The 70,707-nt window shown below is 54.8% G+C and overlaps 1 protein-coding gene across 2 annotated transcripts; it reads right to left on the bottom strand.

The window, feature by feature from the left end:
- Positions 1-27,571: 27,571 nt before the first annotated feature.
- LOC132232626 (post-GPI attachment to proteins factor 6-like) lies at positions 27,572-36,654 on the bottom strand. Of its 2 annotated transcripts, none has more exons than XM_059691994.1 (13): positions 36,469-36,654; positions 33,347-33,524; positions 33,071-33,263; positions 32,738-32,865; positions 32,272-32,540; positions 31,862-32,181; positions 31,478-31,568; positions 31,277-31,400; positions 30,745-30,977; positions 29,921-30,099; positions 29,668-29,814; positions 29,014-29,130; positions 27,572-28,730 (listed from the first exon to the last, which is right to left on the bottom strand). In XM_059691994.1, exons 1-13 carry the CDS (start codon positions 36,584-36,586, stop codon positions 28,434-28,436), a joined length of 2,394 nt encoding a protein of 797 aa, XP_059547977.1. In that variant the 5' UTR covers positions 36,587-36,654; the 3' UTR covers positions 27,572-28,433. The 2 variants fall into 2 exon arrangements, with proteins under 2 accessions (XP_059547977.1, XP_059547978.1); XM_059691995.1 differs by having other exon boundaries at positions 30,745-30,881; positions 36,469-36,652.
- Between the last annotated feature and the right edge of the window lie 34,053 nt (positions 36,655-70,707).

Below are 70,707 nucleotides of genomic sequence, written 5' to 3'. Positions count from 1 at the left end.
CGTTATGTAGAGACTCTCAGCTGCTGCCTGCTCTCTCTGTACAAGAGAGTGTAGCAAGCGAGGTGCTAAAGCATGAAGGACGGCCCCAGCCGGTGTGGCTCAGTGGATGGGGTGTCAGCCTGCCGACCTGAGGGTCCGGGTGCCATTCCAGTCAAGGGCATGTGCCTGGGTGGCAGGCTCCTCCCTGGCCCGGGCCCTCATCAGGGTGCGTGCAGGAGGCAACCCATCGATGTGTTTTCTCTCACATCGACGTTTCTCTCTGTCTCTCCCTCTCCCTTCTACTCTCCCTAAAAATCAATGGGAAAATACCCTTGGGCGAGGATTAAACAAACAAACAAAAAACACATAAGAGACTGAAAGGAGACTGTCGGCCGCTGGGGAGGGGACTGAGCGTTAGTCAGCACCTGGGCACGGGGCTCCCACAGCAGCCCGGGCAGCACAGGTGGCCCTGCCAGCTGGTGAGCACCCCCTCCCCTCCCCTCCCCGAGTGCGCCCCGGGTGCCCGGGAGGCAGGGCAGGGCTGCGGCTACACCGAGACGCTGTGGGATGTGCTCTCTTCAACCCGAGTCTCTCCTAATCCCTCCAGCGGAGACCAGTCCTCAGACCGGAGCTCAGCTGACTGGTAAGCAGGCGAGCAGCCGGAACAGGTGAGGGGAGCAGGGAGCTGCTGCGTGGGGCCCGGAGGAAAACGAAGGAAAGGGGGACGGAGCAGCCCAGGAGGCCGCGGAGAAAGGCAGCGTCGCTGAGCTCAGTCTCCCCTGGGAGAGCAGCGCTGTCTCCCCAGGAAACCCAGGGGAACCCAGGGCAACCCAGGGGACCAGAGGCCCGAATTAAAGGGGCAAGTGGGCCCAGACCGAGGGGAGGGGTGCCAGCACCCACGAAACCACCATCTCGTACCTGCTCCTTCTGGGACCACTGGTCCAGCACATCCCCAGCAAAGTTAAAGCTCTCGGGCAATGGCCTCTCGCCGCGGTTTATGGCTTCAAAGTCAGCAAGGGTCAGGGGCGCCAGGAGCCGGGGATCTGTGTGCAGGCGCCGGACCGGCGGGGCGAGCCAGAGGCGTCCGAGCACCCAGCAGCCAGCAGTGATCCGCATGGTGCCCGGAGGGACTGTGGATGCACAGGGGGCAGTACCACCACCTGCGGGGAGGCGGGGGGGCAGGGCGGGGGGTGGGGGAGTGTCAGCCTCTCCCCATGATCCTGGTGAAACTGCGAAGTGGACTGTGGGCCCCTGGGAGGGTGCACACCCAGAACCCCTCCTCTTCAGAGCAGCAGGAGCCAGCCACTGCCAGCCCCCCACCTGCTGCCAGCCTCCCCCACCACCAGCCCCCCACCTGCTGCCAGCCTCCCCCACCACCAGCCCCCCACCTGCTGCCAGCCCCCTCACCTGCTGCCAGCCCCCCACCTGCTGCCAGCCCCCCACCTGCTGCCAGCCCCCTACCTGCTGCCAGCCTCCCACCTGCTGCCAGCCCCACCACCGCCAGCCCCCCACCTGCTGCCAGCCTCCCCCACCACCAGCCCCCCACCTGCTGCCAGCCCCCTCACCTGCTGCCAGCCCCCCACCTGCTGCCAGCCCCCCACCTGCTGCCAGCCCCCTACCTGCTGCCAGCCTCCCACCTGCTGCCAGCCCCCCCCACAAGCCCCCCCCACCGCCAGCCTCCCCCACCGCCAGCCCCCCACCTGCTGCCAACCTCCCCCCCTGCCCTGCCTCTCGCCACTGGGCTCTCCCTCTTCATTTTGTCCGTGACCAGATTAGCCTTAAAAAAAAAAATCCGTCCCCTTCTCTCTCAAGTCAATAAAAACATAGCACCAGGTGAGGATGAAATATCCCTCAGCTGTAGGATTGTCGAGCTCCTGTCTTCAGTCTCTGCCTTCTCCCCAACCAAACACTAGACAGACATTTGCTGCCTGGATCGACATTCAAGGCCTCCATCTGTCTGCCTTGTACTCTTCTCAAACTCCTCTACTTGAACTTCCTCTTCTAGTAAAAGCAGCCCATTAGCTCTTCTTAAAGCCTGTGTCCACCCTGAGACTCAGCCTGCCATTCTCCTTGCCTTTGGCGGCCCTACTTCCTCCCCCATTCAGTCCTCCTTCATAGCTGGTTAGGACCCTCCACTTAGTCCTGGCTCAGCCCCTCTCTGGCTGGGGCTTTGGAAGAATTACTTATGCCTCCTGCACCTCAATTTTCGCATCTGTGAAGTGAGGGAATATACCTCTCTCCCAGGGTTATTTGAGGATGTAGTAAGACAATGCGTGTAAAATGCGTAGCATGGAGAAAACACCTTCCAGTGTTACTCGTGCTGTTGTCAGGGGCATTTTCCTTAGTGCCGGTCACGGAGCCGCCTGGCAGCGAGTCAGGAGGCCTGGACTTTACTCCCAACGCTTCAAAGCCTGCCTTGGGACATGGGCCAGGTCACTGCCTCACTGGGCTGCAAACTGTCATCTAGCTTCTTTTGTTCTAATTCTGTGATTACTTCTTCCTTTGCGTTTCCATACCTGCTCCGATGCTCCTACGTGACAGTTGCCTGTCTTGAACTATTGATTGTTGTTGTTACCACACGCGTCACCTCTCACCTCTGAGGTGGTGTGGGTGGAGGCGAGGCACTGCTCTCAGCCACAGCCTGGCAGTCCCCTCCAGGGGCACAGCCCATGTTTATTAAGTGCTGGTGTGGACCAGCGCTTGGCATTCACATTAGGACAAGCTTGTGAGGCCAGGGCTATCATCATCCCCATTTTACAGATGGGGAGACCGAGGCCCAGGCAGACTTAAGTAGCCTGCCCCAGGTCATCTGCCTCATGATGCAGAGCCGCTGGTTGACCCCACGTGGTCTTGCCCTCTCACCCTCTCTGCTGTCAGCCTCCTCTGTGCTGCCTCCTTCAATAGAGGTCGCCTGTTGGTGCAGCTCCCTCAGCCTCCCCCGCAGGCCTCTCTGCTGCCTCGCGGAGTGGAAGACCTGCCTGCGGGTGCGAGGATGCCCGAGCCTCAGACAGGAGAACCTGCGCACAGCAGGACGGGCAAGTCCCCATTGTTGCCCAGCCCCCTTTGCTGCTCAGAATGACGTCTGGGAAGGGAGAGGCCCATTGGGTGCAAATGCAAATTTACTGTGGCCTGGGAAGACTCTGTTACATAAGACACACAGGAAAGGGACATGCCTCACCTGGCGATTTCCTGGAGTGGGGCGGGGCATGGGAGTAAAGGGGAGAGTAAAGGAGAGGGGCATAGAGGGCCTTGCCTGGGAGTTAGCGCCCTCCTGACAGTGGGGCCCCAGCTCCCTCCTAAACACGGACGTTCACATGCACACGCACACTGCATACATACTTGCAACCACGCGTGCCCCTCTGGGTGACCTTGGCCAAGTTGCTTAACATTCCCGAGTGTCATTTCATCTGTGCAAGGAGAGCAGTGCTACCGCTTTACTTACTGGCTGCTTGTGGTGTGAGGGGCACCTCAGCACGGTGCCTGGTACGCAGCCAGGATTCAGTAAACTCAGCACGTTCCAAAGCAGCCCTCAAGCTCTCCAGGCTGAGGCTCTACTGGGGACATGCACGAAACCTCGTGGTGGCTTCTCTCATCTTCACCTCTTTCGATGCCCTGTCGCTATGCTCCAGGCCCGCAGCACTGAACTGAACCCGAGTCTGAGGCATTCTAGCCCTGGCCTCCAGCGTCTTGACCTTTCCTGGTCCAAGTTTAATGTGAATGGAAAGACTCTCAAGACTTGGGGCGGTGGACGTCCTTGTTTCCCGAGGAGAACAGTGAGGGGTGCAGCGGCCGCTCCAGTGCCACTCTCATCTCCATCTCCTCCACATGGAAACGTGACTTTTCATGAATTGCTCTTATTTCCCATGCCTCCATGGACAAATTTTTTATTTCTAAATAAATCATCAAATTAATATGCCAAATATCTGAAACTATTTCTAAACTAGAGGCCTGGTGCACAAAATTCATGCACGAGTAGGGTCCCTTGGCCTGGCTGGTGATCAGGGTCAATCAAAGCCTCTGGCTGCCAGCTGGGGCATTCCTTCATTTCACGCCACCCCCTGGTGGTCAGCACATGTCATAGCAAGTAATCAAACTCCTGGTCTCCTGGTCAAACTCCCGAGGGGACACTTTGCATATTAGCCATATATATATATATATATATAAACTAGAGGCCCGGTGCATGAAATTCATGCACTCGGCGGGGGGTGGGGGGTCCCTCAGCCCGGCCTTTGCCTTCTCGCAGTCCCGGGATCCCTTAGTGATGTCCAAATGATGGCTTAGGCCCACTCTGCAGGCCCAAGCCATCAGTCGGACATCCTTAGTGCTGCAGTGGAGGTGGGAGAGGCTCCTACCACCACCACTGTGCTCACCAGCCGTGAGCCTGGCTTCTGGCTGAGTAGTGCTCCCCCTGTGGGAGCACACAGACCACCAGATGGCAGCTCCTGTGTTGAGCATCTGCCCCCTGGTGGTCAGTAAGCATCATAGTGACCGGTCATTCTGCTGTTTGGTCAATTTGCATTTTAGCCTTTTATTATATAGGACTAGAGGCCCAGTGCATGAAATTCATGCATGGGGGAGGTCCCCTCAGCCCAGCCTGCACCCTCTCCAATCCGAGACCCCTCAGGGGATGTCTGACTGCTGATTTAGGCCCAATCCCAGGGATCAGGCCTAAACCGGCAGTCAGACATCCCTTTCACAATCTGGGACTGCTGACTCCTAACTGCTCACCTGCTTGCCTGCCTGATTACCCCTAACTGCCTCCCTGCCAGCCTGATCACCCCTAACCACCTTTTCCTGCCAGCCTGGTTGCCCTCAACTCCCCCCCCCCCCCCAGCCAGCCTGGTCACCCCCAACTGCCCCGCTGCCAACCTGGTCACTCCACGCAGCCTGCTGTTCAGTCATTTGGTCATCCCTCACTAACCCCCCTGCCGGCCTTGTTGCCCCAAGCAACCTGCTGCTTGGCCGTTACTGTTACTGTGATGGCATTCTGGAAAATTTGCATATTCATCTATTATTAGTATAGATGAGCATGTAGCCCCTTAGTTTGGCAAAGTCTCTGCTTATATAGGGTGTCCCAAAATTCACGTAAGAATTAATTTTGATAGAAAACACAGGTTTATAATTAAAAATTGTAAATTTCTTATTGATTCATAAAGTATACAGTGTAGGGTTATGTATGGAATAGCACATCAGGTAAATGGCCTCCACGGCTTTGCTGGCACATACGCAAAGCCTTGGTCTTCATTGGTCTTCATTGTTCCTGCTCCTGGGCCATAATTGGTAGTTGGTAATGCTTATCAAATTGAAGGGATTGAAATCAAAGGGCAACAGATATTAGAATCCGATTCAATAAACCAAGTAAAATTAGGCTTTTATTTTTTTTGTTGTTGTTGTTAATGCTCATGCAAAATTCAAATCTTGTGTGAATGTTGGGACACCCTATAGTTCTGTATGTTACATGACCATGCTTTACAAATACAGTTGTTTACAAAACACTCTAGCCATGCAAGCTTGTTGTTTTGTAAAAATGTGCAAGTAGTCCCATATCTATCCATCCCAATAGACATTTTTAAAGCCTGCATAAGAATTAACTTTAGTTGGGAAAACTGCTCTCTGTGCTGTCACATGCAGCATTTTGTGTCTATTTATATATTTACAAAAGCATATCAGTTTCCAGAACCACACAGAAGTGTACATTTAAAAATCCATAATGTACCAGGGTGTGTTGCCAGGTTTCAGAAAAAAGGTAGGGATTAGATACTGCAAAGAAAACAACTAGAGAATCCCAATGTGTTAAAAAGAGAGGAAGTAAGAGAGTAAGAAAGACATGAAGTGCAAAGGAAACTTGCTTGCTTGGGCTGGCAAATGCTCCCCTGCCCATCACGGCCTGCTGCTGGCTAGCAGTGGCCTCTGCGTGCGCCTCTCGAGCCTTGGAGCATGGTGGCTGCCTGCCCAGCGGGTACTACCCCAGCACAATGCTATCCTATCAAAGTGGTTTCCCAAAAAAGATCTTGAAAGGAACCATGCACTTCTTGTAAAAAATAAATTTGTAATCCTATCTAATAATAGACAAACATGGTAATTAACCATAACTTTGCTACCCTTCCCATTGGCTAATCAGGGTGATATGCAAATTAACTGCCAACCAAGATGGCGGCCGGCAGCCAGGCAGCTGAAGCGAACAGGAGGCTTGCTTGCTCCAGTGATGGAGGAAGCCAAGGTTCCCTGCCTGCCGCTGCCAGCCTCTGAGCTGCAGTCTAAGAAACAATGTTTCAATTATTGAATCTAAACAAACCCCATACCTGCTTTCAGCCAGCCGCAGCCTCAGAGCTGGAGCCGGCTCTCAGCTCCAGTGACAGCTATAGAAGGTAAATAAATCCCAGAATAAAAAAACAAACAAAAAAAACCCAGAAAAAATGGAGAGGCTGGGAGCTTCAGTTGCCCGCCAGCCTGAAAACGGCCCTCAGCCCCTCACCCAGACTGACCAGGCACCCCAGTGGGGACCCCCACCCTGAAGGGGGTGTGACCAACTGCAAACAGCCATCATCCCCTCATCCAGGCTGGCCAGGCACCCAAGCGGGACCCCCACCCTGATCCAGGACACCCTTCAGGGCAAACCAGCCAGCCCCCACCCATGCACCAGGCCTCTATCCTATATAGGAACAGGGTAATGTGCAAACTGACCCTAACAGCAGAATGACTGGGAATGACTGGTCACTATGACACACGCTGACCACCAGAGGGCAGATGCTCAATGCAGGAGCTGCCCTCTGGTGGTCAGTGTGCTCCCACATTGGGGAGCTCTGCTCTGCCACAAGCCAGGCTGATGGCTGCCAGTACAGCGGTGGTGGTGGGAGCCTCGCCTGCCTCCTCAGCAGCACTAAGGATGTCCGACTGCAGCTTAGGCCTGCTCCCCGCTGGCAAGTGGACATTCCCCGAGGGCTCCCGGGCTTCCAGAGGGATGTCTGACTGCCAGCTTAGGCCCAATCCCCCAGGGAGTGGGCCTAAGCCGGCAGGTGGTCATCCCAGACGGTGAGAGGGCACAGGCCGGGCTGAGGGACCCCCCCCCCCACCACCAGTGCACAAATTTTTGTGCACCGGGCCTCTAGTAAAGCTAAATAACACTAAAATAAAAGGAAATATTATAGCATCTGTTTCACAATTTGTATGATCACACTTGTATATTTCTCTGTTCACTTCTGGTCTCTGTAATGAAGAATATTTTTATACAAAATGTACTAAAATTTTATGCAGACTTGATTTGAATATATATTCAGTATCTCCTGTGTTATGTGAAATAGGTATCGCATATGCAAACACAATCTTTCTACTAACAAAATACAAATCAAAATATCACAGATGCGGATTTTTCAATTCGACTTAAACTTACTTTGCCAGTGACATTCCTTCTCTCTGTCTCTCTGGTGCACTTTTTTCTGAGTAGGTGCCTGTGGACAGGCCCTTAAAGCAGACCACAGGGCTCTGATGGCCACCATTTCCCATTACACAGCCATTCCTGACTTGGAATTTTGTGGGAAGTCATATGATTCCAGTGTTGAACCTGATCACCTGAGCTCACAACGTGATCTTTGCAGAAAATTCTGTATAAATGTGTTTAACAGAATATCTCCCAAAAGTATCTGTGGAAGTGAGAGTTGGACGAGTGGTTTCTGAAGTCTGAGTGATTGCCAGGGTTAATGGTAAGGGAGCCTACAGGGGAAACATCGGGGCGATTGGTGTGTGCTCGGTGCTGTGTTATCTCCGGAGATAGTCTTGTTTAACTCTCTCCACAGCCCAGGACCAGGCATTTCTTTTACACACCAGACGGCTGAGGCACTGAGAGGTGAGCAATTTACCAAAAGCCCTTCATCTGGCGAGCAGCACTAATTCCCGCCGAGTTTGTCTCCAAAGCCACTGCCAGGAAGTGTGGTCACAGATTTGCTACATCCCTACCAACCTTACACAGTGGGAGGATTGCCCGTTTCCTGTCAGAGGGCCACTTACCCAGGGTTGGGTCTACAGTTCCCGAGTGTGGCAACACTGCGTGACTCTCCTCTTCCTGCTGCTCCAAGGTCAGCGCACGCTCGCTCCTCACTCGCTAGAACACCCCCACGCGTCCCCGCGCCTGCTCCTTACCCGGCAGCGGTCAGTGAGGCAGGGCCCCGGCTCCTTACGGACTCAGCTGCGCTTCTGCCAGAAGACTCGTTCCCCCCGCCCATCCCTCTGCCAGCACCTGTGCATGGGAGCCGCCTCTGGGGCACAGTGGGGAGGGTCATAATCCCCGGGGGAGGGCTTGTCGTTTCTCTGGACAATCTCTGGTTAAAGGGACAGCAACTTATAAGGCACAGCTGTGGGGGGCAGGGGTGGGGAAGCACAGGGGCAACTCCTCTCATGACTCAGTGTCCAGCAAAAGCTGAGCCCAGCACGTTAGTAAACTATTCTCCTCCGCACAGCTGATGGTGCAAGGCCCACCCTGCTCCCTGGCCCGGCGGCCGCGCTGAGCCGGACACCGCATGCTCCGTGGCTGTGGGAACCGGTCTGGCCTGCCCTGCCTGCAGGTCTGTCCCAGGACTCACATCTGAACTCTCAACTCATTGCTCAGCGGACGTCACAAGACACCCCTGGGCCCCTGGCTTCCATGGAGCACCGACCCTGTGCCAGCCAGGTGGGGGTCTGTCCTGAACTTTATCTCACATGGGAGTTATTTTGTGACAACGTTGCTGGCTGGCGTGAACATGCACTTTGCCTGTCTGTGCCCTTCTGAATGCCAGGTCTTGGCAACAGGAATCGGGGTTCTTGAGATCTATGCCCAGTGGTGACAGCGATGTGATGGTGGTCAGACGTGGCACTTTCCACTTTAAGAGTTCACACCTCACAGGATACCCAGACTAGAGCGTCTCTTACGAGCTCAAAAGGAAATGAAGGGGCTGAAGCCAATGAGGTCCTGCTCAGCCCGGGGTGGTAGACTAGATAAAGGCCCTCAGAGACGCCACGTCCTAACCCAGGACCTGTGAACACGTTAGATTGTATAGCAAAAGGGACTTCAGAGATGTAACGAAGTTAAGGGTGAGGTGGGAGGCTACCCTAGCCTAGACTATTGGGTGGCCTGATGCCATCACAAGGGTCCTTATAGGAGGAAGGCAGCGCCTGGCCCAGCACCTGGTAAGCACTGGCAGCGGTGCCCCTCCTCCTGCACGTCCCCCACTGCAGCTCACTGCGGGGCCAGCTGGCCGGCAGGGGCTTCTTGGACCCGGCAAGGCTTCAAGGTGGCAAGATTGTGAGTAGAGGAAAGGAGAGCTACTGGGTGTCTCAGGAAGGCCACAGGTGGAGAAGGACATGGAGGTCGTAAGGGGCATGCCTGGCCAGGGATGGGAAATGAACTGTGTTGGGCGATGGTGGGTGACAAAGCTGAGAAGACAGGTTACGGAAGACCTCAGATGCCAAGCAAAGACGTTTTGACTTTATTCTGTGGTTAATAGGGAGGCTGGTGGTTTTGAGCTTTTGACCAATAGGGGTAATAGCCACACTTTATTAATTTATTTCTAATCTGTCTTTACAAAACCTGATGAAACTGAGTGAAATTAAAATAGTTAGGAAAAAACTGTATACAGAATTTTTAAAAAATATATATTTTATTGATTTTTTACAGAGAGGAAGGGAGAGGGATAGAGAGTTAGAAACATTGATGAGAGAGAAACATCGACCAGCTGCCTCCTGCACACCCCCCACTGAGGATGTGCCTGCAACCAAGGTACATGCCCTTGACTGGAATCAAACCTGGGATCCTTCAGTCCGCAGGCTGATGCTCTATCCACTGAACCAAACCGGTCAAGGCAAGTATACAGAATTTTTGTTGTTAATCTTCAACTGAGGGTATCCCCCCCCCCCCATTGATTTTAAAGAAAATGGAAGGGGGGAGAGAGAGAGAGAGAGAGAGAGAGAGAGAGAGAGAGAGAGAGAAACATCGATGTGAGAGAGACACATTGATTGGTTGCCTCCCGCCCACACCTCAACCAGGGCTGGGGATCAAACCCACAACCCAGGTATGTGCCCTTGACCTGGAGTGGAACCCATGACCCTTCATGTGTGTGCCGATGCTATAACCACTTAGCCACACCACCCAGGGCTAACAGAATTTTGTAAGTTGTCTGGACTTGAGCTAGAGTGGACCTGATGCAGGGTTGAGAATGTATTACAGTGACAACTAAGAAAAGGCGAAAGTTACTCTCAGTTTGCTTTACTACAGAACCAAGAAACAGCCAATGCAGAGTATCAAGGTCAAGGATGTGCAGGGTGCATCACACAAGAGCAAGAGATAATGGTGTAATGGAGGACTGTCAGCACTCAAGACAGTGAAGTGCTGGCAAATGTTTGACAACTGGCTTTCCGAGAAAAAAAAAAGCCTTGATTTGTAGTATTTGCCACTTTCTGTGGTGTAAATACTCCCATTGTGGCTGATTTCATGCTGAGCTTTCACCCATTTGGGCCATGTCACTGAACACAGCTGGAAGAGACGTGTACATGTGACTCCGGTGAGCTGGTCAGAGCCCACTCGCACACACCACTGCCAGGAGTCTCCCTTATCACGAAAGGACGCTCTGGACATGCCGTGGTGCACATACCTATGTTTTACGCCTCGGTGTGCTACCGGCCTCCTTGCGTTTGAATGTAGCAGGCTTGGCAATAGCCTGACATAATATGATCCCAATTATGTAAAATAACGTGCAGATGAATAAAAAAACAGGGTCCATAAGACAAATACAGGCCAGTTGCCTAGAAAATTCCCACTTTTTTCTGATGTCTAGACCAGAGGGAAAATTTTGTCCTGCATCTTACCATCACCTTTATCTGCAGTAACTTCAGCCAGCTTTTCCTGAGTTCATTTCTGTACCCATGCCAGCAGCCTGCCAGCAGGCATAATGTGATGGAAGCGCGTGCGGTGGAGGTCTGGGGGCAGAGGAGAAGCGAGCACAGCGCTAAGTGCAGAGCTCTGTGGAGCTGGGAGTGGGCCTGACACCTTCACCAGACAGGGACCACATCCCCTCCACATAGAAACAGGTCAGGGAAGCACAACACTGCTGGACACCACCATCTCCCGGACCCTGCACGAGGACCTGGTGCTGCAGAGGAGAGGGCCTGGCGCCTGCCCAGGAGGCTGTGCGTCTGGCGGGGGACGGAGAGTGAAGAAGTTCGCGCACTAAAGTGTTGCGTGGGACATGTGAACGGCTCAGGAGGGAGCGGTTGCTTATGCTGTGGTACTGGGGAGGGAAGCCAGGAAATGGCTTATAGATTAGAGGCCTTTATGATGGCTACTCCGGGGATGTGGTAGGGGTGCAGGAAGTGAAGATTCCAGGGAAACATGAGAGTTGGGAGGTGTGCAGAGTTGAACTAGAAGGATTGGTTGGATACTCACATCTGTTTCTGGCCCACGTGAGCCTGGAGGAACCAATGCTGTATTGTTCAAGACTCTTTTGGTGTCAACGACAGAGTTCTCATCAATACAGCTTGGGGAGGAGAGGGGAAAGGGACTTCCTGGTTTGCTGAATCAATAATGTGTTGCTCAGCCAAACCATAAGGGGATCAGGGAGCAGCTGGTCCTTAGGAAAACCAGGGACCGAAACATCATCGCTGTGGCTGTTTCTCTGTGTGGGTTGATCGCGTTTTCTTTCCCTGGAAATTGGCTTTCTCCATGTTGTAGAAAACACGGGCCGTTGTTAATTCCTAGGTTAAAACCCCTGCCACTCAGGAGCTTGACTGTTTTATTTATACTCCGGAAAATTCTTGAGATGAGCTTTGGCTTGGTTTAAGGACCAATCAACAGAAGTCAGAGTAGGGGTGGGGGTTGGGGAGGAACATGGAAGGGACCATGAAGCCATTTGGTTGAGAAGATAGGCTATTCAGAGACATGGCCTGCTGGGCAGACAGTTCAGGAAGCAGCCTCACTTATTAAATGCTTGTTCTGAACCTGTCTCAGTCCAGGAAGTGGGGATGTGAGACGGTCCTCAATCTTCCCTTTCGGGGATGCTGGGAAAAAGGAAAACCACGAATTCTTGGACAACCTGCCCCTGAATGACACTTCTCAGGGGCTCTCTCCTTAGTGCCTTCATCCAACGTTTAGGGCAGAGGCTTCCAGCCATGGTCACTGGGGATCCAGTTGGCTCTTTGAGCATCTCTGAGGTTTTGGATGTGAGAGCTGAGCTGTGCCTCCGACCAGGAGCAGTATGTGTTGTTTTCTGACTTGGTTCCACAGGTGCCCCACGGGAGCTCTCGCTTACACTAGGAGGGCGAGGAAACACATCGCTGCCATGAGATCGTCACCAGGCCTTTCGGGAGGGCCGAGATTTCTTCTGGGATGACAAGCACCAGGGACCTCATTATGCAGGAGACACAGGGGGCACAGGGACATGCAGCTGGGACCATTAGCTGGCCTCTAGGGAGTCCGCTCCAACCCTAGTGAGAGAGGAACTACAATAAGTAGAGCTCAGCGTAGGTCCCAAGGGGAATGTGAATCACATAGAATCTACACTTAACGCTGTAGGCCAGCTGCTTGGTCCGAGGCCGAGAACGTTGCATCACTCCTCAGGGTCTTATGAACACACCAACCCGGAAGCTGGAGTTAAATCTCAGAGATCTGTGCACTTGGAGCCGGTCCACACGACAGCCACAGCTATCCTTTACCAGCACACGGTCCCCTGTCGTTTCCTGGATCCCATATGCTATTATTTTATGTAATCCTCACAAAAATCCTACGAAGTAGGCAGCAGTAGTATCATTATTTTATAAACAAGGCAATTTGAACCCTGAGAGGTTGGGTAGTTGCCTCTGGCCAAGTCCTATTTTAATGCTCAATTCTTTCTCATACATTTTAAAAGTATGATTAAAAACTCCTAAGTACATATGTAGTCACACACCCATGCACACAGAGTTTGTATGCACGAAGCTGTGTTATTTACAGCTCAATCTGCCACAAAGGGACTCACGGGAGCCTCTTCTGAGGGCTTCCATGTCCGAGAAGGGTCGTGCTGGCGCCCGGGTCCTCTGACATGACCCTGGTGATCTTTGAAAGCTTGCTTGCTTCCGGCGCAATGAGGTGCCCCAAGCTCACCCCGCACAGTTCCTGCCTGGTTTCTCCCATCCGCCTTTTCTTGGTTGGTCCTGGGTTCTTGTAGTGAGAAATGGCATTTGGTGACCAGTTAATCAGCCATCGTTTGTGGTTGTGCTTTGCTAGCATTAGGCCGACTAGTCAGGTTTGGCCTCAGTGCAGTGTTTGCTGGCACTTGGCCAACAGCGCGCGGTATGGAGCAATGCGCTGCACCAGGCCATGAGGCGGGTGGGGGTGGAACTGACCTCCCTGCTTCCGTAAGCAGCATCAGGAGTCTGGATCTGACTGCATTTGTTGGAAGCTGTGATCACTGAGGTTGCTCTGCCAGGGTCCTGGAGACACACAGCCCCTCCGGTTACTGGATAAAGTAAAGGGGTGCGGCTGCCACGTCTTGGTCCCCCTGGGAACTGATGGCCCAGGAGGCAAGAGCTGCCCATGACTTGCAGTATCTTCCATGTGAACATTCAAGTTAGAGTCAAGGCTGGTGTTACCACTGACAACACGCTCTGCCCTGGGGCTGCTGGCCTGCGTGGAGAAAGCCCTGGGGAGAGTCTTAGCTGCGGAGTTCCCAGGGGATCAGAAACCTCAGAGGCCAGGTGTTGCGATCAAAACAGCGACTCCACTTCTGTCTCCAGGCCAGCGGGCGGGATCCCAGGTGCAGCCCGAGGAAGAAGGAGCTGTTGTTTCCTGTGAAGAGAAATAGAAATAGAAAACCGGTGTTTAAGAGTTTAAGCCAGATTACTGACCGGATGCTGTAGGTTAGGTTACCGCACATATCGCTTCAGTCTTTACCCTAAATATGAGGCAAAAGGTAGGCTGCTGGCTTGCCAGCTTTCTCACTTACTCAGTGGGTGCTGACCAGGAGGCATGGAGAGTTTATACTGGACAATTAAATGCTTTGGAGTCATCATTATTTTCCCTCAGTGCATTGGGATATAAGCTCACAAAAGGACAAAGCTCTGTCTGTCTGTCCACTATTTTGGCTGTGGCATTGGGGTAATGCCCGCAACACGGTAGTTCTCTTGACATTTGCTAAATAAGTCACTGTGCTGTTCCCAGGGTAACACTCAGAGGTGAGGCTCTTCGTTGGGGACCTTCCGTTACCCTTGACTTGCTCACGTAAGCATTTTCCTCCCAGGAGGTAACTGTGGTCTGAACACAGGTATTCTTCAGTCTTCCATTCGTCAACTGCCTTGTCAGACCCTTTAGACCGAAAAAATATCTAGAGGCATGTTTTCCACTGATGGACTTAGAGTTTTTAATTTTTAATAGATGTATTAGCAACAAAACAAAACACACACATGCATGCTTCGGGGCGCACATCTTGCATGAATAGAGCTGGTGATTTGCCGTCTGTAGGAAACTGAGAGAGTGAAGTGTAGCTGTGTCAGGACGAATGACGAGCTGTGTCGGCTGTCTAACCCCCAGCCCGGTGGTGTGTAAGCACCAGGAGCTCGCTTACCTTTTGCTCTCACCACTCGTCCCGCACGGGCCTCCTTGCCGCGGGCCGACAGCACATGTGCGAAGGCCCGCCAGTTGTGCGGCAGAGAGACCGGTTCTGTGTGGCTGCCTAGAAGCCCAGGGCACCGTTCCCGCGGGCATCCCCGTGGATCGGCAAGACTTGCACTGGCTCCCGTGCAGACTCTGGCAATACCAAGGGGTGAGGAGCTGGGTAATTCCAGCAAGTTGTCGTTTTACCTGAAAGTTGTAGACTCGTTCTACAACTTTTGCTGCTGCATCACTGATGACAGAGATTTTACATCAGGTTTCTATTTCGTGACCTTCAGAGATATGCCCGAGCTACTACTTTCATCCGTCACGCTACTCCTATTACGAGAGTTAACAAAATTCATCACTGAGAACAAAGATTCACAAGCGTATGTGGATGAAACCAAAACACTGGTCGGATCTAGGCAGGCCGGGAGAGTTAAGGCAGAGGCATAGAAATTGCTCTTCCCTTCTCTCATCAATCCATGTCTATGGTCTTTAAGATAACTTGTTATGTAAAATTATTTATTTATCTAAGATGCACCTACACTGAATTTATCTGAAAAATAAAAAAGTTGATATTAAGAAAAAAATTGTAAATGGAAGATTATAAGAGAGGGTTTCGCGTGCCAGCAAAAGTTACTGGCGTGCCATGTTTGGCACGTGTGCCAGGGGTTGCCCACCCCTGGCCTAGAAGATGATGCAGGCCTGCTTCCCTACAAATGTAAACACCAAGTGTTCCTTCCTCTTCATTTTTTTTTCAGGGGGGTGGGGCTGGCCGGGGGGAGGGGTCACAGGTCACAGGGGAGGGGTCACAGGAGGTTGGCCAGCCCGCCCCGCACTGATAAGGGGCAGGGCTCACAAGAGGGAGGGGCCTCAGGCAGTTGGCCAGCTGGCACCGCCCCCGGTCGAACTCCAAGTCTAGGGGACAATTTGCATATTAGGCTATTATTATGCACAATAATTTGCATAGTAGGCTTTTATTATGGACAACCGGTCGCTATGACTTGCACTGACCACCAGGAGGCAGATACTCAGTGCAGGAGCTGCCCCCAGCCCACAGGCCCCAGGCCAGCCAAGGTAGGTGCCAGCAGGGACCCCCTGATCACCTTGCCAGTCACCCCACAGATCAGCCCTGATTGCTGGCCAGGCCTAGGGACCCTACCAGTGCAGGAATTTTGTGGACTGGGCCTCTAGTATAGAATAGTTTCTTATTTTTTGTTTTTCTGTGGTATCAGTTGTAACTTTTATTTCATTTCTGATTTTATTTATTTGGGCTCTTTCTCTTTTTTTGATGAATCTGTCTAAAGGATTTTCAAATGTGTGTATATCTTAAAAAAACCACTTTTAATTTCATTGATCTTATAAAAGTTATAGCCTCTATTTTATTTATTTCTGCTCTGATCTTTATTATTTTCCTTGTACTATCAGTAGGCTTTGCTCTCCTTTCTATGTTTTTGTCTGGTTTTCTTCTTGATTGACTTCTAGTTTCATACTGTTGTGGTTGGAAAAGATGCCTGATATGATTTCAATCTTCTTATATTTATTGAGACTTGTTTTGTGGCCTCACATGCAGCCTATCCTGGAGAATGTTCCATATACACTTGAGAAGAGTGTGTATTCTGATGTTTTTGGATAGAATGTTCTGCATATTATCTATTAAGTCAATCTGCACTAGTATGTCATTGAAGGTCAATGATACCTTATTGATTTTCTATAGGATGATCTCTCCATTGCTGTATATGGGATATTAAAGTCCTCTACTATTATTGTATGACTGTCAATTTATCTCTTTCTAAAAAATATGTTTTTATTGATTTTTAGAGAGAGAGGAAGTGAGAGGGAGAGTGAGAAAAACATCAATGTGAGAGAAATACATCATCAATTGTCTGCCTTCTTCAGGCCCCCTACTGGGGATTGAGCCCACAACCCAAGCTTGTGCCCTGACTGGGAATCCAACCAATGACCTCTTGGTGCACAGGATGACACTCAATCTACTGAGCCACACCGGCTGGGCCAATTTATCTCTATATGTTTGTTAATATTTGCTATATATATATATATATATATGTGTGTGTGTGTGTGTGTGTGTGTGTTTTATGTTGGGTACATAAATATTTGCTAGTATTATGTCTTCTTGTTGGATTGATCCCTTTATCATTATGTAGTACCCTTGTCTCTTTATAATCTTTGAAAGTTAATTTTGTCTATTATAAGTATTACTACCCCAGCTTTCATATATATATATATATATATATATATATATATATATATATATATATATATATATATATATATATATCGTTTGTTTTGTTTTGTTTATTCTCACCCAAGGATATTTTTCCATTGATTTTTAGAGAGAGTGGAAGGGAGAAGGAGAGACAGAGAGAAACATTGATGTAAGAGAGACATATTGGTCAGTTGCCTCCTACATGCACCCTGACCAGGGCCCGGGAACCTGCAACCTTGGTACGTGACCTTGACCTGATTCGAACCCAGGACCCTTCAGTCTGTGGGCCAACGCTCATCCACTGAGCCAAACTGGCTAGGCCTTCCCATGTCCATTTCCCATCAGTTCTGAACTTGGAAGAGGACCAGGTGTTATTTGAGGCCCTGTCCCAAGCCAACCTAGGATGTGGGGCCATTGCACCAAGGTTGCAAGATATAGTACCAAGGAGAAAAGCTAGGAGACTGCACACATAGGTTGCCGTATTTGTGAATCTAGAATATGTGCATATAAAGGCAAGAGGGCTAATGACCTGCCCCAGGGCATTAATACCAGCTTATAGCTGGAGAGCTGAATTAGGAGTGGGCTCCGTTCTGTGTTCAGGAAGATCTACGTGATGTCACTATTGTGTGTTCAGGGAGAAGATCTACGTGATGTCACCATTGGGTGTTCAGGGAGAAGATCTACGTGATGTCACCATTGGGTGTTCAAGGAGAAGATCTATGTGATGTCACCATTGTGTGTTCAGGGAGAAGATCTACGTGATGTCACCATTGGGTGTTCAGGAAGATCTACGTGATGTCAGTATTGTGTGTTCAGGGAGAAGATCTACATGATGTCACCATTGTGTATTCAGGGAGAAGATCTATGTGATGTCACCATTGTGTGTTCAGGGAGAAGATCTACGTGATGTCACCATGGGGTGTTCAGGAAGATCTACGTGATGTCACCATTGAGTGTTCAGGGAGAAGATCTACGTGATGTCACTATTGTGTGTTCAGGGAGAAGATCTACGTGATGTCACCATTGGGTGTTCAGGGAGAAGATCTACGTGATGTCACCATTGGGTGTTCAGGAGGGAGTTCTACGTGATGTCACCATTGGGTGTTCAGGAGGGAGTTCTACGTGATGTCACCATTGGGTGTTCAGGAGGGAGTTCTACGTGATGTCACCATTGGGTGTTCAGGAGGGAGTTCTACGTGATGTCACCATTGGGTGTTCAGGAGGGAGTTCTACGTGATGTCACTATTGTGTGTTCAGGGAGAAGATCTACGTGATGTCACTATTGTGTGTTCAGGAAGATCTACATGATGTCACTATTGTGTGTTCAGGGAGAAGATCTACGTGATGTCACCATTGGGTGTTCAGGGAGAAGATCTACGTGATGTCACCATTGGGTGTTCAAGGAGAAGATCTATGTGATGTCACCATTGTGTGTTCAGGGAGAAGATCTACGTGATGTCACCATTGGGTGTTCAGGGAGAAGATCTACGTGATGTCACCATTGGGTGTTCAAGGAGAAGATCTATGTGATGTCACCATTGTGTGTCAGGGAGAAGATCTATGTGATGTCACCATTGTGTGTTCAGGGAGAAGATCTACGTGATGTCACCATTGAGTGTTCAGGGAGAAGATCTACGTGATGTCACCATTGGGTGTTCAGGAGGGAGTTCTACGTGATGTCACCATTGGGTGTTCAGGAGGGAGTTCTACGTGATGTCACCATTGGGTGTTCAGGAGGGAGTTCTACGTGATGTCACCATTGGGTGTTCAGGAGGGAGTTCTACGTGATGTCACCATTGGGTGTTCAGGAGGGAGTTCTACGTGATGTCACCATTGGGTGTTCAGGAGGGAGTTCTACGTGATGTCACTATTGTGTGTTCAGGGAGAAGATCTACGTGATGTCACTATTGTGTGTTCAGGAAGATCTACATGATGTCACTATTGTGTGTTCAGGGAGAAGATCTGCGTGATGTCACCATTGGGTGTTCAGGGAGAAGATCTGCGTGATGTCACCATTGGGTGTTCAGGAAGATCTACGTGATGTCACTATTGGGTATTCAGGAAGATCTACGTGATGTCACCATTGGGTGTTCAGGGAGAAGATCTACGTGATGTCACCATTGGGTGTTCAGGAGGGAGTTCTACGTGATGTCACCATTGGGTGTTCAGGAGGGAGTTCTACGTGATGTCACCATTGGGTGTTCAGGAGGGAGTTCTACGTGATGTCACTATTGTGTGTTCAGGGAGAAGATCTACGTGATGTCACTATTGTGTGTTCAGGGAGAAGATCTACGTGATGTCACTATTGTGTGTTCAGGAAGATCTACATGATGTCACTATTGTGTGTTCAGGGAGAAGATCTGCGTGATATCACCATTGGGTGTTCAGGAAGATCTACGTGATGTCACTATTGGGTGTTCAGGAAGATCTACATGATGTCACCATTGGGTGTTCAGGAGGGAGTTCTACATGATGTCACTATTGTGTGTTCAGGGAGAAGATCTACGTGATGTCACCATTATGTGTTCAGGGAGAAGATCTACGTGATGTCACCATTGGGTGTTCAGGAGGGAATTCTACATGATGTCACTATTGTGTGTTCAGGGAGAAGATCTACATGATGTCACCATTGTGTGTTCAGGGAGAAGATCTGCGTGATGTCACCATTGGGTGTTCAGGAGGGAGTTCTACACAGTATCACTATTATGATCACATGGAGACCACACAGCTCTGCAACAGGTGTTAACCTGTCAATGTCAGAGCAAGACCGGCGGGGTAAGGACCTGGGGGTCAGGACAGAGTTGGCCACTGGGCAGTGGCAGGAAGAGGGCGGCCACTGGGCAGTGGCAGAAAGAGGGCGGCCACCCCATGACTGCAGCAGTTGCCCTGAGCTGGGCCACCGCTGCACTGAGCTGACACGACACCTGGCATGAGTCCCTCCTAAACCTGTTGCTCTGTCCTGATGGCTCCTGCCCGGCCTGTATCCCCTGCATGGCCAACACACCAGCAGACATGACACAGCCCCACAGCCCTGCTGGCCTGTCGTGTGTGGTTCTTAACTTCGTGTAGGAAAGTTTTCACAACACAAGTCCAGTTGGCTTTTGCAGTGTTTATTAAAGCTGGGGACAGTGAACCACAGGGAGGGCTTAAGGTAGGAGAAGCAGAGGGAGAGGAAAAGTGAGGAATACAGGGTCAGGGGGTAGCCTGGATCGAGCTGATTCTCTGGTTGCAAGTCTCGTGGGTTCCCTTAGAGCAGCGGTCGCCAACCTTTCGGACCACCAGTGGCCCTCGGACACAGGCTGACGATGCTGCCTTAGGGTTTAGGACAGTGATGGCGAACCTATGACATGCGTGTCATAGGTGACACGCAAACTCATTTTTGGTTGATTTTTCTTTGTTAAATGGCATTTAAATATATAAAATAAATACCAAAAATATAAGTCTTTGTTTTACTGTGGTTGCAAATATCAAAAAATTTCTGTATGTGACACGGCACCAGAGTTAAATTAGGGTTTTTCAAAATACTGGCACGCCGAGCTCAAAAGGTTCGCCATCACTGGTTTAGGAGAAAGAAGAGCAGGACAAGGCATGGGTGTGTCTCTCTTGTCTTGAGGCTTTTTATCTCTTGTTGGTCTGCCAGAACCCTGGGGGAGATCTCGGGAGGGTCCTCATAGAATGCTCATTCGCGTTCAGGCGTGTCCTTCAATATGCTGACCCATCAGAATGAGTGCATAGAGGGGCCAGGGTGCTTTCTGGTGAGTTTCCTTTTCAAAGCGTGTCCCTGAAGAGGGACCAGCACCCAGGCTCTCCTGTCAGGGCCGCCCGGAGTGTGTAAACCACTGCTCTTCAGTGTCCAGGACTCTTCCGAGCTTCTTACTGTCCTGCCTCACGGTCCCATCCCCATGTGCGGACAGGGTCCTGCTGCTCGGGCTGGGGGCACAGCAGAGACCTGCCTCCGCTGCCTTTCGGGGGGGCTCTGAGCCTGGGAGGAACCCAGGGGTCCAGGAAATGGCCATGTAGTCTCAGGGCTGTAGAGTGGGTGTTGAGGTCCCTGCAGCCAGAGGGGCCTGGAAGAAGGAGGGGAGAACAGCCTTCCCACCACAAACCCAGCGCCTTCCCAACTTGGGAGCCTCAGGGATATGAATGGTGTGGCCAGGCTGGCCCAGCGCCTGCCTCCCTGGAGACCTGACGGTACCTGCTAATGCCTTGGGCAGCTGGTGGCTCTGGGCAAGGTGGGCACCTCTGTGAGCCAGAATACCCTCCTTGACAAAGTGCGGGTCCTGACCCAGACCCACTGGCTTCAGAGGTCCTTGTGCGACTCTCGTGAATGGGCCTGGGCCTGGGGTGGAGCCCACGGCCGGCCATGCCCAGGTCTTGTGTCTCAGACACGTCACAAGCAGAGGGAAGGGCTGCTGGACCCCGCAACCCCAGCACCAACTCCTAGGAAAGGTGCCTTGTGCCTGAGGGCCTGGGCCAGATGAAGTCCCGAGGAACGGGACTTGGCTCCTCTGATCCATCTTGGACTGGCTGCTCCCTATTCTAGGTGGACATTTTCCTCTTTTTTTGAGCGTTTTTACTTTTTATTTTCTTCTAAAAACAATGCCCTTAAACCTCACTGCCTTGACACGCCACCTAGCCCTAGGAGAGGGGCAGGCAGCCTTTATGCCCAGGGCCTGGCCAGTTGGGGTCTCCGATGCCGCCTCCATGTGAAATCTCATGTGAAAGGCCCTGCGAGCGATTCTCAGCACCAGAGTGTGGCGGGCTCATTCCGCCTCGTGCTGTTTCCCTTGTCGCTCCTCCCATGACCCTTCCTTGGGGCATTTGGGGAGAGGGTGTCAGCATGAGGGTGCGGGTGTGCATGTACGTGCATGTGAGGGTGCAGAGGGCAGGGTGGGCTGAGGGCAGGGCCTCGGCCATAAGAACAAAGGGCAGCAGGGAGCATGTCTACGTGTCCGCCTGTCTGCCTGTCCGTCCGCCCGCCCGGCTTGCCTCACCTGCCTGGCTCTGCGAGCCTGCTCACACCCCACCACCCTGCGGTCTGCCATGCTGGGCTGGGCCAGGGTCTGAGCACCTTCAGCCGCTCCAGGAAGCGGGTCCCTGCTCTTGGCCACTGTGTGGCTGGAGGAAGAAGCGTGACGCTAGGCTGCAGCTAGGGCTCCCACCACCGATTGGCCGAGGCAGGGACCAGATGATGTCTCAGAGCCCTATGGTAGCCATGGCAACCAGCCCCTTTAGATACTGCCACCCCAAGTCACTCCTGACAGCTGAGGGGGCAGGCAGTGCCACTGATGGGTCCACGCCAGGGTCCCCAGAGGGTCAGATCAGGCCTGGCTGGGTGGTGGCTGTTCCCGCACGAGCTGTTAAGTGCTTTCATGTGTGTGAGAGCTTCATGGATGTCCAGATCCCTGTCCCTCTCTCGGGACATGGCCCAGGCTGCTCCAGGCCCTGTCTGACCCCCCCCCCACCCCGCCCCCGTGGAGGCAGAAACTTACAGCCCCTGCTAAGTGGAGGACTTCAGGTTAGGCTTGCCCCAGGGGCTGAAGGCCAGGCCCAGGTTCCTGAGAAAATAATGGGTGAAGCAACAGGAGGAAGAGCAGAAGGAGCTGCCCAACCCAGGTGGACAGAGCCAAGCTTTTGATCCACCTCTGACCCCAAAGGGCCTGCCAGCCCTATCTCTGCCTGCCAACCTCTCCCCTGACTCTCGGTCTGTTGATCACACAAACAATTACACAGCCCCTCAGCCTCCAAAGGCCCCAGCTTAGCTCCACTGCCACAGACCTCTCCAACCCTGAGGAAATTAGCCACACACCTGGGACCTTGCACCTGCGCTTCCCTTGACCTGCACCACAGGCCCTTTGTGAGGCCTCCCCAGATGTCTCAGACCAGGACTTCTCAGCAGGGGCACGACACAGCACCCTCCTGGGTGCTGCAGGGCATGGAGCACCCAAGAGCCAGCCACACCTATCTCTGCAGCCCCTGGTCGGCCCGAAGGTCCCTGGATGCGCAACCACCCAGTCAGGTCCCAGGAAGGCCACCTGAGAGCCCAGCTTCCTGGCCAGGCCAGCCCACACCTGCTGAACAGAACAGCACAGGGCTCCAGCTTGGGGGCGGTTGGCGGGTGAGAAGAGGGGTTGGGAGGGAGTCTGGAGCCGGCAGAAGGTTCAAGGGGTGAAGGTGGAGATGGGGTCACACACAGGCCCAGGGAAGGGCAGACGGTGCACATGGGTGGGCCTCACAGTGGCTCCTCTAGCTCCCAGCACCTGATAGGACTCAGGGCAGGGACCAAGGCTGCTCTCCCCAATGTGCACCGCCAGGCAGCCAGTGCACACCAGAGCCGGACTCGAGCGCCACCTTCAGGATGCAGAGGGGAACAGAGCCTGGACTGGCTCCAGAATGAGACAGTGGACATAACACGGTCCTCTGGCCACTCTTTGTAAAAGGCCTCTACTGGCTCAGTCCCACGGGTTCCTCCCCAGTCCACAGCCAGTGATGGTCCTTCCTGTGTCCACAGCTCAGCCGTGGCCCTTGACAGGAAGCTCACTGGTTGGGCTGTTGTCAGGTAAGCACAGGGGCTCAGCTCCTCCCTGGGGGTCAAGAGGGCTCTGAGCTGGCTGAGGGTCTGGCCAGCTGCTGCAGGGATAGAGGTGGGGGCAGCACAGGGCAGGTCTGGCTTCTGCAGCTTTGACCTTGGTCAGTGCAAATGGTCCCCAAATCCAGGGGCCTGAGGGGCTGTAAGGCCTCCTGGAGGGGGAACTGGAGGCTCTCAGAGAAGATCCACAGAACTTGGGCATGTGGCCAGATGGGCCCCAATGGCTCAGCTCCGGGTTCCGTGTGACGTGTGAGCACAGACAGTCCATGCCCCCTCCCCACCCCACCCCCAGAAGGTGGAACAGTATGATGGTCCAGCCTGCTGGTGGTGGTTTTATTTGTGGTGGGGGATGACTCTGTCAGTCACTGAGGGCTTCTTAACCTTGGCTGAGTCAAGGGTATTGTGAGATTTGCGGAGACAGACGGATGCTGCCCCTCCAGGAGAGCTCATGTTTTACAGATTCAGGGCCCAGGCCACACTCAGGTGCCGCCTCAGCCCAGCCTCTGTCACGGGGGACTGAGCCACCTGCCGAAGCCAGAGCGCCTCCCATTGGCCCGCATCACAGAACCAGGGGAGAGGCCAGCCAGGACTCGGACCTCTGCCCTGGCCACCAGTGCTGACAGGGAGCCCGATGCCCACGTTCACCCCCACCCCGCAGCCCTAGGTCCCTGGCAGGAGCCCCCTTACCTGTGGCCTTCATTAGGGTGGAGAGCAGGTTAGTGAGGGGTGACTGAGAGCCAAGGTCATTGGACTGGGACATCAGGGGTGCACACCCCTGGGGGGCCCCAGGTGACAGGCTGAGGGGCTGGAAAGGGATCAGCTTGACTCAGCTCAGGGCTGATGGGGATGGTGCTGTGGACATGAGCATGGGGGGTTGGCCCATCCAGACCACCACCAATCAGGGGCTGTAACTTGGACAACTGGGCTGGGCCATGCTGGGTCACCAGAGCTGGGAGGGGCAGGGGCAGGCTGGGAATTGTCAGCTTTTGGTAAAAATTTTTAAATATTAAAAACTACTCATGCAGTAGGGACAGTACATGAGAGATCACTGGTGCATGGGAGGCATGGGGGCACTGGGAGGAGTGTGGGACTGGGACAGCGGCCCCAGCTATGAACAGAGATCTCAGAGACACGCACCGGGCTCTGCCCAGGCAGGCCCTGACCCTCGATGACCTCGTGAGCCGTGGGATCTCCAGAGTGACCAGCCATGCCTACTGGCCAGCTGCATGCCCCCACTGGCCCCACCACCGGGAATACAACCCAGGTGTCGCTGCTTCCACCTCACCCTTCAGGGGAGCCAGCAGCCCTCAGCCAGTCGTCAGGGGAACCCCCCTGTGCTCCCAGGAACCTGAATGGGTCTTAAGGCTGGACTTCCAGGTAAGGGCCAGGGAAGAGGGCCAAGGCACCCCCAAATCTCAGAGCAGGAAAGGCCTCAGGGTGACTGGCCCCAAGTCAAGTGTGGGTCAGCTGAGGAGGGGACACAGATTGCCGGCCCTGGGGCTGTGCTGACAGCTCCTGGGAGAGGCCCTCCCTGCGAGACACTGCCACCCGCAGAGCCCTCACGGCCCCCATCTCCGAGCTGGTGGGGGTGCCCACCACACCGAAGGGCATGCCAGCCAGACCAGCAGGAAGTGAGTGGAGAGCCAAGTACCACCTGCCCGATCCAGGACTCCCTCAGGCCCTCAGGGTCCTCTCTGAGAGGAGAGAAAACACCAAGCAACCGCTCCACAGCTTGCCTGGGGACCACCCTCCCCGCCCTGCGCGGGCCTCTGGGTGGGGGAGGGGCCACAGAACATGCAGGAGAGCTCCGTTCCTCCAAGCAAAGCAGCACCCACATGGCCCGGCTCGGACTTCACTAGTCTGCCCCCCAGATGTGGTGAACCTGCCTCAACTGGGCCTCCGCAGGCGGAGGGCGGCCCTCAGAGGCAGCGAGAAGGCCCAGGCCTCCACAAAGTCCCCCACCCACCCAGAAGCTTCCCAGCCAGACACACAAGAACGGTTCATCCACTGCCCACAGTGGCTCCTCCACCGCCCAGCCCATGTCCATGGTGCCATGTCCATGGCGGGCCTGGGGGGACACAGGGACACTGAGCCTGGCAACTAGGCGGGGTCGGTCCCTCTGGTCGCCTCCTGGGACTCTTCCGCACCGCCGGCCACTCAGCTCCTCCACGGAGACCTTGAACAGAGGGATGGGTCCTACAGGCAAGACGGGGCCCCAGAGGGGCACTCTTGGGAGGGCAGAAACCCAGCTGCCTTTGGCCAAACATCAAGGGGAACTGGGCGCGAGAGGACTGGGCCTCTCAGGCTTGGCCACAGGGTCAAGTGAGGCTGCTTGCCACCCCTCAGCCCGTCGGAAGTAGTGCCCTGTCTATGAGAGGAACCGCCTCCCTCGGGGATGCAGAGGGAACGGGGCAGCCAGTGGCTGTGCCATGGGTGGGCTCTCTGCCCAGCAGCTGCCACAGGGCCCACACGCTCCTACGGGACAGACACAGGAGGTCTCAACAGGGAAGACCCGGGGATGCCAAGTGGCTAAGTAAACAGCGGGAGTCCAGCTCTTACCAGCGGGTCTTTCTGTCCCTGAACCTGTGAGGTGGGCCGGGGTGCAGGAGAGGTCTGGACCGGGGGGAATGTGCCATGTGGGACCCACAGGACTGTGGCTGCGGCCGGGAGCTGGGCAGAGGCAGCCCTTTCCTAAGCCCACCTGGTGTGCAGCCCCCTGTTCGAGGTGGTGCACTCCCCCCCCCCCAATCCGTCTGCTATCCACTATCTCCCCCAAGAGGGTAGAGCCGCTGGCACTCACAGGCTCACTTCCTCCAGAGCGACCACTCACCCACCTCTGGGATGACAAGCCCTGGGCAGGCAGACAGGGGCAGGTGGTGAGGCCAGGTCAGTCCTGGGGCCCCGGAGGAGCAAAAGTTGAAGCCCAAACCCTCACCTTGTGCTTGCCATAGACGGCAGCCTCCTCTCAGGTGGTCGGGTGCAGCCGTGGGGTGCTGTGGGGCAACGGGGTGCCTCACTCCAGGCCTCCTTGGGGTCTGGCAGGAAACTCTGGGGAGGGCTGGCAGGTCCCGCCCCCCCATCCTCCCAGAAGCCGGCAGCCCCCAGGCCAGGGCAGGAAGGAGGAGCCAAGAGAGGGGAGGAGGAGGAGGGTGCACTGGGCCCCGAGGGCAACAGAGCTGCCACAGCCACAGGCTCTCCCGTGGGCAGAAAGCAACCCCCCCAGGGCCGCCCCGAAAGGGGCATCGTCCCTTTCCACTTCCCTTGTGACCCTCCACTCCAGGGACCAGCGCACCCTCTGACGGCCAGCAGCCCCTCTTGCCTTCAGGGTGGAGCAGTCAGAGCCGCTGGCCTTACCGAGCCCAGGCGCGGCCACAGGCAGGGAGGCCTCCTCCCGTGGAGCTGGCGCTGAGCGGCTGTGGCTCCCGCGCCTCCCGCGCCTCCCCGAGCTCAGGGCGAGTCTTCATGTGTCACTGCTGCTCCCGGCAGACCAGTGGGGCTGGGGGTGGACCCGACAGACCTGGCTGCTTGCCCAGTCAGCTCCCAGCCAGCGGGGCAGCCCAGGCCTGGGAGGTGGCTGGTGTGTGACCCCGGCACGCTCCACACAGGAGCAGCACTCCATTCCACAGGGACCAAGGCGCCAAGGGAACCTGGGCCCCAGGGCTCAGCAAGCCCCGGTGCAGCCCCGGGAGACCTGCCCCCCAGTGAGTGCACGTGCGAGGAGGAGGTCGTGGGGAGGTGTCGGAGGCGGTCGGGGATCCAAGCTGGCAGGTGGCTGCAGACCCCCCACAGCTCCCCGCCCTTCACCTGATCAGCGCCCGGCCCTGCGCCTGCGGCTCCACCTGCTGGCTACCCCCTGGCACTGGGCGCCTCACCCGCACGCGCCTCAGAGAGGAGGGCCCCCCCGCCCCCCCTCCCCTCCCCTGCAGCATGACCTCCGCATTGGCCAGGCTGCTCTGCGAGGTACCAACTCTGGATGGACCACCGCCACCCTAAAGTTGTGCTGCGGCACTGGCCCTCCACCTGCTGCTGCTGGCCGCGTCCCTCCCGTCTGCTCTGCGCAGCCCGAGGGCTCGGCCGCAGCAGCCCCTGGGCGTCTTCCCCCGCCTGAGGGAGCGCAGACACAATGTACAGACGCTGGCCGTGAAATACAACTGGGGAACACTGAACTCACCCTCACAGCAAACCAGAGCTACGTGAAATAAATTGTCTTAAAATGTTTACCCCCAAAACGCCACACGTCAGTGTTTCCCCTAGAGACTGACTGAGCATGGGGGCCCGAGCCGGCCTCAGTGACCCGCTTCCCCTGGCCTGCTCCACTCTGCACACCCAGCCGCCCTCCTGCCTGGGGAAGGGGCAGGGCCACTCCTGGCACAGCATCTCCTGGGGCTCACCCTGCTACCCCCAGAGGCGGAGGAGGCTGGGCCAGGCTCTCCAGCAGCCCCTCATCGCCTCCGCTCTTGACAACATCAAGGATGCCCCCACAGGGCCCAGGGGAAGGGAGGGGCACACGGCCGGCAGAGTCCACCCTCCCCAGGAACTCTTCTCACGGGCCGGCAGCTTCACAGCTGAGAACCGAAGAAAGGGACAGGCAGGGCCCCCAGCCTCTCGCCTGCACCACACATGGCAGCTCTCTGGCGGCCATGGTCACCTCTGCCCAGGGCAACAGCATCAGCAGGGGGCATGCCCCATACCCAACACAGACTGGCATTCGGGGGCACAGCTCCCAGCCTCAGCGGTGTTGGGGGCTGGTGGGAGGTGGCTCAAGCCTCCTCTGTCTCCTTGGGTTTCACATCACGGCCTCACCGTGTGATGGGCGCCTCTCTCTGCGTGTCTCCAGTCAAGCCCAGGCCAGCAGAACAGAGATTCCCGCCCCCCCCCCCCCCCCCCCGCCTGTGCGCAGGAGGTTCTCTGCTCCGGAGAAAGCAAATGGGTGCGCAGGGCCATTTTATTCCACTGGAAATCCATCCGGACAGGGCCCCTCTCCCTTGGTGCCCCCCTGGCTGCAGAGGCTGCCACCAGAGCTGTGCATGTCTGAGCTGGTGGCATCACGTCACCGTGTACAGCTCCTCCCGGTGGTTCTTACAGATCTGATAGCGGCAGGCGAGGCCCTGTGAGCAGGCCCAGGGCTCAGCACGCTTGTCCCGCGGGGGCAGCAGGAAGGCTGCGCTCCCCGCCAGCAGCATGTGCCAGATGCTGTGGGTATAGTAATAGTTGTCGCTGGTCATCATGGAAGCGTAGATGGCAATGGCCACGGCGGCCATGGAGATGCCGGGCAGGAGGTAGAAGGCCCAGCGCTGCCAGGAGGGCGGGTAGCAGCGCCGCCGGTGCCCGCAGCGGTACACCTGGGGAGAACCGTTGAGAGAGCACTGGCACGGGGCTGCAGCTGTACCTCCCAGGGGCCTGCCCACATCTGGGTAGCAGGACAAGGACGGGCAGTACTCATAAGGGGCTCCAGGGCATAGAGACCTGAGGTGTCCTCAGGCCTGGGCGAAGCCACACAAGGCCCTGAGCGCCAGGGCCAGGCCTCAGCACACGTGGGGGACTCCAACTCAGGACCAGCAACCTGGCCAGAGCCAGTGGCCAGCTCTCTCCTCCAGAGTGGGGGGTCTGTGGGGAGCTCCTTACCCACATGGTGACCATGACCACGATGGCAAAGAGGCAAGGCCCCATCGTGTTCCAGGCGCCCCTGCGGTCCAGCTGCAAGGTCATGGCCAACACCAGTGTGCCCAGGAGAAGCAGAACCTGAGTAAGACACAGGGACGACACAGGGTCACGGAGCCCAGGCCAGGGCCGTTCCTAATGGCATAAGGTCCAGCAGGAGCTGGTGGCTGGGGCGTGCTGGGCATCCTTCGCCCCCCCACTGCCCCCAGCACCCCGCCCGCCCCCTCGGAGCTGCTGGCACACTGCTCTGCTCCGCTGGTCGGGCGGAAGGCGCCCTCCTCTAGTTACTGACTCATCCTGAGGTTCAACTTAGCCAGGCAGGGCTCCAGGTCACATGTCTCCATCAGCCACGTCGGCTGTGGCAGAAAAAGTGCCACAGAGTTCTCAGCGCCCTGGGAGAGAGACGGGCTGGGAAGGCCCTGCCTCACCGTCTTCCACCTTCTCTCCCCAGAGCCCTCTGAGCAGCCTGCACAGTCCCTTCCAGTGCCAGAGGGAGGGTCGTTATGAAAGATGGGAGGTTTCTAACGGCAGCAGCCAAACCCTCTTTCTGGTCTCTCCCTCAGCATGCAAGGCCTCTGCTCCTTCAGAGACCAGCCTTGGGTGTGGGGAGGCACTCACATATTTCAGGGCGGCCTTCAGCCGCGCCATGCAGAGGATGGTGGCCCAGATGGACACCCCCGAGCCCAGGAAGTCACAGTACTGCAGGGTGTCGTAGCTCAGGATGCATAGCACAGCCTCCCCCGGCTGGTCGCAGGCGTGATAGAACTACAGGGTGGGGGGCAGTGAGCAGAGAGGTGCGGGGGCGGCCGTGGACACTCAGACCCCCCCCCCCCCCCCGCCCCCTGCCCTGCCCCAGGGAGCAGCAGCACACCGTGGAGAAGAACATGGTGTAGGCGTAGACGGAGGCCTCCACCAGGAGGCAGCGGTGCACAGAGAGGGCGATGGGGGCCAGGAACATGAGGTTGCTGAGGGTGAGCAGGAGCACGGCCGCCTGCTGCTGGGCCAAGGTCTGGGCGGTGCTGTTGTCTGTGCAGCTCCACCCACGCCAGCCTGTGGGCAGGGCAATGCTGAGTGGGCTGAGGGTGGGCAACTGAGGCCAGGCTAATGGGGGAGGCACCTCTGAACCTCAGGGCACGGCCTGGAGAGAAGTCCGTTTCTCACCGAGGAGCAGGCTGGGACAGGTGTGTGTAGGTGCAGGCATGTGTGGGTGGGTATAGGATAGTGTGGGCAGATGCAGACAGCTGTGGGGCTGCATGAGCAGGTGTAAAGAAGTGTGGGGCAAGTGTAGGGAGGTGTGGGGCAGATATGAGGCAGCTATGGGACAGGTGTGGGGCAGGTATATGGCACGTATGGGGCAGGTGTGGGCAATATGTGTGGGGCAGGTGTGGAGCAGGTGTGGACAGGTGTGGACAGGTAAGAGGCAGGTATGGAGCAGGTGCAGGCAGATGTGAGCGGGTGTGGGACATGTCTGTGGGCAGGTGTGGGCAGAGGAGGCCAAGTCAGGAGGCAGTCCCATCTCTGGGGGTGCCTTTCTGCCTGGGGGATGGGAGGTACATGGCAGGTGTGGAGAGAAGGCGTCTGCCCTCGCTCGGCGAGGGTGCGCTCAGCCTGGGCAGTGAGCTGGGCTCCTGGAGGAAGGCACAGGGCTGAGAAGCCAGGGACAGGAGTGCCCGGAGGCCCCGGGCTGGCCCTCACCTGCCTTGCAGCTGCAGCCCGCATACAGGTAGCCATGTCTGCGCAGCAGGAGGCACTGGCCGTATGGCCCGCAGTCGTTCAAGCAGGGCACCAAGGACAGGGCGGTCTCCACGAGCACCGAGGCCCCCTCACACCCCCTGGAGGAAGGGGCCCAGGAAGGCTGGCTGCGGGGCGTGCTGGCCAGCCTCCTGAGGCCTGCAGGAGGCCCGGCCCTGAGCCCTGGGAGACAGCAGCTGTGAGACACAGAAGCCAAGAGGCCCTTCCCCTCCGCACCACACTGCACCCAGCCTGTCTTGGGCTGTCCTGAGCCAGGCCCCTTCCCTGTGCCCTGACTCCCAGGGCTGCCTGAAGAGGGGTGCCCATTGGAGAAGGGGAGTCCTTCGTAACTCCCTGAAGGCAACTTACCTTGCGACTTGTAGGAAGCTGGGTCACTTGCACACTCAGACGCGGGCAGCCTGATCATGGCCCCGAACGCAATGACCCTGAACGCGGTGCCTCTGGTGGCCCCACGCCAGCCCCCAAGTTTACTTACTCAGGACTCTGAGGGCACAGGAGCTGCAGGGAGAGGTACCAGCTGTCCGTCTCTGGGTAGGGAACGGTAAGGTGGGCCTTGCGAGACACGGTGCTCAAAGACAGGGGATACCCCTGGAAGAAGGCTGCAGGGGGAGCAGGAGGCCTGGTGAGAGGTGGCCAGAGGGGCTGGCGGGTCCTCAGCCGGATGCTCCTGCCGTACCTGTGGTGCAGTTGAGCGCAGCGCTGAAGCTGAGGAAGGGCGAGGCAGCGTTCAGGCAGACCTTCACCCAGGTGTTGTTGGGCATCACACTCTACAAGGGGAGGCCGCGCAAATCAGCCCAAGTTCCCAGTCTGATGCTGCCACTGTCTGCGGCTCCACTGGCCCAGGGCCCCCAGGACCCTCCCCCCCCAGCCCACAACACCCAGCCTCTGACCCCGCCCGCAGTCCCATTTCCTCCCTTTCTGCAAGGGGTGCCCCTATCCGGCCCAATGCCTATTGGGGCCACCGCCACCCAGTGTCCATGATAAAGTCAACGCCCGAAGGCTGAGCAGCCTCACTCAGCCTGGAACTCTGTGCTGTGAGCTGCGCTGGGCCGAGCCCCACCTCATTGGCCCACAAGGCGATGGTGAGGGAGCCCCCGCTGTCCATGCCTGTGCTCAGCTGCAGCCGCATCACCGCAGGCACGTCCGACTGCACCAGCACCGAGGCCCTGTCCGGGGGCCTGAAGTGCACAGACACCACATCCACGTCTTCCCGCACGGCCTGGTAGCTCAGGAGGCAGAAGGGGCCGCCGCCCACATGGCTGCTCCCCGCCAGGCCCCGCCAGCCAGGCCCCGGGGGCAGCAGACCAGCAGATATGTTGCGGCTCTGGTTTGAAGTGTTCTGCAGAAGATGCTGGAAATTTACGATCCAAGGCCTGCAGGCTGTCAGGAGGACAAGGGCCCAGCTGGAGAAAGGGCTGGGGACCGAAGTCAGGGCAGAGCCACCCCAGCCTGCCTCCCCATGCAGCCCACCTGTGAGAGAAGCTACAGTGCTGAAAGCCACCAACACATGGGGCCCTGCCAGGCTCTTGGCTGTCACTTGCAACCACCGGTCCCAGGGCGGCGAGGGCAACAGCAGGCGGCAGGCCTGGGCGGGGCCAGGGCAGGTGAGCACCTTCTGGAAGTTGCTGGGCAGGGTAGCTGAGCCCACGGTGAGGTGCACGGGGCAGCCCCAGCTCCCGTTGGACACACAGCCCTGCAGCTCCAGCCGCAGCTCCTGGGTGAACTCGGGGATGAAGATTCTGCAGCCAAGGGGGTCGGGCTCGCTCAGGCTTTGTGGCTGCCAGTGACCCCCCTCACTGGTCACACTCACGGTGGCTGCCCCACTTCCCAGCAGAACCCCAAGACCCAGAACCCAGCCTCTCCCACGCGCAGGGAAGAAGTGGCAACACCCACCCCATCAACCGGGAGGCTGGGCCTCCCCCAAGCCCCCACTCACTTGAGGTAGCTGGGCTGGGAGAGGAGGGTCTGTGGCAAGGGTGTGTCAGGCTCCAGGATGGAGACCTCAACTACCCGCACGACCAGCATGTCAGGCTGGAAGATGTAGGCACAGGTGGGAATAAAGCCCTAGGGAGAGAAGGAGAGGTGGGGGAGGGGATTTCGTGGGCACGGGATGGGGCAGTACCAGATGGGAGGTGGGCTAGGCTGGGGTGGGGGAGGCAGGGCTGCAGCAGGGCCTTGGCAGGGTCTGTCCTGAGGAGGTAAATGCCAGGGACCAGCCATTCCCACATGGCTGTGTCCTGCCCCTCCAGCAGGAGAGCAGACCCCTCACCTTCACCTCAATCTTCTGGGATGAGGGGGGCAGGTGGGCAGCCACAAACCAGTCCCCAGGCGCCGGGTGGGAGACGTTGATGGAAGTGTTGCTCTGCAGCATCTTGATGAGGAAGGAGGGCTGCACGGAGGTGTTGGCAGGGAAGCTGGTACCCAGGGGGTTGATGACGGGAGGGGCGCCATAGCGGAAGTACCTGGAGGTGGGGATAGCAGGGCAGGCATCGGATGCGGGCGCTGGGCCGGGGCAGGCGCTGGGCCGGGGCGGACGGGCACCTACACGGTGATCTCCAGGTTGGCACAGGTGGGGCCGCCGCCCTGGGCCACCTGCAGCAGCCAGCGCAGCAGCACGGTGTCCGGGGGCACTCGGAAGCGGTAGAGTCTGGCGCTGCCGTACCAGCTGTAGAAAGACAGCTTCTGCGGGGACTGCGAGAACTGCTCAGACACCAGCCTGATGTCTGCGGGGAGAAGGCACTGTCAGCCAGACCCGGGGTGCCCCAAGGCGCCCCCACCTCCACGTGGGGGGCAAGCAGGGGACTCAGAGCCCTTCTGCCCTGCATGGCCCCAGAGAGAAAGGACGAGGGACCCAGGGTGGGCTGGGCTGCAGCCCGGGGATGCCAGCCTTCTAACTCTGACCTGGACAAAGCTCACAGTCCCCTCCAGCTCTGGCAGTTGCTTCTGGCAACTGGGCCCACTTGACAGGTGAGGGAGTTCAGGCCTGGAGGCTGGCCACCTGCTCAGCCCATGATGACATGGGACACAGAGGGACCGATGCCTGAGTCCCCTCACCCGGAGAGGTGGCAAGCAGAGACCTGGGGTGGAAGTCTGGCCAGCCGTGGGGACCTGGGGACAGCTGGCCCCGTTTCCTATGGGCATGTGCCCATACTGAGTGGCCCAGGGATAAGGCAGGGCCTATGGCAGACAGACACCCAGGGCCTCACCCGGGGCTCCGGGCCCCAGTCCCTGCAGCGACTCTCAGCCCCCCACCTCTCTGGCCCCAGTCCCTTGCTCCCTTCCCCTACATACTCCAAAAACGTGCCCTCACTGCTCACTCCGCCAGGCCAGCATTTCCTGGAGCAGCTCTGAGCACCTTCTGAGACTCAGCACAGAGTCTAGGCCCCAACCGCCCAGGCACAGCCTCCGCCAGAACCTGTGTCCAGGTCCTGCAGTGTAATCGCCTGCCCCGTGAGTGGGTGAGGGTGCCCACCCAGGCCCCTGCCTGGGCTCACAGAATACGCACACACTGCTGTCCTGTGGGTGGGAGGCCAGGCCTGGGCTGGGCCACCAGGTGCCTGAGCTGGATGGCAGGGATCCTGGCCCCAGGACCAGCCTCTCCACCCGTGTGACCTTGAGTGTCCCTCCCCCCTCTGGGTCCCAGTTTCCTCAGGATTCGGCAAAAGTGAACAGCACCTCCCTTTGGGGGCCCCTCCCTCCAAGGTCAATGAATGTTCAAGTGCTTCTGGAAGAAATGCACTGTGGACACAGCGGGGTGCGGCCTCACTCTCCTCCAGGCTGGGGGTGCCTCCCTCTACCCTGCTGGGAGAGTCGCTGCTCACACAACCCAGCAGCAGGCCCGGCCCTCAGTAAGAGCCAGGTGAGCCCGACGTGGGGTGAGGCTTCACATGGGGCACACGCCAGGCTTCCCAGGTGTCTGTGGGCCCAGGTCCCACTCACCAGTGGCTCGGAGCCACTGAACTGCAGACTTCTTCGAGGCCCCTACAGACCCTGGGATAACATGCCGGGGGCCAGAAGCCTAAGTGCTGGGAGGTGAGGATAGCTCCCCACACCCCTCAGGGGCGCACCTGGGGCTGAGAGAAATAGTCAGCCTCTGGTGGGCCCGAAGGGGAGCTCACATGCAGAGCGCAGCCCCTGACTGAGAGGACGGCCTCGCCCGCCAGCCCTGGAGCACCAGCCTGAGGACACTTGGAGCCCAGCTGGTGGCTGGGAAGTTTCAGCAGGTGCACAAGAGACCAGAGACAGGCTCAAGGTCACCCTAAGACGCAGTGGTCCCCACTCCCGGGGCTACACAGCCCTTCCCAGCACCCCATTTCCTATGGGCATGTCCCATCTCCCTGCCCCAGATGCTCACTCTGTTACCTTGATGAACATAGCCCGTCATGAACACATCAGCCTCAGCCGGATGTGGAAGTCACATCTCTGAGAACAGGAGCAAGGGCGCATGCACCCCGCCCTGCTCCGCAGCCCCCTCCAAGGACACAGGGCTCGGGGAGGACAAAGCAAGTCCCTGAGCCTGTGCTGGGAACCCGAGTGAGGGCGCCCTGTCCCACGCTCTCCACACCGGGACACAGGACCGGGCACTCCCATCGCTTCCGGAAGCCCGGCTGCACTGCCCCAGGTTCCCGGCCCCATAAATCGCCCACCGGTGGCCCTCACCCATCCCTACCCCCGATGGAGAAAAAGGAGAAAACAAGGTGGCAGGAGCTAATGGAGCAATGTAATCAGGAGTCATCTCCGGAAACTGCTTTCATTTCAAGCTCAGAAACCAGAGGCGCAGTCCTCGGAGAAACAGGAGCTTGGAGGAGCAAGATGTCAGGAAAGGAGGGGCTGCGAGCAGCAAACCCAGGAGCTCTCCCAGGCCATGCTGGGTCGGCAGTCTAACTGCTTGGGGAGGGGCACCGGGGCCTGGCAGCCCTGCCAGCCTGGCCACATGGCCCTCCTGGAGTCCCAGGCCATTAGGCATCAGGGGAGTTCACTCAACATCCCCAAGCCCCGGGCAGAGCCCCGATGGGCCACCATCCTGGGTCACGGAAGGCTGGGGCCTCTCAAGGGGGCAGAAATGCAAATGGAGGGACACAAGTTCACCGACGCGGTAAAGTGCCTTTTCCTCCACAGCGCCCTCTCCTCCCAGCTCCCAGGGCGCCTGCCAGTCCTCCGGGAAGTGAGGCAGCTGTGAAAGTGACTGCAGGGGCTGGAGGTCACCGTGGGCGGGGTGGCAACATGACACCCACCTGGGCCCCTACTCCAGGGTCTATGCAACTTTCTCCCAACCAGACGGGGGACCCCTGGCATCACACTGCCTAACCCTTCGTTTCAGCAGCCTCTCAGATGGGTCCCCGCAGACCGCACCCGTCATTCCGACCAGAAGGTGTCGGAGAAGGAAGAGAGAGGGAGGGCGCCTGCCGGGGCCGTTTGCCCGAGCCTCGCCCTGGGGACAGAGGAGGGTCGGACGCGTCCTTTACACCCCGACCGCTCGCCCACGCAAGGGACTGACCTGGCACTGCGCCCGCGCCAGGGGAGCGCACAGGTGCCCCCGTGAGCGTACAGGTGCCCCCGGTCAGAGCGCAGGTGCCCCCGGTGAGTCACAATCCCGGCCCCACCCCCCTTCTCCCCCGCCCCGCGCCCCGCGCCCCGTGCCCGGATGGCGCCCACGAGCCCGCTCACCTCTGTGACCGCCGTGGCCCGCCGCGGCCGGAGGCGGCCGAGCGAGCAGCAGCAGCAGCAGCGGCCCCGCCACCGCCGCCCGCGCCGCGTCCCCGGCCCAGGTCCCAGCCCGGCCCATGGCTGTGCGCTCCGCCCGGCGCTACTCGGCCCGCGTCCCCGACCGCCTGCCCCCGCCGCCCGGGCAGCCGCCGCCCCGGGCTCCCATCGTCCCGGCCGGTCCCGACACCGCGCCTGGCACTTCCGCCTGCCAGGCCCCGCCCCGCCGGGAGCCGCCGGGAGCCGCCGGGAGCCGCGGGGAGCCGGGGGACGCGGAGCGCGGAGCGAGGGGCGCGGGGAGCGCGCAGCGAAGGGATAGGGATCGGAAGGAGGACGCGGGCGGGGGTGCGACCGGGGCGGGGTCAATGCGGGGTCAGGGGCAGCGCGGGACTGGGGGCGAGGTGGGGTCAGGAACCATATGGGGTCAGGGCAGCGCGGAGCGGGGCGTGATGCTAACTCTGGAGGGACACGGGGACCCGCGGCGCGGGGCCGGGTCGGGTGTGGGAAGTAAGCGCGGTCCTGAGCCAAGGTGGGCACGGGGGCGTGCGGAGAACAGTGGGCCAGGAGGCGGTCGCAGATTGGGGCCGGCTGGGAACCGCGCGGGCCGGGGTGTTCGCGGGCCGGGATGTGGCGGGAATTCCAAGCGCGAACTAGACCGCGCGGGAGGTGCGGGCGGCAGGGGAGGATCAGAGAGCCCCACACCTTCCTGGAGGCGCTGGGTGGCCCCACGCGACGCGAGTCAGAGGGGCTCTGGCGGAGACGCCCCCACTTCTGCCTCCAGGGCTGGGCCGCTGCTGTCGCTCCACCAGGGCGCTACCAGTGAGTGTAACCCCCCCCCCCCACACACACACACACAAAATAAATCTTATACTCCCCAGGAAAAAAAAACACCAAACCAAAACCCCCCAAACACACAGATGAAGGCTGAAAGGCTCCGTGACGTCAACTTAGAAACATTCACACCGGTGATCCTAGGACAGCCTGCCTGCGTTTATTTGAGCCAAACCCTCCGCAGCTGCGGGGAAGGCCAAGTGGCAGGAGACAGTGCACCGGAGTGGCGGTTGCACTCGTTCTATTCATTACATCAAAGAGGAGGCGGAAGGGGTGACATGAACTCCATTGGCCGTAGGTTAGGGGGTGGGAGAAAGCAAAGTGGGGGAACCTCTGGGATTGGATAAAAAGTAAAACGTTAGACACACTTTCTTTTGCTAAGTGCGTGCAGGACAGTTAACAGGCATCAATTAACTCAATGACAAGGAGGGGATTTGTGGACTCTGCAGAGCGCTGCCTGTGCTTTGAGGGGTCTGGAAAGAGAAACATTACTTAGACATTCCAAACATGTGTTATCATGGGTGCAAAAAGGCCATATGTAGGCTCAGTTCAGGCCAAGATTGACCTTTGTCAGGGAAAATACAGGCCTAGGCCATGACTACCCACCGCAAACTGCTTTTATTTAAAAAGTCTTAATTTCAGACTATACCTTGTGGTCACTTCAGGTCTGAGTTTGTAAGGCTGCCACACAGGCCGCCCTGAGCTGCCAGGTTAGCACGGGGCCATGTGGGAATGTCACAGTGGTGAGTGGGACTAACTCCTCGGCCTTTACACCAGGACCCCAAACACGAAATGCTCAGAGGCTAGAAGAAAACCTGGGTTAAGAAGAGAGTCTTGGGGAAGTGAAGGCATTTCTAAATATGGCCCCAAACTTAGAGGCAGGACTGGAAAACAACTAGGCGAAAATGTTAAAAACAAGCTGTGAACCAAAGAGGACGCGCTTTGCCCCTGGTATTACAAAGGGCCAATCTCAGTAAGATCAATAAAGAGCTCCTACACATCTAAGAGAAAATGCCCGAGTCCCACACAAAACCATCGGATATTCCTGGAAAGGAAATGCAAATGAACAGGAGCAGGCTCCCTCCTCCCTCCTTAGAAATTTAAATTCAAATTAAAAAGCTGCCCTTTTCTCTTTCACCTAACAAATCTGCAGAGATCAGAAGGTAATCACCCCAGAAGGGTGACACTCTGAGCCTCTGAGTATGTAGCCTCCCCCAGTCACCCTCTGCGGTGCCTTTTCCCTGGAGACGTTCCCAGCAGTTTACCCAGATCTTGGCCCTCGGGGGATGGACATTTGATTCGTGAATTCCCACACCGTGACTCAGACACTGTTCTAACAGTGCACCTGCAGCAGGAAGCTGGAAGCGCTGTGTTCTGGTTGGAAATGATCTACACATCACTATAGCTCAGCAAAGGAAAGGGCTGAAGTGTGTTCACAAAGCTGCCACTTTTATAGGAAATTTAAACAAAGCCAAAAAAAAAAAAAAAAAGCCCACAGTATTTTATTTGCATGTTTCAAAGGCATGAATGACTGCAAGTGTCAGCAGTTTTCCCTGGAGGCGGGAACCAGGTGGCTAGGGATGGGGGTGGGGCGTTGCTATGCCTGTTTGTACCTTTTGGACTTTATACTGGGTTTGGGGGTTGAGGGCTCACTAGAGGGGAGAAAGGAGGAGCTGACCCACCAAGCCCAGGGCCAGTGAGGAGTGGAGGGTGGAGGCCTGGGGGGAGGAAGCCAGAGTGTTCACTACAGAGCCCTTTGTCCTTGGGCATCCTGCAAGGCCCCCTCACCCTGGCAGCAGGGGGTGGGGACAGCGCTTCTGCTGCTCTGAATGTGAAGGGAGGGAGGCCCGCTCCGGTTTGGCTGAGCTGTGAGTTTAGTGCACTGTGCTGACCCAGTCATGTGGGGACGTTCCATCCAAGCCCACCCCCTGCCCCAGGCTGGGCTCCGGGCCCCTCACCGCCCCCATTTCTCCTAGGGCCTCCCTGAGCGTCCCCCTCAGTGTGAGGTCCCTGTGCTCAGGTTCTCTACCAGGGAGGAGGGGAGACAGCAGATGCCCCCACCCTCACCCCAGTGCTCCATCTAGGGGGCTGGTTAACTTGTAAATGAATAAGGAGCCCTAGACTGGAGAGCCGAGCCCTCTGCTGAGTAACTGCATTGGCACGGGAAGAACCCTGGAACCCACCTTGCAGGGCTTCACATTCCAGACGGGCAACGGAGGCCAGCCACAGAGGTTCTGCCGAGAGGCACTTGCGCACACACAGTCTGTATTCTCTCTCACAGCACACAGCAGAAGGCACTCCAACCAGATCAGGTGGCCAGCTGCCAAGAACAAAACGACTCAAATGTTTTAAAGGAGACTTAGAACACATCCCTTAGAGTACAGAGATGGGAAAGAATATCTTAAGCAAGATGAATAGGGAACTGGGCAAACAATGAAGGAAAAGTTACTTATTTGACTACATTAAATAAATGTTATCCTATATAATAAAAGACTAATATGCAAATTGTCCCCTTGGGAGTTCTATGGACCAGTTTGACCACTTGCTATGACGTGTGTTGACCACCAGAGGGCAGTGCGGAATGAAGGAAGGCACTAGGTGGCAGCTGGCAGTGGGGGCGGGGGGGGGGGGGGTGCGGGGGAAGGAAGGCCCTTATCGGCCCTGATCGCAGGCCAGGCCTAGGGACCCTACCTGTGCACCAATTTAGTGCACCGGGCCTCTAGTGTAAGTATAAGTATGAAAGTAAACAGTAGGATACAAGTCATCGATTAAGTCAAAAGGCAAATGGGAGAAAATATGTCCTATGCATAAAGTGATGCTGGAGGAATGGATGGGCCAGATTTCCCAGATGGGAGTGGGAATGAGGTCCTTGAGAAATCTTCAGAAAATGAATGTCCTAAGATTCGCACAGGGGGATGGGATATGGAAGAAAGTCTTCATGGCGTGGAGTTACATTTCCTGGGTTCCAATGTCTTCTGCCCCTTAAGCCAGTCCTGGAAAAGGTGCACTGGGGTTTCAGCAGAGCCAGGAGCAAGGCCAGTGTCCAGAGCTTCCGTCCCGTGATGCAGTGGGTGTGGTTCTGCATCCGGCTAGTTAAAGTCTGTTAGTCCAGGTGTGGAGTCCAGCATGGCCCTGCGCCATGTGGGTACAGAGGAGCACATCCCCGGCCACAGGAGCCCAAAGAGGGAGAAGAGAATGCGAGCTGCTGTTACTTGGCTGTTTAAGTATTCAGGTATTGTGCTTGCAATGGCCACCCCATCCTGGCCATTACCTGTTTCCAGGTGTGACTGACAGGTAGGCACCTTCCCACGTCACTCAGACCTCACTGGGTATGCATCTTTTGTCCAGTCGCTTCCCCCAGCAATTAGCGGCAAACAGACTTGGGAAGTGTTACATGCAGCTTTGGGTAAAGCTATATAAATGACATATCCATGTAATTTGGTCTCTCCTTTCACTCCTTTCCTGTTAAATATTAACCAGATTATTACAGAGGTATCAAAAGGATTAATATACTTAAGATAGAGAGGAAATTTACACATTGAAAAAAAAACAAAAGAAAAATTGACACAGGATATAAAGTCAGTTTACAGAAGAAAATGAGAAAAGAGGCAAATAGCATGCAATATGTGAAATGCTGCTCAGTTGAATGTGTCTTTTTTTTAAAAGACATATATTTTATTGATTTTTTTACAGAGAGGAAGGGAGAGGGATAGAGAGTTAGAAACATCGATGAGAGAGAAGCATCCATCAGCTGCTTCCTACACACCCCCTACTGGGGATGTGCCCAAAACCAAGGTACATGCCCTTGACCAGAATCGAACCTGGGACCCTTCAGTCCTCAGGCTGATGCTCTATCCAGTGAGCCAAACCGGCCAGGGTGCATGTGTCTTGATACAAATTAAAACAAGACACCTTGTCAAAAGCAGCACAGTAGCCCCAGGATGCAGCACCTCTCACTCTGCTGGGGTGAAGGTGAACTCCCCAACTTTTTGAAGGTTACTGTGGCAACATTAAAATGTAATAGAAAACACAAAGACCTAAGGCAGATGCAAGGGTGTAGGCTACAGAAGTGCTCGGAGTTGTGAAACAGATTAGTGTGGGAGCCCTGTCCAGAGTACACCGGATGCTCAAGGCCACGCTGAGCATGGGAATCCTAATCAGGATGTTCAAAGCTACTTTGCTATATGCAGGTGCAAAAGCAAGGACACAGCAAGCTCTGCACTGCACAGGTGCCCTGGTTGTCCCTGACAGCAGCACCATGTGGGCAGCTCCTGGCTGTGAGCTGCTCTGGTGGAGGCAGGCAGTGTAGCCCAGATGGCATCTGGGTCCTGGCAGGGGAACAGGCCCGGAGACATGAAAGGGCAAGGTGCATCCCTGAACCTCCTCTTCTAAAGGAGGGCCCCCTGGACCCGGGGGCGGACTCTGGTTGCCATGAAACCAGATGGGGTGCAGCGGTGGCTTGTTGGGGATGTGACCTGGCATTTTGAGAGGAGGGGCTTCAAGCTGGTGGGGATGGAGATGCTTCAGGTACCAGACTCTCGGCCTGTGGGTGTCCCTCAGTGCTCGGCCCTCATGTCAGCCTTGCTCCAGGAGGAGTGTCCTGTTGGAAGAAGGGGCGGGTGGAGAGGTGGAGGCGGTATCTCCTGCACTGCTGTGCTTGGCATGCCCGCTTGTGTAATTGTTGTCTGCAGGCACTGTCCCAGGGCCCACTGGGGTTCTCTCTCCAGGGGCTCCTCTAACTCCTTCTCCCAATGCCGCTCAGGCGCCAGAGAGCGTCCTTGCTGAGCACTACCATGACCTTTGGAGGAAGCCTTCTACCCAGCCCTCATCAGCTACATGAGCTCTGCCCCGTGGTGGCCATGGCATGGCCTGGTGGAAGGGGTGGAGGGCCCTGGACTGAGCCCAGAGCTGCTGAGCCCTTGGTGATCCCCACTCCTGACCTTTATCCCTGTGCTGCAGTCTGGGAAGGCTCCCATGTGGTCTGCACCTCAAGGGCCATGATAGGACGCACGGACTCAGTGAGGCTGCCCCCCCCCCCCCCACCATTCGAGGCGACTTCAGCTTCTGCAGCAGCAGGTACAGGGGCCCTGGCACACTCAGACACAAGCTCATTGGTTTGCTGGGCAAAAGTTAAGCCAGAAGAGACCTTTGATGTGGGACATCACACCCACTGCTTGCTAGTCTCAGGGAGATAAAGCATTCCCTGAGTGTTGTGTATGTACTCTGTCATCATTGTCTGTTGTCTGACTCTATCTTGCCTGATACCCCGAGGGAAGACTGGTGGGAAAATGAGGCTCCCATTGTTGCTGGGAAGTAACAATCTGGGCTGGTCCATGAGGTGGTGGGTCAGAGCCGAGGCCAGGATGGATCCCAGTTTTCTAGCTCCCCTCTTCTTCCTCTCCCCTCTGCATCATCACCCAGCTGCTCCTCTGGCCAGCAGGAGAGCAGCAGCTGTTCTCAGGACCCTGATGCATGCAGAAGCCTATTCCTTACCTCTGTGACCTTCCACCTGGCACAGGACCAGAAGGCAACAATCCACACCAGAGGCACCATGGAGGGGCCCAGAGGGAGAGCTGGCTCTGGTTCCAGAGCAATGAGCTGGTGGACTGGGCTGCCCACATTCACCCAGACCCCACCACCCCATCCATAGAACAGAGCCCACCCTGTGCTCTGCCGTCTGCCCCAGGCCCCTCCCTGCTCACCCCTGCCCTAGGTCAGAGAGGCTGACCCAACCCTACGTGCCCTTTGGTATCCTGAGCCAGCGAGAGACTTTCTGAACCAAATACCAGGCTGCCTGCGGCGTCTCCAAAGGTGGGTAGTCTCCCCTCCCCTCCCCCACAGGGAGACATGAAAACTCACTGTGCTGTGCTTTGGCAGGTGGCTCTGTTGGTTGGAGTGTTGTCTTGTGCACTGAAAGGTTACAGGTCCGATTCCTGGTCAGGGCACATACCTAGATTGTGGGTTCGATCCCCAGGCCAAGTACATAGGGGAGGCAGCCAGCCAGTGTTTCTCTCTCACCTCTCTCTCTCTCTCTCTCTCTCTCTCTCTCTCCCCCCTTTCTCGTTCTCTCCCTTTTTCTTGCTCTCAAATATACACACACACACACACACACACACACACACACACACACACTCAGGTGAGGATTAAAAAAAATTCATTGTGCTAGCCCTAGCCAGTTTGGCTCAGTGGACAGAGCCTTGGCCTGTAGACCAAAGGGTCCCAGGTTTGATTCTGGTCAAGGGCATGTACCTCAGTTGCAGGCTCCTTGGGGCTCGTGCAGGAGGCAACCGATTGGTGTGTTTTTCTCACATCAATATTTCTCTCTGTCTTTTGCTCTCTCTTCCACTCTTTTTAAATATCAATGGAAAAATATCCTTGGGTGAGGATTAAAAAATAGCTATCTATATATACACTAATAAAAGAGAAACATGCAAATTGGTGTCACTCCGCTATGCCCACCAGCCAATCAGAGCAACTATGAAAATTAACCCAACAAAGATGGCGGTTAATTTGCATATGTAGGCACGGACTGAAGACTGAAGACTGAAGAGGATTGGCTTCTCCGCTGTGGCCGGACCAAAGGCCTGGGTCCTGGGTGCCAGAGGAAAACCAGTGCCAGCAGCCAGGGGAAGGAAGGCCTATTGTGCGAATCTCCATGCAATGGGTTTCTAGTCCTATCTAATAAAAGAGTAATATGCAAATTGACTATCACTCCAACACACAAGAAGGCTGCCCCCATGTGGACACAAGATGGCCAGCAGGGGAGCGCAGTTGGGAGTGACCAGGCCTGCAGGGGAGGGAAGTTAGGGGCAATTGGGCTGGCAAGGGAGCAGTTAGGTGTCAATCAGGCTGGCAGGGGAGTGGTTAGGGGGTGATCAGGTTGGCAGGCAGAAGTGGTTAGGGGCAATCAGGCAGGCAGGCAGGCGAGCGGTTGGGAGCCAGCAGTCCTGGATTGTGAGAGGGATGTCCGACTGCCCGGGCATCCCTTGAGGGGTCCCAGATGGGAGAGTGTGCAGGCTGGGCTGAGGGACACACACACCTCCCGTGCACGAATTTCATGCACCAGGCCTCTAGTCCTATCCAATAAAAGAGAAACATGGTAATTAGCGTACGACTGCTACCCTTCCCATTGGCTAATCAGGGCGATATGCAAATTAACTGCCAGCCAAGATGGCGGCCGGCAGCCAGGCAGCTTGAAACTAACATGAGGCTTGCTTGCTTCAGTGACGGAGGACTCCAACGTTCCCCGCCTGCCTTGCCGGCCTCTGAACTTGCAGTTTGAAGCATAGTTACAAAAATAGAAGCTAAACAAAACCCCAGAAACCTGCTTTCAGCTAGCCGGGATCTCAGAGCTGGAGTTGATACAGAGTTTCGATTATAGAACCCAAACAAACCAGATACCTGCTTTCAGCAGCAGAGGCCTCAGAGCAGGAGCCAGAGCTAAAGCTGGCGCAGAATTAAAAAAAAAGAAAAAAAGGAGCAGTTGGGAACTTCAGTTACCTGCCAGCCTGAAAACAGCCCTCAGCCCCTCACCCAGACTGGCCAGGCACTCCAGTGGGGACCCCCACCCGGAAGGGTGTGTGACCAGCTGCAAACAGCCATCATCCCCTCACCCAGGCTGGCCAGGCACCCCAGTGGGGACCCCCACCCTGATCCAGGACACCCTTCAGGGCAAACCAGCCGGCCCCCACCCATGCACCAGGCCTCTATGCTATATAGTAAAAGGGTAATATGCCTCCCAGCACCGGGATCAGCAGAGCTGAGAGGCCTCCCAGCACCGGGATCAGTGTGACAGGGGGCAGCGCCCAAACCCTCTGATCGCCCTGCGGCTCTGTGTGTGACAGGGGGCAGGGCCACAACCTCCCTATTCGCCCTGCTCTGCGAGTGACAGGGGAAGGCGCCCCAACCCCTTGGTCAGCCCTGCTCTGTGCCTGATAGGGGGGAGCTCCCCAACCCCCTGATCGCTCTGCGGCTCTGTGTGTGACAGGGTGCGGTGCCCCAATGGCCTCCCCCCCCACGGGCCCTGCTCTGTGTGTGATGGGGTAGAGCCATAACCTCCCCATCGGCCCTGCCCTGAGTGTGAGAGTGGCGGCGCCCCAAGCCCCTGATCGGCCCTGCTCTGTGGGTGATAGAGGGCGGCGCCCCAACCCCCTGATGGGCCCTGCTCTGTGGGTGACAGGATACGGAGCCCCAACCCCCCCATTGGCCCTGCTCTGTGCGTGACAGGGGGCAGCACCCCAACCCCCTGATTGGCCCTGCTCTGTGCATGACAGGGGGTGGCGCCAAAACCTCCCCATCGACCCTGCCTTGAGTGTGACAGGGGGCGGTGCCCCAACCCCCCAATCGGCCCTACCCTGAGCGTGACTGAGGGTGGCATCGCAACCTCCCGATCCGCCCTGCTCTGTGCATGACAGGGGGCGGTGCCTCAACTCCCCAATTGGCCCTGCTCTGAGCCCGACCAGGGGCTGCACCTAGGGATTGGGCCTGCCCTCTGCCACCCGGGAGCAGGCCTAAGCCAGCAGGTCATTATCTCCCGAGGGGTCCCAGACTGCGAGGGCACAGGCCGGGCCGAGGGACCCCCTCCCCCCAGAGTGCACAAATTTTTGTGCACCGGGCCTCTAGTACATATATAAAAGCCTAAGTGACAGAACGACCAGTTGGCCGATTGCTATGAGCTGCCTCCTGGTGGTCAATGTGCTCTCACAGCCAACCTCCTGCAGCTGGCCAACCTCACACGGTCTCTTCCCCCAGCTGGCCAGTCCTCCCCACCTCCCATTGGCCCTGATTGCCAGCCAGGCCAAGGGACCCCACCCTGCATGAATTCATGCACCAGGTCTCTCTCTCTCTCTCTCTCTCTCTCTCTCTCTCTCTCTCTCTCTCTCTATATATATATATATATATATATATATATAAATATATATAAATTAATTGTGCTAAGCATGGGGGTGGAGCGCTCATCAGGGCTAGGTTCAAGTGAGGCCCTTTGAGAGCAGCACTGACGCTTACCACCTCATCATCAGCAGGGGATCAATAACTGCTGAGTGTAGGAGTCAGGCAGGGGGCCAGTAACCTCCAACTGGAAATTGGGGGAATCCAAGCTGCGCCCTGGAGCTGGTGCTGCCCCAGCCCCACTCGGTCTGATTCTACTGAAGGAGGAGCTGCTCTCTTGGGCAGGACTGGGGGGTGTCAGGAAGGGGTGCTGGGGAGGTGGTGACGGAGACCACCTCAGGATGAACAACCTGGTACCTATGCCGCCGCGCCCCCCCCCCCCTCCCCGCATGGCTGCATGCAGCTGACCAAGCTGCCTGGTATCCATGTCTTTTCACATGGGCACTGCATCTCACCCTCACCCTGGCTCCCTATGCCCTACTCCATTGTGACGGGTACTGGACTGTGGACGAAGAGGGCCACCTGCTAACCTGACCAGTTCAGGGCAGAGACCTAAAGTGACCACAAAGGATGGTCTGAAATTAAAACTTTTTAAACTAAAAAGCAGTTTATGGTGGGTAGTGATGTCCTACGCCAGTATCTTCCCTGATAAAGGTCAATCTTTACCTGAACTGAGCCTACGTATTGCCTTTTTGCATCCATGATAACGTATCGTTGGAATATCAAAGTAATTTTCCTTTTTCTAGACCCCTCAAAGCACAGGCAGTGCTGAGGAGCCCACAAATCCCCTCCTTGTCATTGAGTTAATTGATGCCTGTTAACTGTCCTGCACCCACTTAAGTAAAAGGAGTATGTGTCTATCATTTTACTTTTTACCCAATCCCAGAGACCCCCCACTTTGCTTTCTCCCGCCTCCCTAATCTATCACCAATGGATTTCATGTAACCCATTCATGCCTTCTCTTTTGATTGTCTCCTCTTTTTTTAAAAAAATATTTCTATTGATTCAGAGGGGGGGGGGGATAGAGAGAGAGAGAGAGAGAGAGAGAGAGAGAGAGAGAGAGAGAGATCAGTGATGATAGAGAATCACTGATCGACTGCCTCCTGCACACCCCCTACTGGGGATCAAGTCCCCAACCTGAGCATGTGCCCTGAATGGGAATTCAACTGTGACCTCCTGGTTCATAGGTCTACGCTCAACCACTGAGCCACGCCCACAGGGCTGGCAGTTTTTGTTTGCAGCTTGATGGAGGTATAATTGGCATACAATAAACTGTTTATGTAAAGTGTATAACTGGCAAGTTCTGACCTATGTCTGTACCTGTGCAGCCGTCACAGTCACTGTAAGGAACAGACCCATCACCGGCAAACCTGTCCTCCAGTCCCTTGGTAGCCCTCCCCCTGCAGGAGACAAGGCTCCATGAGGGGGGATCGATGGCATCTGGCTGAAAGGTGGGGGTAGGAGAAAGAGGCGGTGGGTCCAGGACCCCTTTTTAGGGGCCCAGTGCAGGCTGTTTGGTGGCCCTGCCTCCTTCCTCCCCTGGCCCCTGTCACAGGCTGTGGCAGGTCCCTCTTTCTTCTCTAGAACAGAGCTCAGTCTCTCTCCCGCTGTCCATTAGCAGGGCCACCGAGGCCGCCCCTGGCCAGCTGCCCCAAAGCCCCTGCAGGAGGCTCCAGGTGACAATGGCTGGCTCAGCCCTGGGCGTCGCGCTCTGGGCGCAGAGCCCTCATGGTCCTCGTGGCTTATTGAGGGAGGGCCTGCCACACGCAGCGGGAACTGTCCCCATTGGGAGGGGCTCCTTCAGACAGCACCCGCCCAGAGCCTGCTCCCCAAATATCTATCTGAGCTCCCAACACCACTCCACCTTTGACAAAAATTACTTTCAAATATTTCAATAGAATGGTGGATAGAGGTGACCTGACAAACAGGTGAGGAAAGAACAGATAGTTTGGGGAAAACTGGTTCATTCAGTGAGAAAAACCAAGTATAGGTCCCCCACCTTATATCACAGTGAAACAGGAACTCCAAACGCATTGCAGACACAGCGTGAGTCCTGGCTGCTGCGGCTCCCGGGGCTGGGGAGTCCTGTGCAAGGAAGGGCTGCCAGTTCTATTCGGGTTTGATCCAGATGGGGCAAGTATGTAAAGCTACGGATCTATGTTCGAAGATGTTTCCCTCATACATCAATGTTTCTCTCTCTCTCTCTCTCTCTCTCTCTCTCTCTCTCTCTCTCTCTCTCTCTCTCTCTCTCTCTCGCCCTTGCTCTAAAATCAGTAAAACATATCCCCAGATGAGGATTTAAAAAAAATCCTCATAGTGTGGAAGGGAAAACTATACTAGTAAGCACAGGAACATATCTTTGAGACTGGGTAGACAATTTATTTACAAAATTTTAAAAGTGTTTAATTATAAAATTCCTAAAATATGTGGACAAGATTTAATAACAAGACAATAAAAACAGATAACAATGTGTCCCCACCAGGCTCACCAGAGCCTGACCCGCTGCCCTCTGCTCCCAGCCCATCTGTCTTTTAAGGAAATGAATTTACAGGAAGAGCTAGATTTCCCCTCATCCTTTCCTCCCCTGTCCCCGCAATGTGAGGCCCCTGCTCATTTTGGTGCTTTTACAACAAACAAAGGTGCTTGAAAACAACAGATGCCACGGAGGCTGTGCTTTTAGATTCTGCAACTTGCATTTTCACTTGTGGATGTCTGCCCACGCCCATGTGGCAGAGTTGGCTCATTCATGGACATGGCTAAATAGTATCCCTTTACATAGGCTGCCCTCCGCCACTCACCAGTCTCTTCATGGAACTGTGAAAACCAGTGCTGCACAACACCCTCTCCGCTCTCCCCTGCACCTCTGAGCACCCCTTCCTCTCTCTGCCTCCTGCACCTCTGAGCACCCCTTCCTCTCTCCTCCTCCTGTACCTCTGAGCACCCCTTCCTCTCTCCGCCTCCTGCACTTCTGAGCACCCCTTCCTCCCTCCTCCTCCTGCACCTCTGAGCACCCCTTCCTCTCTCCCTCCTCCTGCACCTCTGAGCACCCCTTCCTCTCTCCTCCTCCTGCACCTCTGAGCACCCCTTCCTCTCTCCCTCCTCCTGCACCTCTGAGCACCCCTTCCTCTCTCCCTCCTCCTGCACCTCTGAGCACCCCTTCCTCTCTCCCTCCTCCTGCACCTCTGAGCACCCCTTCCTCCCTCCTCCTCCTGCACCTCTGAGCACCCCTTCCTCTCTCCTCCTCCTGCACCTCTGAGCACCCCTTCCTCTCTCCCTCCTCCTGCACCTCTGAGCACCCCTTCCTCCCTCCTCCTCCTGCACCTCTGAGCACCCCTTCCTCCCTCCTCCTCCTGCACCTCTGAGCACCCCTTCCTCTCTCCTCCTCCTGTACCTCTGAGCACCCCTTCCTCTCTCCTCCTCCTGCACCTCTGAGCACCCCTTCCTCTCTCCTCCTCCTGCACCTCTGAGCACCCCTTCCTCTCTCCTCCTCCTGTACCTCTGAGCACCCCTTCCTCTCTCTGCCTCCTGCACCTCTGAGCACCCCTTCCTCTCTCCTCCTCCTGCACCTCTGAGCACCCCTTCCTCTCTCTGCCTCCTGCACCTCTGAGCACCCCTTCCTCTCTCCTCCTCCTGCACCTCTGAGCACCCCTTCCTCTCTCCTCCTCCTGTACCTCTGAGCACCCCTTCCTCTCTCCGCCTCCTGCACCTCTGAGCACCCCTTCCTCCCTCCTCCTCCTGCACCTCTGAGCACCCCTTCCTCTCTCCTCCTCCTGCACCTCTGAGCACCCCTTCCTCTCTCCGCCTCCTGCACCTCTGAGCACCCCTTCCTCTCTCCGCCTCCTGCACCTCTGAGCACCCCTTCCTCTCTCCGCCTCCTGCACCTCTGAGCACCCCTTCCTCTCTCCTCCTCCTGTACCTCTGAGCACCCCTTCATCTCTCCCTCTGGACCTATGCAATGGTAGGCAAGAAGTGGAAGTGCTGTATTAATAATGTGAGCCCCCATACTCTGCTGGGATCAGACTTAATTTTTACTCTGGTGTCAAATGCTCTTTATTCATTCCCTTAGTACCAATGTGGCTCAGCGTCTTGTTTGTGTTTATTGGCCACTGGGGCTTCCTCCTCGGGAACTGCTTATTCATATTCAGTGCTCCTTTTGTACTGGGAGGCTGTTGCGTTGCTACGGACTGAATGTTGGCCCCCAAATTCGCTGGTTGAGGACCTAACCCCCAATTTGATGTTATTTGGAGAGGGAGCCTTTGAGAGGTCATTAGAGTTAGTTGAGGTCATGGGAGTGGGGCCCCAGTGATGGGATTAGTGCTCCTATAGGAAGAGGAAGAGAGAAATGGCTCTCTCTGTCCCATGTGAGGATACACCTAGAAGGAAGCCCTCATCACATGCCAAGAAGAGAGGTCTCACCAGGAACTAATTTGCTGCCATCTTGAGCTTGGATAAAATTAGTTGGCTACTCAAAATTAAAGATTTCTGGCCTGGCCGGTGTAGCTCAGTGGTTGAGTGTTGACCCATGCACCAGGAGGTTACCAGTTTGATTCCCAGTTAGGGCACATTGCCAGGGTTTCGGGCTCAAGCAGGAGGCAGCCGATCGATGTTTCGTTCTCATCTATATTTCTCTCTCTCTCCCTCTCCCTTCCTTGCTCTCTAAAAATCAATAAAAGCATATATTTTTAAAAAGATTTCTGTTTAATCTTCCCAACAGACAGAGTTCATGAAAGGGTCACAGGTAAGGAGAAGATATTTGCACCATCAAAAACTGATGAGGGGCCCTAGCTGGGTTTGCTCAGTGGATAGAGCGTCAGCCTGCGGACTGAAGGGTCCCAGGTTCGATTCCAGCCAAGGGTACATGCCTGGGTTGTGGGCTTGATCCCCAGTAGGGGGCATGCAGGAGGCAGCCGATCAATGATTCTCTCTCATCATTGATGTTTCTATCTCTCTCTCCCTCTCCCTTCCTCTCTGAAATCAATAAAGAAATGTATTTGCCCTAGCCGGTTTGGCTCAGTGGATAGAGCCTTGGCCTTTGGACTAAAGGGTCCTGGGTTCGATTCCGGTCAAGGGCATGTACTTCCATTACAGGCTTCCTGCCCTGGTTGGGGGCATGTGGGAGGCAACCAATTGATGTGTCTCTATCACATGGGTGTTTCTCTCTGTCTCTCCCTCTCCCTTCCACTCTCTAAAAATCAATGGAAAAAATATCCTCGGATGAGGATAAAAATAAATAAATAAATAAATAAATAAATAAATAAATAACACATATTATAACATTTAAAAAAAGAAATATATTTAAAAATACTTTAAAAAACTGATGAAGGATTTTATCTAAAGAAAAAGTCAGAGAATCTAATAGAAAAATAAGCAAATGCTACGACGGGGCAATTTACAGATGTGAGATCAAGTTGGTCAAGTCGGCCCAACAGTGTAAGAAACAGCGTAAGAAATGTTAGCATTCAGTGAAGTTTGAATAAGAGAAGATGAGATGCCATTTTAAGTTCATCAGACTAGAAATCATATGTAATGTTTACTATAATTTTGGTGTATTTCCTCCTGGTTTTAAAACATGTATTAATAGAGTTGTGATCGAATTGAACTTCGCCTGTACCCGCCCCCACCCCCACCTCTGTCAGTGGCCAGAGCTCACCCAGCCGATGGGGAGGCCCTGTGCTGACTAAGGTTTCCTGACCCACTTTGCCTGCACTCCCCTGCGGTCCCACAGGGCTGTGCTGCACACCAGGAACCTCTGAGTCACCTTCCTTCCCCCACAGGCAAGGTCACCAGGGAGGAGGGTCAGGAGGCCCCCTGCCTAGAGAGCTCCAAGGATATGTTTATCCCAAGTAACTTCAGCAGGAAACATTCACAGAGCAAAGTTTTCGCAGACATTCACTCAGGCCCCAAACCAACAGAGGTGAGCGCACCCCATCCTCCCGTCCTCCTCTGCGTACCTGACACCTGGTTGAATTCAAACGTGTACAGGAGTGGGCATGGAGGAGTCAGTCAAAATGGCAGCGGGGGCTGTGTCCTGAGCTGGTTCATCTCATCTGGAATGTTACCCATCAAAAGGGACCCATGAGGTCTGAATGACCCAGAATGGTCACTTTTTAAAATATATATTTTTTTACTGATTTCAGAGAGGAAAGGAGAGAGAGAGAGATACTAGTAGAAACACCAATGATGTGAGAGAACCATTGATCAGTTGCCGCCTGTGTGCCCCACACAGGGGAAAGAAACACTTTTTCACAGGCTTAACAAAAGGTCTCCGTGTTTGGCCACGCGTGCCTTCGGTTAGAAGTGAGATGAAAAGCTGCAGCCCTGGCGCATGCCCTGACCGAATCGATCTGTCAGGATTGTCACTTGTAATGTTTCACACCAGTCTCCTGAATGGTCAGAGCAGGAAGAGGCATGCTCGCGGTGCCCATCGGGCTGCATTTTGGCACATCAGCCAGCCACGGGACGCAGGGTTTTGGGAATTAGCACAGCAGAAGGAAGAGTGCTGCTTTTCTGTTTGTTTTTAACCTCACACATTAACACCCTTATTTAGAGAGGCTCACACACTACAACTACCTCTGGAAATTGTATCTGGTCAAAGGCATCAGTCCCATTTCGGATTCTTGCCAAAATGGAGCTGTTTTTCTCTGAACACAGTATTTTCCCGATGAGAGCATGCAGCTCTTAAAAGAAGCTGGGAATATATTTTGGGGAGGGGATCCTCGCTTTTCTTTTTCCAATGCCAACCTCACAAAATCCCATCCATGCGTCCTGGAACTTTGTCGTGGAAGATGACTCCATTACTAACACCCTGCTCCTCGCTGTCTACTTGGAAACAGAGGTTCCCTTACCTTTGGCTCTTGCCAAAGCTGTTTATGAAACAAACCTGGTTTTGTTGCAGTGCATAAAAAATGCCAGTTCATCATTTCCCTGGATACCTTTCATTGCGGGCTAAATGTGGCACCTGCCTGGGGCCTGGCGGCTCCCCTGCTCCTAATGCCCGCCTCCGTTTCCTGCTCGGCGTCCTGTGTCCTCACGGAGGACAGGGGCTTGTACAGAAACAGCTGTCAACGGCCAGAGACAGCCAGGTGCTTGGGAGGCCTGGCTGCGGACTGCGGTCAGCACAGTGTATGCTGTGAACACCCCTTTTTCCCAGGCTTCCGAAGAGCTCCGGGTTCCACCGTGCGCACCGCAGGTTATAAGTGAGACGAACAGCACTTTCAGGGCTCTCCCACTCTCGGGAAGGAACCGCGGGCCAGTCCCGGCCTCTGTCGCCTCTGAGCGCCCCACAGGTGAAGCCTGTGATTCCTCCGCGCCCTGGGCACCTGTGCAGGGGCGGGTGCTGCAGGGGCGGGCAGGTGCCCCGGGAGGCGGGGCGGGTGCTGCAGGGGCGGGCAGGTGCCCCGGGAGGCGGGGCGGGTGCTGCAGGGGCGGGCAGGTGCCCCGGGAGGCGGGGCGGGTGCTGCAGGGGCGGGCAGGTGCCCCGGGAGGCGGGGCGGGTGCTGCTGGAGGCGGGGCAGGTGCCTCGGGAGGCGGGGCGGGTGCTGCAGGGGCGGGCAGGTGCCCCGGGAGGCGGGGCGGGTGCTGCAGGGGCGGGCAGGTGCCCCGGGAGGCGGGGCGGGTGCTGCTGGAGGCGGGGCAGGTGCCTCGGGAGGCGGGGCGGGTGCTGCAGGGGCGGGCAGGTGCCCCGGGAGGCGGGGCGGGTGCTGCAGGGGCGGGCAGGTGCCCCGGGAGGCGGGGCGGGTGCTGCAGGGGCGGGGCAGGTGCCTCGGGAGGCGGGGCGGGTGCTGCAGGGGCGGGCAGGTGCCCCGGGAGGCGGGGCGGGTGCTGCAGGAGCGGGCAGGTGCGCCGGGAAGCGGGCCACGCGGAGGCTGCGCGCAGCGCAGGTTCGTGTTCTTTGCCATCCGTTCGTGAGGCGCTTTTCCTTTCCAGGGCAGGATTCGGCGGGTGCAGTCCCCCTTGTCGGGTTTACTCTCTTCTCTGGACGCAGTCCCGCACGTCCCCCGGGGACAGACACCTCTGGGTCTGAGGTTGGGGGCGGGGCTTGGCCCGCCTTCCCTAGAAGTCCGCGGAGGTGGGGGTGCCGGAGGTGGAGGTGCCGCGGGGCGCGCTCCCGTAGGCCCAGCTGGGCGTCCGTGCGGGGAACCCGGGCGTCTCCTCCTCCCTCCTCCCCCTCCTCCTTACCCCCTCCTCGCCCACGCGCCGAGTGGACGCTGGACGTAGGTCCCGCGGACGCGCACGGGCCCTCGGGCTTGAGGCTGACCAGCTCCCTCACGAGCCCGCCCGAGCCCTGGACGGGGATGGGAGCCTGGCCCCGCGCGCCTCCCGGGCCCTTGCGCCACTGTGGTCGGGAAAGGCACGTTAGGACCAGTGGTCCCGCGTGTTTTTTCCTCACTTCCGCCCTCTCCTCTGGTTGAATGTCATTAACGCTCCTCCTCCTTTCAAGAGGTTCTGGTCTAGGGAGTCAGTTTCTTTCGCTGCCCGCCCTTCCGCATCGGGAGCTGGATGTCTCCTAACCCAGGGGAGGCAGGCCCTGCGTGGCATGCCCTGCGGAGGGCAGTGCCCCTGAAGGGAGAAGTGACCCATGGCTCCCTCCGGGAGTAGCGGGGTTAGTCCCCATCCCAGTCCGGGACGTGAGCGAGCTCCTGGGTGGTGCGGAGGCTGCTTTGGAGCAGATGGTTCACAGGGTGGCAAAGGCTGACTTTGGTGTCCCTGTAAGCTCTGTCCTTTCCTATGCTCCAGGCTTGTTTTCCCCAAGTCCTTTATCAGAATACACTAGAGGCCGGAAGCACGAGTTCTTGCAAGGGGCTCTGCTGGAGGCAAAGACCAACAGTAGTTAGTATAATTATGCGAGAAGTCCCCTGGAAGGCTAATGGACTTTGATATTCAGTAAGGGCTGAAAAATCAGCATATTGCCCTGCTGCAGCTGAATGGCTGAAGGCAATCCCCTAACCTGATAATTCTTTTACTGTTTACCAAACTTTACCATTGATATGCCTGTTTGCGTTCCTAAAGGGCAAATGTGTATTCTAGTAAATAAAAGCTGATGGGTCCAGGGTTTCAGAGAGCCTCTCCACTAGAGAAAGGTCTCCACCTGGCTCCCTCATGCCTTCCAAATTCATATTTCTTTTCTAGTGTGTTCATTTGTGCGTCAGCCCCTTCTCCAGACCTTGAACCCTATCCACAAATGGACGCGGCATTCACAGGGCTTGGCTCCCACCTGCCTCTGCCTTGGCCCAGCCCGCCCCTGCTTCGTGGGGAAGGACGTCTGGTCTAATTAGCATATGATGCTTTTATTATTATAGACTAGTGGCCAAGCGCACGAAATTCATGCGGGGGGCGGGGAAGGGGGTGTCCCTCAGCCCTGCCTGGACCTTCTCCAATCTGGGACCCCTCAGTGGATGTCCGACTGCTGGTAAGTCGGACATCCCTCTCACAATCTGGGACTGCTGGCTCCTAACTGCTCACCTGCCTGCCTGCCCAATCGTCCCTAACCACTCTGCATGCCAGCCTTCTCGCGCCCAACTGCCTTCCCCCTGCCTGCCTGCTCACTTCCAACTGCTCCCTCCTGCCCTGGCTGGCCTGATAGCCGCCAACTGCCCTCCCCAGCTGGCCTAATGGCCACCAACTGCCCTCCCTGGTGGTCTCCTGGAAGGTCTCCCAGTCTAATTAGCATATTAACCTTTTATTAGTATAGATTATGGAGGAGCAAAGAGAAGTATTCTCTGATAGAGAAGTACTTTAGAGAAAAGTGAAGAATTCTATCCCATGATGAATATTTTTAAACTTTTACATGAAGAGTCTTAAGCATATACACAAGTAGAGAAGGGGGACATCAGTGTCTCTCACGTCTCCCTCCCTTCTTCCCTCCCTCCCACTCTCTCTGAAAATAAATGGAAAAAATATCTTCAGGTGAGGATTAACAACAAATGAAATGAAATGAAATGTGCTTCTCCCTTACAAAAAATAATAAAAAACAGGAAAATACAGTCATAAAATATAAAAGAAAAAAATAACCAATAATCCGACTAGCCTAAGAACAATACCATTAGCATTTTAGTGCAGATCCTTTTGTATATACACACACAAACACACAGACACACACATGACTGTATATAGAAGTGTACAATTGAGATCATATTGGGTAGAAGCTAAATTATATTTATAGATCTTCATTGTTCAAAACAGTGAAAGTAAATAATACCAGTAGGTAATATCAGAAAAATAAGGATCACTATAATCCCACCATCTAGAAGATAGCTATTAAGTATTAAATATGTAAATTAAAATGTATAATACATGCTTTATTGTACAAAATTGTAAAATTCCAATCTCTGTTGTTTTGAACCTGCTTTTCGACTAGGTTTTTGAAGTTGAAGATATCTGGTGTGAGGTGTGTACTGTAAGGGAAGTCTGAGGTGTGCTTGTTCCGGGAGCACTCAGAATTGTTAGGGTCATTGCAGTGCCAGAAGATTTGATTCCATGTGGGCCACACGGACAAGGTCCTAAAGGGCACCAAGCACACAGGTTGCTTCCCTTCCAAACACTTACTTTGTTTGAATTCTGGAAATAGAGCTGCCACATCTACTTATATAAAAACCATGGGTGGTGTTGATCACGACCACAACCCGCGACCAAGCGGAAGGAAGTCAGACCTGCAGGGGTTGTCTTGGCAACGGCTGTGCCCTCTCCTGAGATGTTTCCTGTAAGGGCGGGGTTTGAGGCAGGAACCCGCCCTGGAAATGTGGAGGCATATCTTTCTAAAGTGTGCCATGCCAGCACAGCCAGGGGTGAACCTGAGTGGGGGTGGCTGAAAGGCTTAGAAAAGACAGACAAGAGAATGAAAGCCGGGTCTTGGTGGGACACTGCTTCTCTGAGAGACAGCGCCCATGCCCACAGCCATACCTTTATTTTATAGCTGATGTTACGAGGCAAAGTAAGGGCGTGACCAAGATGTTTACAACATTCTCCTGGGTTTCAATCCTACTCAACTACATGCACCTGAACTCTATCAAGCCTGCATCACTCAGGCACGTGGGGCCACATGTTCGGACCATAGGTTCAAGCTTACAACTACAGCTGTTGGCTATAATTGTGCTGGGAGGGCCCTGCCCTCCACGTGGCAATGAGAGGACTGTGCCCTCTCATCATTCCAAGGATTGAACCTGTCCAAAACAGTGTAGCGGCTCCCCACAATAAGGTTTTAATTCTGTTTCTTTGTTACTAAAGTTGTGGCCCCACCCCATAACAAAGAAACAATTTCCGGAGGATGAGGCCCAGGAATCAGGGTTTTAAAAAGATTCCCAGGTGATTCTAATGTGCAGCCAAGGTTGAGAACCACTGCTATAGATAATATTAAAAATATATCTAAACATGCAATTCTTTGTCCAAAAAATGAGCATGTTCAAAAATTAAATGAAGAAATATTGGATATACTCTATGGAGATTTTCACATATATTTGAATGATGATTCCATTGATTCCACAGATGATGCTGGAAAGGAAAATTTTCCCATCAAATTTCTTAATAGTATTACTCATTCGGGAATGCCGTGTCATAAATTAAAATTGAAAGTGGGTGCAATCATCATGCTATAGAGAAATCTTAATAGTAAATGGGGTCTTTGTAATGGTACCAGATTTATTATCAAAAGATTACGACCTAACATTATCGAAGCTGAAGTATTAACAGGATCTGCAGAGGGAGAGGCTGTTCTGATTCCAAGAATTAATTTGTCCCCATCTGACACTGGCTCCCATTTAAATTGATTCGATGACGGTTTCCCATGATGCCAGCATTTGTGATGACTGTTAATAAATCACAAGGACAAACTCTAGACAAAGTAGGCATATTCCTACCTGAACCCGTTTTTGCACATAGTCAGTTATATGTTGCTTTCTCTCAAGTTTGAAGAGCATGTGATATTACAGTTAAAGTTCTAAGTACTTCATCACAAGGGAAATTAGTCAATCTCTCAGAAAGTGTTTTCACTCTTAATGTGGTGTACAGGGAGATATTAGAATAAGTTTAATCACTTTATCAGCCATTGTTTGCATCACTGTTGTTTTTATATCATGTTTTTGTTGTTTTCATATCATGTTTTTGTCGTTTTTATATCATGCCTCTGTTGTTATATCCTTTTGTTACTGTTTATTTATTAATAAATTTATATATTATTTTCATATACATTTTACTAATTTCCTTTTATCTCTCACACTTCTATTATAGAGAAAGGGCAAATAGCAATATTAAAATATCTCTGCTAATTAATTCCCTTTTTAAAAAATATATTTTATTGATTTTTTACAGAGAGGAAGGGAGAGGGATAGAGGGTTAGACACATCAATGAGAGAGAAACATCGATCAGCTGCCTCATGCACACTCCCCACTGAGGATGTGCCCGCAACCAAGGTGCCCTTGACCAGAATCGAACCTGGGACCCTTGAGTCCGCAGGCTGATGCTCTATCCACTGAGCCAAACCAGTTAGGGCAATTAATTCCCTTTTAGTGTGCATGAATTTCATGCACCGGGCTACTAGTTGTTATAATGGAGACATCAGACAAAGGGTGAGGCACCCACTGAAGATTGTTATGCGGCCCTAAAAGTAACAGTGACAAAGTCTCTGATGTACTTTAGACTAGTGCTTCTGATTAGGTGATGGGAGCAGAATGCTAAATTGTATGTATATCATGATTATAACTATAAAAATTATCCATGTGAAAAGTCTTGAGGGAAATAGTAAAAATTATTTTTAGTTGTGTGAGTCATTGTGAGTATGTGTGTTGGGGAGATGTAATTGTAGGAGGGGAGTGTATGGTGGGAATGGGGTTTGGTTTTACTTGAGGTATTGGCCAAATTTTCTGCTACTTTATTGATTTTATTTTAATTACTAGAGGACCAGTGCACGAATTCGTGCATGGGTAGGGTTCCTCAGGGTGGCCTGTGGGGATTGGGCCCCAGCTTGCGACCCCAACCTCACAGCCCTGCAGACCCACCTGGCACCCCGCCTTGGCCTGGCACCGCCCCCTCAGCTGCTCCACCAGCCCGCCTGTGGGGGCAATCCATCGGGGCCAGGCCCCCTCCCCCAACCTCCACCCCCTGTCAATTGGGCCCACGCTCACACCCACCTTGTTCTGGTGCCACCCCCTACCTGCTTCACCATCCTGCCTGTGGCAATCAATAGGGGCCAGGTCCCCTCCCCCACCCCATGGCCATCTGCAGTGCGATCCCACCTATCAGGCCCCCACTTGCACCTGCCTTGGCCTGGTGCTGCCCGCTCACCTGCTCCACCATCCTGCCGTGGTCCCACTCTTGTCGGGGCCCATCAGGGCCAGCAGCGCCTCCACTGCCACCCGCTGCCAGCACTGTGTTGCCAACGCCCTCCATGTTCTGCACTGCTCCTGGTGGTCAGCACACGTCATAGCGAGTGGTTGAATTTCTGGTCGAACTCCTGGTTGAGGGGACAATTTGCATATTAGGCTTTCATTATATAGGATAGGATTTTGAAAAGTAGTGCCTGTACACAAATCACAAATTTCAACAGTATATAAAGGAATCTAGAAAAACGTTACATTACAGTTTTTAGAAATAAAAATGTAAATAAACCTTAAAGATAAATTTGTTCATGTTTTACTTTGACTCACTTTAGGTTTTAGATCAATATGCAAAATACATCTACTAGTAAAGAAGTTCAGATTTTCTAGTAAACTGAAGACCTTTATAGAACATTGAATTAACATGTTCAGGTGCTTATCAAAGATAGACTGTTAATTTTTATTTGGAGAAATGTAAATGGAAACTACCTATAGTTCTGGAAGGTTGGCTTCCCAATGGGCATTGTGCTTTCCTCAACACCTAACGTAAGTATCTCTAAGAAATTCCTGGTGAGAAGCCTGGCCCTGACCAGTGGCTTGACTGTAGTGTTGTCCCTACTCCAAACGGTTATGGGTTCGATTCCCAGCCAGGTGCATATGGGAGGCAACCGATCGCCTTTACTCTCTCACATTGATGTTTCTCTCTCTCCCTCTTCCTTCCTTCTTCTCTCTTTCAGATTAAAACAAAATATATCCTCAGGGTGAGGATTTAAAAAAATAATTGTATTGATTGTCCTGTAATTTTCAAAAATACTTGAGACTAGTGGATTAGGGTAAATGGATTCAGTATCATGGTTAGGGAGGAAAAGAAATTTTTCAGTAGGTACCGTTTTTTTCTGTCCAAATATTTCATGCTTGTTTTAGGCAAGTTGGTATTACTCTGTCACAACTTGTGTTCCTGTTTTTTGTTTTGTTTTGTTTTGTTTTTTTTTAAATAAGTTTCCAAACTAGAGGTAGCAGTGAGCCAGGATTCTGTCTGTGTCTCTAACACAGGTTCCTTCGTCCAGGAAGACTTGGTGCTGAAACCCCTTAAAATCCTGCTGGAACCCTGGTTGGAGGAAGACAGATTTGAATCTTGCCTCCTGTCTCCTTGCCAGTCAACTCCCAAATAAAGCCTTTTTTTTTTCTTAAAGCCGATGCCATAGATGTACTGGCTCCTCTGTGCATCAGTAACAGGGATGCTTAGCTACACTCTGAGAAGAGAAACGCAAACTAAAGTCACGGAGATAGCATTCTCCCTCTGGCAGACGCATAGATGCAGGAGCACCCTCCTTCGTGAGGCCCTTTGGGAAGAGGCCCTCCCTCCTATTGCTGGTGAGAATGCAAAGGGCACAGCCTCTGGGAGGGGAGTGTGCCAGTATCTGTGAATGCACTTACCCTTTGACCTTAGAGTCCCACTTCTAGGATGTACATCCATAAATGCAAGCCTTTTCTCTCTCACATTGATGTTTCTCTCTCTCCCTCTTCCTTCTTCTCTCTCTCAGATTAAAACAAAATATATCCTCGGGGTGAGCATTTAAAAAAATAATTGTATTGATTGCCCTGTAATTTTCAAAAGTACTTGAGACTAGTGGATGAGGGTACACAAGGTTATTCTGGCAATACTATCTGTGACCTAAAATATGGAGACAACCCACTGACCCTCCAGGCCGAGTGAAGCACATCACATGCCAGAGAACTGGGCAGCTGCAAAAATAAGAGGGTTCCATACTCACAGCCTCCAGGGCAGGCCTGGGCCAGCAGGACCTGACTGTAAGGAAGAAAGAAAAAGAAAGAACATGAAATAAGAAAGAAGGGAAATGAGAATATGTGCTAGTATATATTTGCTGCTTGAAAAAACACACACTCATATATTTTTATTGACACAGGAAGGATAAACTAGAAACCAATTTTTTTATTATTTATTTTTTATTAATCTTTACCTGAGGATAATTTTCCATTGAGAGAGTGGGAGAGAGAGGGAAAGACAGAAACTTTGATGTGAGAGAAACACGTCGATTGGTTACCTCCTGCATGAGAACTGACCAGGGCCTGCGCCAGGGAGGAGCCTGCAACTAAGGTACATGCCTTTGACTGGAATCGAACCTGGGATCCTTTGGTTGTCAGGGCAACGCTCTATACACTGAGCCAAACTGGATAGGGCTAGAAACTAATTTTAAATAACTTATTCAAGTAGGTGGAGACAGGGTATAAGGGATTCTGATGGGAGTGAAACTTCTCTGAGTATGCCTTTTTAGTTTTTAATTTCTTTTTGTTAATCCTCACCCAAGGATATTTTTTTTTTCTCTGAGAGTGAAAGGGAGGGAGAAAGAAGAGGGAGGGAGAGAAACATCAATGTGAGAGAGACACATTGATTGGTTGGCCCGCACATGTACCCTGACTGGGGTTGGGGATTGTACATGTCCTTGACCAGGAAGCAAACCCAAGAGTCTTCAGTATGTGGGCTGATGCTCTAACCACTGAGAAAACTGGCTAGGGCCTGAGTATGCCTTTTATATAACTTTGACTTGAACCATACAAATAACATTCTACATACTCAAAAACTTAAAGCAGCAATAACAGAAAAAACCCTAAAATGGAATTCAAATAGAAACAAATGAACCCAGGAAAATATTTAAAAAACACTAAAGGCTGTTATTGGGATGATTAGTGTTAAACTTCTTGGCTATCATAATGGTGCTGTAATTATGTAGAGAGCGGTCCTTGCTCCTAGGAAATCCATGCTGGGTGGGTCTAGGGAGGTATCTTCATGTCTGTAGTTTACTTTCAATAGATCTACACAAAGTACGTGTGTGTAGAAAGACATAAACAATGTGGAAGGACACAAATAATTGTTGAATCTTATATTATTTGAATTTTAAAGTGGGTTCAACATATTTCAAAATAAAATGGAAAAACACAATATGGGAAGTTCATTGATGAAACCTATATGCCATCTTGTACTATATGTTAGATTGTGTGGCTTTTATTAATCTTAAAAACAAACAACAAAACAAACAAAAAACCCCTTTGTTCCCAAATAAGTAAAGTAACCTTACACATAGGCACACGGTTTTGTTTTGGTTAATCCTCACCTGAGGATATTTTCCCATTGATTTTTAGAGAGAATAGAAGGGGTACACTGATTGGTTGCCTCTCACACATATCCCAGGCCGGGGATCAAAGCTGCAGTCCAGGTACATGCCCTTGACTGGGAATGGAACCTGTGACTCTTCAGTGCTCAGGCCAACACTCTAACCAATGAGCAACACTGGTCAGGGCAGGCTTTACTTTTTAACTCAACACCCAATCCAACATTTAAAAAAATATATATTTTTATTGATTTCAGAGAGGGAGGGAGAGAGATAGAAACATCAATGATGAGAAAGAATCATCCATTGGCTACCTCCTGCATGCCCCACATTGGGGATTGAACCCACAACCCAGACATGTGCCCTGACCAGGAATCAAACCGTGACCTCCTGGTTCATAGGTCGATGCTCAACCACTGAGCCACAGGGGCTGGGCTAGCTGTGTTGGTTCATGGAGTACATGGAGTGTGAAGTGATCCCACTTTGAAATAGGAAATTCAAACTCCTCTTACACTGGGAATGTGATGGAACCAGTTCTTCTCTATCAAGGACTAGTGCTCCCCATGGGATGTAAATATCTTGTCCAACACATTCACCCAAATCTGGATTTATTCCATTTGAATAAAGGAAACAGCAAAGGTTCGCTCAGGACAGTACCTCTGGAGGGCCCTTTCTGCCTCACAGGCATCAGGTTCACATTCTTTCATGTCACCTAGACACTTGCTGGGGAATGGGAATTTCCTAACCAGTTGCAGCCCAGAGCCCCAGGTCTCTGTCTCTTTGACTCAGAACCCTCTTCTTTTCAGAGTAAAGAGGAAGGAGGGCAATGGAATGGTACTCATCACTGGCTAGAAAGAATGACTAAAAAATTAAGTTAGAAAATGTAACCACAGAACAGCTCAAAATGGATCTATCCTGTTTCTTACAAGATACTGAGTTGTTTTTCAGAGACATCATACCAAACTGCAAGTCACTGGGCAGAGGGAAAAATGTAAATTACACAACCAAAGTGCACCCCACCACCACTGCCGGGCCCCCTGCAGCTGAACTTTGGACACGTTTAGGGTCCTTTATCCAGGAAGATCCACTGCTGACCCCATACATCCTGCCCGTAGCCCTGATTCGTGGAGCTTGGACCCTGGGATGCCGCCTGTCTCCTTGTGGTCACCTTCTCAATAGAGTGTTCTTTCTACCTCAGAAGCTGGTACCATGAATTGGTTTTAATGCACATGGAAGTAGGCCCTTGCTCGGTGACAGCCCATCCCACAGCCGCATCCCACAGCCCATCCCACAGCCCATCCCACAGCCCATCCCACAGCTGCATCCCACAGCCCATCCCACAGCCCATTCCACAGCCCATCCCACAGCCAATCGCACAGCCCATCCCACAGCCAATCGCACAGCCCATCCCACAGGCCATCCCACAGCCCATCCCACAGCCATCCCACAGCCCATTCCACAGCCCATCCCACAGCCAATCGCACAGCCCATCCCACAGCCAATCGCACAGCCCATCCCACAGGCCATCCCACAGCCCATCCCACAGCCATCCCACAGCCCATCGCACAGCCCATCCCACAGCCCATTCCACAGCCATCCCACAGCCCATCCCACAGCCCATTCCACAGCCACATCCCACAGCCCATCCCACAGCCCATCCCACAGCCCATCCCACAGCCGCATCCCACAGCCCATTCCACAGCCCATCCCACAGCCCATCCCACAGGCCATCCCACAGCCCATCCCACAGCCCATCCCACAGCCCATCCCACAGCCGTATCCCACAGCCCATCCCACAGCCCATCCCACAGCCCATCCCACAGCCATCCCACAGCCCATCCCACAGCCCATTCCACAGCCCATCCCACAGCCCATCCCACAGCCCATCCCACAGCCCATTCCACAGCCATCCCACAGCCCATTCCACAGCCCATCCCACAGCCAATCGCACAGCCCATCCCACAGCCAATCGCACAGCCCATCGCACAGCCCATCCCACAGCCCATTCCACAGCCATCCCACAGCCATCCCACAGCCCATTCCACAGCCCATCCCACAGCCATCCCACAGCCCATCCCACAGCCCATCCCACAGCCAATCGCACAGCCCATCCCACAGGCCATCCCACAGCCCATCCCACAGCCATCCCACAGCCCATCCCACAGCCCATCCCACAGCCCATTCCACAGCCACATCCCACAGCCCATCCCACAGCCCATCCCACAGCCCATCCCACAGCCGCATCCCACAGCCCATTCCACAGCCCATCCCACAGCCCATCCCACAGGCCATCCCACAGCCCATCCCACAGCCATCCCACAGCCATCCCACAGCCCATCCCACAGCCCATCCCACAGGCCATCCCACAGCCCATCCCACAGCCATCCCACAGCCATCCCACAGCCCATCCCACAGCCCATTCCACAGCCATCCCACAGCCCATTCCACAGCCGCATCCCACAGCCCATTCCACAGCCCATCCCACAGCCCATCCCACAGGCCATCCCACAGCCCATCCCACAGCCATCCCACAGCCATCCCACAGCCCATCCCACAGCCCATCCCACAGCCCATTCCACAGCCCATCCCACAGCCCATCCCACAGCCATCCCACAGCCCATCCCACAGCCCATCCCACAGCCCATTCCACAGCCCATCCCACAGCCCATTCCACAGCCATCCCACAGCCCATTCCACAGCCCATCCCACAGCCCATCCCACAGCCCATTCCACAGCCCATCCCACAGCCCATCCCACAGCCCATCCCACAGCCCATCCCACAGCCCATTCCACAGCCCATCCCACAGCCCATTCCACAGCCATCCCACAGCCCATTCCACAGCCCATCCCACAGCCCATCCCACAGCCCATTCCACAGCCCATTCCACAGCCCATCCCACAGCCCATTCCACAGCCCATCCCACAGCCCATCCCACAGCCCATTCCACAGCCATCCCACAGCCCATTCCACAGCCCATCCCACAGCCCATCCCACAGCCCATTCCACAGCCCATCCCACAGCCCATCCCACAGCCCATTCCACAGCCCATCCCACAGCCCATTCCACAGCCATCCCACAGCCCATTCCACAGCCCATCCCACAGCCCATCCCACAGCCCATTCCACAGCCCATTCCACAGCCCATCCCACAGCCCATCCCACAGCCCATTCCACAGCCCATCCCACAGCCCATCCCACACCCATCCCACAGCCCATTCCACAGCCCATCCCACAGCCCATCCCACAGCCCATTCCACAGCCCATCCCACAGCCCATCCCACAGCCCATCCCACAGCCCATCCCACAGCCGTATCCCACAGCCCATCCCACAGCCCATCCCACAGCCATCCCACAGCCCATCCCACAGCCCATCCCACAGCCCATTCCACAGCCCATCCCACAGCCCATCCCACAGCCATCCCACAGCCATCCCACAGCCCATCCCACAGCCCATTCCACAGCCATCCCACAGGCCATCCCACAGCCCATCCCACAGCCATCCCACAGCCATCCCACAGCCCATTCCACAGCCCATCCCACAGCCCATCCCACAGCCATCCCACAGCCCATCCCACAGCCCATTCCACAGCCATCCCACAGCCCATTCCACAGCCCATTCCACAGCCCATTCCACAGCCCATCCCACAGCCCATCCCACAGCCGCATCCCCCAGCCCATCCCACAGCCATCCCACAGCCCATCCCACAGCCCATTCCACAGCCATCCCACAGCCCATTCCACAGCCCATCCCACAGCCCATCCCACAGCCCATTCCACAGCCCATCCCACAGCCCATCCCACACCCATCCCACAGCCCATTCCACAGCCCATCCCACAGCCCATCCCACAGCCCATTCCACAGCCCATTCCACAGCCATCCCACAGCCCATTCCACAGCCCATCCCACAGCCAATCGCACAGCCCATCCCACAGCCAATCGCACAGCCCATCCCACAGGCCATCCCACAGCCCATCCCACAGCCATCCCACAGCCCATCGCACAGCCCATCCCACAGCCCATTCCACAGCCATCCCACAGCCCATCCCACAGCCCATTCCACAGCCACATCCCACAGCCCATCCCACAGCCCATCCCACAGCCCATCCCACAGCCGCATCCCACAGCCCATTCCACAGCCCATCCCACAGCCCATCCCACAGGCCATCCCACAGCCCATCCCACAGCCCATCCCACAGCCCATCCCACAGCCGTATCCCACAGCCCATCCCACAGCCCATCCCACAGCCCATCCCACAGCCATCCCACAGCCCATCCCACAGCCCATTCCACAGCCCATCCCACAGCCCATCCCACAGCCCATCCCACAGCCCATTCCACAGCCATCCCACAGCCCATTCCACAGCCCATCCCACAGCCAATCGCACAGCCCATCCCACAGCCAATCGCACAGCCCATCGCACAGCCCATCCCACAGCCCATTCCACAGCCATCCCACAGCCATCCCACAGCCCATTCCACAGCCCATCCCACAGCCATCCCACAGCCCATCCCACAGCCCATCCCACAGCCAATCGCACAGCCCATCCCACAGGCCATCCCACAGCCCATCCCACAGCCATCCCACAGCCCATCCCACAGCCCATCCCACAGCCCATTCCACAGCCACATCCCACAGCCCATCCCACAGCCCATCCCACAGCCCATCCCACAGCCGCATCCCACAGCCCATTCCACAGCCCATCCCACAGCCCATCCCACAGGCCATCCCACAGCCCATCCCACAGCCATCCCACAGCCATCCCACAGCCCATCCCACAGCCCATCCCACAGGCCATCCCACAGCCCATCCCACAGCCATCCCACAGCCATCCCACAGCCCATCCCACAGCCCATTCCACAGCCATCCCACAGCCCATTCCACAGCCGCATCCCACAGCCCATTCCACAGCCCATCCCACAGCCCATCCCACAGGCCATCCCACAGCCCATCCCACAGCCATCCCACAGCCATCCCACAGCCCATCCCACAGCCCATCCCACAGCCCATTCCACAGCCCATCCCACAGCCATCCCACAGCCCATCCCACAGCCCATCCCACAGCCCATTCCACAGCCCATCCCACAGCCCATTCCACAGCCATCCCACAGCCCATTCCACAGCCCATCCCACAGCCCATCCCACAGCCCATTCCACAGCCCATCCCACAGCCCATCCCACAGCCCATCCCACAGCCCATCCCACAGCCCATCCCACAGCCCATTCCACAGCCATCCCACAGCCCATTCCACAGCCCATCCCACAGCCCATCCCACAGCCCATTCCACAGCCCATTCCACAGCCCATCCCACAGCCCATTCCACAGCCCATCCCACAGCCCATCCCACAGCCCATTCCACAGCCATCCCACAGCCCATTCCACAGCCCATCCCACAGCCCATCCCACAGCCCATTCCACAGCCCATCCCACAGCCCATCCCACAGCCCATTCCACAGCCCATCCCACAGCCCATTCCACAGCCATCCCACAGCCCATTCCACAGCCCATCCCACAGCCCATCCCACAGCCCATTCCACAGCCCATTCCACAGCCCATCCCACAGCCCATCCCACAGCCCATTCCACAGCCCATCCCACAGCCCATCCCACACCCATCCCACAGCCCATTCCACAGCCCATCCCACAGCCCATCCCACAGCCCATTCCACAGCCCATCCCACAGCCCATCCCACAGCCCATCCCACAGCCCATCCCACAGCCGTATCCCACAGCCCATCCCACAGCCCATCCCACAGCCATCCCACAGCCCATCCCACAGCCCATCCCACAGCCCATTCCACAGCCCATCCCACAGCCCATCCCACAGCCATCCCACAGCCATCCCACAGCCCATCCCACAGCCCATTCCACAGCCATCCCACAGGCCATCCCACAGCCCATCCCACAGCCATCCCACAGCCATCCCACAGCCCATTCCACAGCCCATCCCACAGCCCATCCCACAGCCATCCCACAGCCCATCCCACAGCCCATTCCACAGCCATTCCACAGCCCATTCCACAGCCCATTCCACAGCCCATTCCACAGCCCATCCCACAGCCCATCCCACAGCCGCATCCCCCAGCCCATCCCACAGCCATCCCACAGCCCATCCCACAGCCCATTCCACAGCCATCCCACAGCCCATTCCACAGCCCATCCCACAGCCCATCCCACAGCCCATTCCACAGCCATCCCACAGCCCATTCCACAGCCCATCCCACAGCCCATCCCACAGCCCATTCCACAGCCCATCCCACAGCCCATCCCACAGCCCATCCCACAGCACATCCCACAGCCCATCCCACACCCGCATCGCACAGTGGGGTCTTGGTATTACCACCCTACTCTTTTGAGCAAATGCTCCTACTCTGCTCACTCCCCTTCTGCCTCTCTCCTGGAACTTTAGGAAAAGGTTCCTGATGTTAAATCAGAGATTGTGTCTGCTCATCGTCATGTGTGACCCTGTCTGTGCCTTGGATGGCGGGCAGGGTTCTTCTGCCCCCATCTGGGCCCTCAGGCTCCCGCCTGGTAAACATCTCCCTCTTCCTTTTTGTCTGCTTGAGCCAGAGAGCTCCTGCCACAGACACAGCCCCTGCGAACCACCATTCCACCCCTGTGAGGATGCTGGGTGTCCCTTTCCCAGGTGAGGAAACTGAGGCTCAGAGTGAGCAGGGCACTCTTCTGCAGGGACAGAACTAGAACTCCAACTCATAGCCTCCAACTCCAAAAGCTACTGCTTTTCTCTTTGAGCCTCCACTTCCGTTTAGGTACAATGACATGACTTGCCTTTTCGTTCGGGTTCTCATTTTGGTCCCATCCCTTCTCTTCCATTCTGTAAGTTTTACCCATTCTTACTCTACTGTTTCTCAAACTTCAAGTTCAGTCCCATGCCTCACCTTCATTCTTTTCTCTTCCTTTTTTTTTTCTATAATCAATTGTTACCTATAGTCTTATTTACTCATATTTTCCTTTACATTGATTTCCTTAAAAATGAAATAAAAATAGCCCTAGCTGGTTTGGCTCAGTGGGATAGAGCATTGGCCTGCGAACTAAAGGGTCCTGGGTTCGATTCTGGTCAAGGGCACATGCTCAGGCTGCAGGCTCTATCTCCACTAGGGGGCGTGCAGGAGGCGGCCAATCAATGATTCTCTCTCATCACTGATGTTTCTATCTTTCTCTCCCTCTCCCTTTTTCTCTGAAATTAATAACAATATATTTAAAAAAAAGATTCATGGTAGTGCTGGCATTAAAAAAATAAAAAAAATAAAGTGCATATTAATCACCCAAAGGAAACTGTACTACTACTATAATTAAAAAATTAATTTTAATTGCTCACAATAGAATAAACTAAAAATGCATACAATAAGCTCTGGCCAGTGTGGCTCAGTAGGTTGAACACTACCCCCTGCACTGAGAGATGGAGAGCTCGCTGGATTGATTCTAGTAGGAGGCATGCAGAAAGCAGCAGATTGATGTTTTCCTCTCTCGCGTGGTTGTCCCCACCCCCTTCTCTAAAATCAATAAAAAGAAGACCAATGATTAGCACAATGTACCTCTGCAGCCAGAAGAAAGCGTCGTTCCCAATAGAAAATGCCTGAAGACCAACGCCTGGCACAATGCACCTCTGAAGCTGAAAGAAGTCAGCATCGTCGACAAAATGTGTCTAAAGAACAGTCATCAACAAGTACTGCCAATACTGGTAGGACTGCCTTCTCAGGGAAAATGGAGCACATGAGGATGCAGTTATTGAACATAATTGTGGTGGAATGACTGTTACATGTCAATTTTGCCTATCCCTAAATTTGTCCAATGAAAAACCATGTGATGGAAAATTTACTCGATGTTGGAGCAAAGGTAAAGTTTGTCCAAATTATGTACATTATCCAGAATACCCGGCATATTTTAAAAAATTAATGATAAACGAAGATTCCAACAGTGAAAATTTCATGGAAAATATTTGTTCGATAAATAGCTCTTTTGCTTTTGCTTCGATGGATGCACATATTGCATCACCTTCAGGATATGGGCCATACTGTTTTGGA

This window comes from Myotis daubentonii, chromosome 4 (assembly GCF_963259705.1).
Source record: "Myotis daubentonii chromosome 4, mMyoDau2.1, whole genome shotgun sequence".
NCBI lineage: Eukaryota > Metazoa > Chordata > Mammalia > Chiroptera > Vespertilionidae > Myotis > Myotis daubentonii.
The sequence above is the reverse complement of the archived record's forward strand: the minus strand, read 5'-3'. Positions and strand labels throughout refer to the sequence as shown.

Excerpts from the sequence above, each read along its gene's own strand:
- LOC132232626 (XM_059691994.1), bottom strand. The coding sequence starts at position 36,586 with ATGGGCCGGGCTGGGACCTGGGCCGGGGACGCGGCGCGGGCGGCGGTG. Across the intron at positions 30,100-30,744 it reads GGGCTGCAGCTGCAAGGCAG|GCTGGCGTGGGTGGAGCTGC; the intron begins GTGAGGGCCAGC and ends CCCTGCCCACAG. Across the intron at positions 29,815-29,920 it reads ACACCATGTTCTTCTCCACG|TTCTATCACGCCTGCGACCA; the intron begins GTGTGCTGCTGC and ends CCCACCCTGTAG.